The sequence below is a fragment of the Eschscholzia californica genome, unplaced genomic scaffold (assembly GCF_041429995.1).
Source record: "Eschscholzia californica isolate CP2 unplaced genomic scaffold, dmEscCali1.0.p SCAF_6, whole genome shotgun sequence".
Taxonomy (NCBI): domain Eukaryota; kingdom Viridiplantae; phylum Streptophyta; class Magnoliopsida; order Ranunculales; family Papaveraceae; genus Eschscholzia; species Eschscholzia californica.
The window spans coordinates 24,734,003-24,806,091 of record NW_028238483.1 but is presented as its reverse complement, the minus strand read 5'-3'; the positions used below and the strand labels follow the sequence as shown (position 1 = coordinate 24,806,091).

At 35.8% G+C, this 72,089-nt stretch overlaps 4 protein-coding genes, 1 long non-coding RNA gene and 1 other non-coding gene across 6 annotated transcripts; 2 read left to right on the top strand and 4 right to left on the bottom strand.

Annotated features, from left to right (window-relative positions):
• Positions 1-18,755: 18,755 nt before the first annotated feature.
• LOC147532807 (uncharacterized) lies at positions 18,756-22,855 on the bottom strand. The gene is made up of 4 exons (XR_015227719.1): positions 21,979-22,855; positions 21,230-21,324; positions 19,555-19,844; positions 18,756-19,099 (listed from the first exon to the last, which is right to left on the bottom strand). It is a non-coding gene; the product is annotated as an uncharacterized LOC147532807 (long non-coding RNA).
• On the top strand, positions 22,486-23,995 carry LOC147532806 (heterogeneous nuclear ribonucleoprotein 1-like). The gene is made up of 2 exons (XM_086648282.1): positions 22,486-22,823; positions 23,133-23,995. The coding sequence occupies exons 1-2, from the start codon at positions 22,599-22,601 to the stop codon at positions 23,838-23,840; spliced, it is 933 nt and encodes a 310-aa protein (XP_086504408.1). The 5' UTR covers positions 22,486-22,598; the 3' UTR covers positions 23,841-23,995.
• Positions 23,996-30,448: 6,453 nt separating this feature from the next.
• Positions 30,449-32,477, top strand: LOC147532805 (putative F-box protein At1g23770). Its single transcript, XM_086649093.1, has one exon. It carries the CDS (start codon positions 30,632-30,634, stop codon positions 32,195-32,197), a length of 1,566 nt encoding a protein of 521 aa, XP_086505219.1. The 5' UTR covers positions 30,449-30,631; the 3' UTR covers positions 32,198-32,477.
• Positions 32,478-33,743: 1,266 nt separating this feature from the next.
• On the bottom strand, positions 33,744-34,496 carry LOC147532804 (uncharacterized). Its single transcript, XM_086649989.1, has one exon. The coding sequence runs from the start codon at positions 34,494-34,496 to the stop codon at positions 33,744-33,746; it is 753 nt and encodes a 250-aa protein (XP_086506115.1).
• A 2,072-nt stretch (positions 34,497-36,568) lies between these two features.
• Positions 36,569-36,641, bottom strand: TRNAK-UUU (transfer RNA lysine (anticodon UUU)). Its single transcript has one exon. It is a non-coding gene; the product is annotated as a tRNA-Lys (tRNA).
• Positions 36,642-37,312: 671 nt separating this feature from the next.
• On the bottom strand, positions 37,313-42,442 carry LOC147532802 (putative xyloglucan glycosyltransferase 12). The gene is made up of 5 exons (XM_086647569.1): positions 40,651-42,442; positions 39,981-40,289; positions 39,249-39,539; positions 39,042-39,155; positions 37,313-38,445 (listed from the first exon to the last, which is right to left on the bottom strand). The coding sequence occupies exons 1-5, from the start codon at positions 41,395-41,397 to the stop codon at positions 37,810-37,812; spliced, it is 2,097 nt and encodes a 698-aa protein (XP_086503695.1). The 5' UTR covers positions 41,398-42,442; the 3' UTR covers positions 37,313-37,809.
• Between the last annotated feature and the right edge of the window lie 29,647 nt (positions 42,443-72,089).

The following is a 72,089-nucleotide window of genomic DNA, read 5'->3' as shown; positions in this document are numbered from 1 at the left end:
TACTGTTTTGTGTGAAAATTACGCGTAATGGTAAATAAATAATACATAATTTATGTGCACTTATACGATGTTTTAGAATTTATTATAAATTATATATAATGTATAACAAATTACGCGTATTTTACATAGTCTTGTAAAAATATGGTTCGGAAGATGTTTGCGTAATGTACTAGAAAGTATGAAAATTTACTGTAAATTACCTATATTGTATATTCTGTTATGATAAAGGTATGAAATAACATCTAGTTCATAAAATTGTACGAAATCAAGGATCAAAGGTGAAGAAATATCAGAAAATCAAGAAGCTTAAACCTAAATCTAATGAAAATGATATAATAATTGGATGAAAACAAAACATAATCGGTTTGAAGGAATCAGTAAAGAAGGATTAAACATCAAGATCATAAACGGTTATGAATATCTTAGAGAGAGAAAATAAACAACAAATCGAGTATGTTAATGAAAACAGTAATCAAAGTTAAACAGATTCAAACAAGATTTCTATCAAAATCTGATGTTTTTAGAGAGAGAGAATATGATTCTTTAACCTGAGAAGCAATATTAGATCTTGTCAATAGTTTGAACAAAGAGTTTCACAGTTTAAAACCTGATAAACAATGGAGGTTTTTAGACTGCTGCTGTAATGAAGATATTGGAGCTTTCGTTTTTAGAGAGAGAGAAAGTTTCCAGATTTCAGTTACGGAAGATATTGAAGATAGAGGTTACTTTGAATTTAAACGTGATTGGAGAGAGAATGTGGAGATAAAAATGAAAAAAATATATTTTGGATTTTAGAATGTAAACCAGAATTTTATATATAAGAAGGTTAGTATAGGTATTATAAATTAATATGTAATCTAAGGATTTGTGTTTTCTCTCGAGATGAGACCAAATGGACTAGATATCCATTTATATTTTTTTTTATTTTAAAACCCTTTACAGGATTAGAGGGGATTATATCTGCTATTAGGACCCGTTTTTTGGGCTATAAGCCCACAAATTCTAAATGATTTAGCCAAAATGTTAGTGGCAGTTTGTGTTTGTGAAATGCAAAAGACAAAATGCGAAACATTTTTGCAAAATAATTTTTGAGCAAAAACGAATTTGTGTAGAAATTTACAAAATTGTTGAGAGCAAACATAAATTTGTTTAGAAAATTTCAAAAATGTTTTTCACGTTGATTTGGTCAGAAATTTCATTTTTGGGGTAAAATTGTACTTTACAAAATATTTTTTTTTTACAATATTATTCAGGTTTGGACCTAATTTCCTATTATCCCCCAAATTTTTGATTTTATAACTATCCTCCCTATTGTAAATCAGGTCCAAAACACAATACCAAGTTACCAACGCCGTCTTTAGTCTCATTAATGTGCTTCTCTCTCAAATCTCTTATATAATCTCCCCTGTCTATACCGACTCACATATTATCTACAATATTTAGCTTTAGAAGGTTTCTACTAACATGAGATTTATCTGATTTGAGATCTCCTTTTCTTTTTCTTTCCAATTGGAGCTCTACTTATTCACTGATGGAGTGTTCGGATGAAAAATTATGAATATTTTTTTCTTTGGTTTGTTTCTTAGGTAGCTAATAAGAATACTATAACTTATAATTATTTGACTTTTTAAAATATTTTAAAAAAAAAAGTTGCAGAAGCCGTTTTTTAAATAATTCGATTTTTTTTCAAAATAGTCATTTTTTTCCAAAAATCGTTTTTTGGACAACCATTTATTTTTTTTCTTGAACCGTTTTTCGAAAAAAGAACTTGTCGCAAACTATTTTTTAAGTTGTTTTTCTTTCTAGAAAAGCAATTTTTTTAAAACCGTTTTCTTTTCGAAAATTCTATTTTTTGGAAACCATTATGAGAAAACGATTACTGAGGAAAATGGTTTCTGAAAAAATGATACAGTATTCGATAAAAATGATTTTTTCAAAAAAATTAATATTAGAAAAAAAATATACTTTAAAAACAAATATTTTGTAGAAATAAATGTATCTTAAAGAAATAAATTTTTAAGTTTGTGTAAGGTTTGAAATCTAAGTTTAATAATCCTTAATCCCAACATGTAGGTTAAGATTTTGGCCCAATACAAATTTTGAACTTAGGGATTCTCAAAATTAAAGAGTCCTAGGATTTTTGGTAGTTATATAGACCGAGAATTTTGATAATTTGATTCTTACCTAATACAATTTTTGGTAGGAATCTTACTTGAATCTTACATCCAAACCCACTAACATGTCTTCATTTATTTACTATATCTATCTCCCCTAGTGCCAAACAACTGACAACATGAAACAAAAAACAACCATGGTGTTCATGGTTTGGTTTTCGAATATATCACCTATGTTGCATTTCTTAAGACAACCTTGTCCATTCATAGTTTTATTGCATGCTAGAAGGGAAAACATTCATAATCATTCGTTCAAAGTATTTGAAATATCGATTTTCTTTATTTTGGAACATTAACAGAAAGGTGAATGATTTCCTCTTCTTCATCTTTTCCCCTATTGCTCCAAGCAATGAACAACATGAAACAAAACATAAACATGGTGTTTGTTGCTTGGTTTTCAAGAGTCAACGATGTTGTATTTTTTGAACAACTTGATCAATTTATAATTTCCTAGAAATCAAAATGGGAAAAAAAATCATTTACGATCATTTGTCGTTGTTACTGAAATCTTCATCTTTTCCTTTCTTTTTTTAAGAACCACAAGAAACCGAATCATTTGTGTTTTAGAGATCTTCCGGTTTAATCTTCATATATGGTGTTGCTATAATTCAGCCCCCCTTTGTCTTCATACTAAACTCTTAAGTTTTTCTTTCTTACTATCTATATCTTTTCAAAAAAGGTAAACAGATGTAGTCAAATATCTTTTTACTTGTTCTCTCTTTAAAAGTTTGGGTTTTTTGAGCTTACCCCCTCGTCATTAATTCGTAATTGAGTTCAGTCCTCTCAATGATGGATAATTGAACTTACCCCCTCAGAATTATTATTTTTGACAAAAACACAAATGTTGTGTTTGGCGTACGTGAAATAATTGTGACTACCAAGAGTAATTATTCTTCAATATGATCCCTATAGTTATTTCACCTTACTTTATTGTTTGATTTGGTCACGAATATTATTAGTAAATATTTATTTTGTTTGTACATTATTTTAATTTACGATTTATTATCACATGCCAAACGTGTTCTTAATAATTTTGGCAAAATTTCTAAATTCAAGGGGGTAAGCTAAATTACCAATTATTGAAGGGGGTAAACTCAATTACTAATTAGTGTTGAGGGGATAAACTCAAAAACTCCTAAAAATTTTGTTATACGTGTTTATCGAATATCAATAAATAAATAATATTTTGCACAGTGTATTTTTTAATTTGTCTTGTGAAAAATATAGTGTATTAAGTGATACTTTTCGTTCATGTGTTAGAACTATACAGAATTTGTCATATATACTACATTTTACCATTGACTTTGTAAATGCACGCACATGTGAAATGCAGATCCTCAATTCTGGTTTTAAAAAATTAAGGTCCGTAGCTATTGCCCCAAGCGACCACTGCCTCAAATTTTGGATGTAATGGCCTTTAAGTCATACTATTATTTTAAGCCGTATTGTTTTGAACCTAAAAGCCATGTCGATATTGTACTCTAATGACATTATAGTGTTTTTTTCAGCTATTAGACTGAATTATTTTGGACAAAACAACCATCTTAATCTATATATTAAGGAAGGAGAGTATCTTTCCCCTTCTTCTCAATGACCAAGATTTACTCTCTCATGTTTATCTCTAATGGTAGGGATTCACTTTCTCAAAATTTGAAGGTTTTCGATATGCAAAGGAAAATAAATTTAAAAGAAGAAAGGTAAAGTGAGATAAAGTGGGCAAGTAAAACATGTAGGGGGATCCCTCCCCGTAACATGACGAGTTAAAGAGACGACAAATTTTAGAAGGCAAATCAAACTCTGGACACAATTGACACCAAATCGAACTCCCAGACACAATTTAGAGTTAAATTGATCAGATGATCACACATTGGGAGACCAAAACATATCAACCTTTTTCAAATATTAACTAAAAGTGATTATTTAACAACCACCCGAATCTTTGGTGTTTGATGAATCTTCATCTTCCCGTTTAATCTTCAACCATACTATATCCATTATTGGTATGTAGTCAAAATCTCCTAAATTATATGAGGAGAAGAATAGGGCAAAAAAGAAGGGATCATTAGTACTGTCCCGTTTTCCAAAGCTGATGTTGATGTGTCAATAGGGATGGTCACCTCTAGGGACCCACCACGTGCCCTACGTATAGTAATATTGATATTCTGTATCCCCACCTACCAACTAAATACATAGTCATCTGATAGCCGTTGATTTTCTTATTCTACTTCTCAAACTACTTGAAAATTAGGATATTTTGCTTGAATGGCTTCCTTCTTGCCGACAGTATTTAGTTGGGTCCACTTTCCTACTCTTAAGTTATTACGCATTTGGTACATCCTGGTGAATATAGCATGGGGTATTGCCACGTGGTCGACCTTGATTGCAATGGCCGGACGGCTTGCTTCCCTACGATCTCAAATTCCAATTAGGGATAATTGGAATGGAACTAGATGCATTTCTAGCTGGGAGATGCTACAGTTACTTAAAGGATAACTTAGAAGATGACATAATGATGTAGAATTCACTTAAAATTTTTTATTTTTTTTTTCACTCATCTCTCTCTCTCTATCTAAAGATTCCGGCGAAGGGGGTTTCCCTTCGCCGGAATCTGGTCTGTTGAAGAACAGACCAGATCAGAGAGAGAGAGGTGAGTGAAAAAAAAAAATTTGTTTTTTTTTTTTTAAGTTTGAAGGTCGCCGGCCGGAAAATTTTCCGACCGACGACCTTCATGAGAGTGCTGACTTGGAGAGAGAGAGAGAGGTGAGTTGGAGAGAGATGAGTGGTGGAGAGGGAAGTGAGGTGGAATTTAGGTTTTTGTTTTTAATTTTATTTTGAAAATATATTAATGGGAAGGGTAGTTATGACATTTCCATGAAAATAGGGGGCTATATTTGAATTTACAAAAATTTGGGGGCCATAAAGGAAGTTGGTCACAAAGTAGGGGGCCATATAGGAGTTAACTCTTATCTTTAACTCAAATCGAGAAGAAATCATCGATGTATGTAAGTTGTTTTAGACCCACCTCACCCCGAAATCTAAATTAAGAAGTAAATACTTTGCTAAAACTATATTTCCTACAGCAATGAACCTAAAAGACTTTGGTAAAACTATATTTCCTCCAGAAATGAATCTAAATTAAGAAGTAAATACTTTGATCAAAACTCTAGATGAATTCATATATATTATCTTTTATCGAAATAAACTAACAAAGTAGTAGGTCACAATAGTAGGTCAGGGTAAATAGAACAAGAGTTTTTTTTTTTAAACTGTAAACATCGTATTATTTATGGAACAAAGTTTACAGAACGAGAAGTAAAAGTACAACATCAGAGTGATAAACTGAAAAAAGTAGCACTAAGCACACACTCCAAATTGTAAATTTCCCAGCGGAAAGTAAATCTGCCACGTAGACCTTCTTAAGACTATCGGTCTCCCAGCCAACTTGAAACCATTGCGACATTCGCTCCAAGGAAACACCTATATATAATGATGAGCATCCACCAACACACCATCTCAACCAGATTCGCCACATAAAAACCTGAACTAGTCCCGACCACACCAAACCAGACCGATGAAAAAAGAAATGCATAACTTCAAGGAAGTTAAATAATTTTTTAGGAGTGGAACCCGAAGATTCCAAATTACCCAACCAGTATTCTCTAAAGAGAGAACGTATGTCCCACCACAATCGAAAAAGATCGTAATCAGACACCTGAAAACATGGGATGCTGACGAAGCCGAACCCAGAAAGGTTGGCAAAGCCAATTAGAAGGTGCAGACGAACTGCGAAGGGGGAGAGGTAATAGTGAACTAAGTTCGGTTAAATGTAAGGGAAAGATTGGGGGTGAATTAGCTGTGCTTGCTAGAATCGAAGTCCAAACCGTATCCAAAAGAGTGGAAAGTGTCTTACAAGAAACCCAACCCAGAAGAATTTGAGTCGTAGCTCCAATTTGTTCTCCTGGATGAAAATGAGTACCCTTAAGGTAATGCGACTGGGCCCAACCAAACGAGATGCAACCGATCAATACATAAATAAACTGGGCCCAATGATGAAAGGCCTAATTACAGGTCAGTCCCATATAGATTGCCAACTCAAGGGAGAGAAATCTAGATTCGACACTTGTGAGGAAAAGCTGGACAAGTGTATCTCTTTTGGTAGTTGATTTGACTAGGCACAAAACTGGTAGCTGTTTGCCGATAAGGTATGGAGGTTTTCCGGCTGAAAGTTCCGGCGAAGAGATATACCATAGGAGATGTCTTGTGTGAAGCATGATAGGTGTTGAACATCCTCCTGGATCAAAAGGGCAAGCAATAGGTTGTAGTAGCCAAGGGGAGATTAATGGAGGATGAACCTCATGACTTATAGTTAAGGAGAAAATCATAGCCTGCAACCCAGCCATGGAAAGGGTTTTCTATGAAGAACTAGAAAGCACCAACAAGATTAACTTAGATCTAGATGACACAAAGTGAAAGAGACAAAATGACAAGAGCTATGGAGATCAAAGTAGGTGTAGATGAATAACCCTGACCACCAACCAAGAAAGGAACAGATTAGAGGATTTACAAGTTTCAAAGATAATGGACTCCCTCTTGAAGGCTGGGATCAGCCATCTCTCCTTATGAGAGGGAGTAGAAGAAGTTGAAAGATAAGAGATAAAAAACCTAAATTTAGATTAAAGACTAACTAGATTTAAGTATTCATGATATCCCTCTTTAAGGCTGGGATCGGCCATTGCTTCCGACTGAACGAAGCTAGATCATAGACTAACCAGATTTTCCTGATTGTTGGTTGAATGAACCAAATCCAAACACAAAAGGTTACGTAATTCAACCCTAATTTACAAATGTATATCACATGGACTTTGGGTTGAACAAGAGGTTCAAAAGTCACTTGATTTGTGATCACAAATTTGAACTTTAATATCTTGTGTAAAGTTCAAATTGTTTGGAGATAGGGAAAAGAAAGGTTTTTTTTCTAACATGATATACATACATTTTTTTCACTATTAATGAGTTAAAAGTTAATCACCTATAGTGACTACATTGATTCCAATGTTTGCTATTTATAACAAAAAGCTATTTATCTCTTAACCTTCATGTTTCTTCTTTCAACAAAACGAGCTAAAAGAAATCTAGAAAATTATGTAAAATCTAATATACCACATAACACACAAATTAGAAGCATCAAGTCAACATAAGTGACAATGAGTTAATAGGACCTAGTGTTTATATTCTTTTGTTGCTAGATTGTCATTTTCCTTGCGACTAGTCTCACACGTCTCCTCACGTGTTTGGCATTTTTTTTTAGTGAAACTAAATACCATAAATAAGAAGCTCTTACAGGGTTTAGCAATACAACCCACTAACTAACAACAAAAAGTTAAAAGGTTAAATAAGGAGATCGTTAACATTAGGGAGTGAAATGGCAATAATAAAGCGAATTGGACCTAGCTCTAGTACCATGTTAGGTTTGTTGTCAAACACTTCAAAACCAATCGTCAATGAGTGGAGAGGACCTAAACATTATATTTTTGGTTGTTTTATCGTCACTCTGCCATATAAATTATTCTTACCGTTATACCTATTAAACCTACTACTAATACTATGTTTAGCTTTCTGAATCCAACTCCATACCACCTTATAAGTAAGTAAATTTAGATTTTTTTAGATGGAAAATAAATTTAGATCCTACTCCTCACAAAGTGTAACCAGGAACCCACTTGGAATAGGTAAAATTATTTCTACCCCTTAATGGTTACTTAAATATAGGATAGGTGGAATCCATGATCATCATGTGAGGTCTTGTTCTTGCTGGCTCAAAAGTGCACATGAAGTTTTAATTAAAAAATTAGGTTATAGTTTATCACATAAAGTATGGTTTTGTCAGGGTTTGAGTTTTTCGGGTTTTGAGGACCAGGTAATAAATAATGAAATATGGCTTGCTTTCCTAGGTTAGGGTTTTGAGTGAGGTCACAAATGCTTTTTGGGGAAGACCAAGGCCAATTTGGGTTGTTATATAAAAAACAGTGCAATTATTTTTGGTTGAAATAAAAAAGAGTGCAATTTGGTTACCACCTCTGGATTAGAGCTATAAATACTTGGGTTAATTTCACTTTGGCCCCTAAAGATGACCAACTGACCAAAATAGTTCTCTAAAGATGACCAGCTTCCAATATGGTCCTTTTTTTCATCTTTCCGTCATTTTCACCGTTAGGCGTTAGTGAGCTGGCAATTTACTGCCAGAAATGCCCCTGCCCGTATCTTCCCATATCTTTGATGAGACACAAAAAATCTTTATAGTCCCAAGGTGGTCAAATCAATTAAAACAAAATTTACTTTTCAATTACTTTATTTTATTTACTCCATATTTTATATTTCTCTCTACCCACTAACTTCAAAGCCGTGATCTCTTATCTTTTTCTTAAACTATTTCTCTCTCTAAAACTGGAGTAGTCCATCATGATATAGTAAGAGCATACCAAGCTCGAAATCATATGGGTCTCTAGAATCAAGACTAGTAGGAGTAGTACATGATGAGTAATCTCCTATCTCGACTTGTAGTTGCTTCCTACATGCATAATAGATGAAGATCGCTTAAGACAACAATCGAATTCTACCTCTAGCTAGACGGCACAATCCACGATTGATCGAGGACGGAGCAGGAGCAATAAAGAAAACCCTAACACCAACTGATTATCAGCTAAACCAGGGAAGTAAAACATCACTCAACTCTCTTTAGCCATTAAATTCCATGTTTATCCTCTATCTAATACTAGATTAATGTTTGTCCATTAGGGTTTTGCATGATTTATTTCTACTAGTTTTATCGTGATTGTACTGGCGTATCTAACCTATTAGCTCAAATTTAAACTGGTGATGTATTAATAGGTCTAGATTTCTTTCTTAGGTTGATTAGGAGAAGCTTTAGTTTATTAGTAGTTTTATTTTTAGCTGTGTTTAGAGTCAGTCTCTTAGTTCAGTTTGCCCTAGTTAGTAGGTTTTGTTGAGCTGGTGTTGGATTAGGTATCTTGAGTTCATGTGATGTCTTCTTCATCTAAGATAAGATAGATGAAGCATATTTTATGATACCTCAGGGATTGATAGTGGTTTGGTAGAGATTAGGTCATATAGGGAGGTCTGCCTTGTTAGTTATCATTTTGACTATGTCTAAAGTATGCAGGATGTTGGAGGACTTTTAGTTCTTACTTTTGTGCTAGTTCTTGATACCATCGTTTACTTTTAGTTTTTAAGGTTAATTTACTTCTCTATAACTAATGTGATTATCTTAGTTTTCATTAGTATTAATCCTTATATTTCTATACCTTGAATGTTTTTCCTGGATATTCTTAAGTTGCATAGTGATTGCTATCTTTAGTGTTAGAGTAAGTTTTCTGTTCCATCACCCTCCTTCAATTAGATTTCATTCAGTGTGAAGAGTGGAAGAAGGTAACAAGAGGTTGCCTTTAGATTTTGATTTCTTTTCTTTGTTAGTGGATCGGGCCTAACAGACTAATAGGGTTCAGGATAGGTTGGCAGCCTTTAGAGGCTCGTTTCCTTTCTAACCACCAGACGGTAGTAGTTTTTAGTTTCTTGGGTTGGCCTTCAGTAGTGAACTATAATACTAGTGGAGGCCCATTTCAATACTTTCAGCGCCTCCATCTTAGTAGTAGTTCAGGAGGGTAATACTTGGATAGACCGGTGTTAGTCCTTTCAGACAGACCTAACTTTCAGCTAATACCCTTAATCTTCTAGAGATCTACTATCATTCTCATTATTTAGGTGCCCTTAGCTTTCCTGTCGTGTAGGATGTCTTTAGTTAGCAATTTCCCCTCCATTCTAAGTTGGAATGTGAGGGGAATTTCATCTTTCAGTACCCGTAAATACTTAATGAATCTCATTAACAAACATAACCCGGACATAATATTTCTAGCTGAAACTAAAACTAAATCGATAAATATCAAAAAATATATAAAAATTACTAAACACTATAATAATCACTTTGTGGAACCAAACAATAAAGGGGGCGGCTTAGTTATGTATTGGAAACACAACATAAATCTTAAGATCATTTATTCAGATAATAATATGATACATGTGGAGATCTTAAAATCTAACAATAACATTCACAACATTATTACGGGTTTTTACGGCTGCCCTCATCATAATAACAAACTCAAACCTTGGAAAACTTTAGAAGCACTCAATATAGACAGCGAGTCGCCATGGATAGTCATAAGAGACCTCAATACTATTCTAGACAATACGGACAAAGAAGGAGGATCTTTAGCCTCTAATTCTCACATTCCCAAAGTTTTGTCCTACATCAACAGGATGAAATTATTAGATATGGGATTTAGAGGTTACCCGTTTACCTGGAATAATAGGCAATTTGGGGAAAAATTTATTCAAGAGAGACTAGATAGAGCTCTGGCCAACCTCCCCTGGCTTCAAAATAATCAACAATTTAGTATTAGTCATTTGGAGTCAGTAGGTTCAGATCATCTTCCCATTTTTCTGTCTGACACAGAAGAATGCTACAATAAACCTAAACCTTTTAAATTCCTCCGCGCTTGGATGTCACATCCCGATTGTCATGGTTATATTCAGAATAAGTGGACTAATAACATTAACATCCAAGTGAACCTTAAAAATCTAAGTAGGCACCTCACTAATTGGAATAAAAGAGTATTTGGTAATATAGAAAACAATATTAAAAATATCATCACAAAAATTAATGCCACCACTAACAAAGAAGAGTTTTATAAATTAAGTGATCAGTTGGAAGAGTGGTATAAACGTCAAGAAATATTATGGAAAGAAAAATCCAGAAATAATTTTCTTTCGGTAGGAGATAAAAATACCAAATTCTTCCATTCTCAGGCTATACTAGGGGTGGGAATTAAACCCACAGGCCCGAACCCGCCCGCGGGTAACCGAGACCCGCTATGCACATCGGGGCCCGTTGCCCGATATCGGGCTTAGCCCGCCCGCCCGAGTTAAGGACAACGGGCGGGCACGGATGGGAACCTTGCGCCGGTTACCCGCCCGAGCCCGGCCCGTTTAAACCTTTAATTAGGGCCCGCGAGATTTACCTTACAACTCTAATGAAGATACACTCATGGGAAGCTTATATATAGCATTCAAAACCCTCTCCAATTTTATACTCTTCAATGTGGTACTAAACAAAAGAAGGAAAACTCATACAATTACAAAAATATATTGTCCCACATTGTAGATTGTGAGGAACTAAAGAAGCATGAAGTCCTACAAGTACCCTCAACCACTTTCAATCTCATTAAAGCACCATAACTTGCTATAGGCTTGTAAAGAGCTAAAGAAGCATGAACTCCAAGTCACCATTTCTATTAGATATTATCATCCTTTACTTTCATATATACACAAGTGGATTGGACAACATTAATAGACATCCCAAAAGGTCATATTGGTGTATATGAGGCTTGTGGTTCCAATATCATACTTGAACCATCCTTCTTTCCAATGTATTGTTGTGAAAATAGAGATTTGTATATAGATTGACAAATTTTCCTTCTTCACCTGATAAATAAAATCCGTGAAGGTGACAAGAAGATTGTAATACAACATTGTGAAAGCTTAAAATTAATTCCTTTATATAATTCCTTTATATAATGAATCCAACTGGTCCAAACCATATAATACAAATAATGTTACTAACAGGGGTCCAAAATTAACCCAAGGTGGAAGATACACTCATGAGAAGCTTAGATATAGCACTCAAAACCTTCTCCAATTTTGTTACCCTTCAATGTGGTACTAAACAAAAGAAAGAAAACTCATAAGATTTTGTCCCACATTGTAGTTTGTGAGCAACTAAAGAAGCATGAACTCTTATAAAAACCCTCAACCACTTTCAATCTCCTCAAAGCATTATGACTTGCCTTGGGCTTGTAACCTTGGGCTGGTTTCACTCCTCAAATTGGGCTTTTCCACTGTTAACCGCCCGACAATAATGAATTTTATTTTTAAAGGTTCATCGGGCTACCCGAATTAAGCCCGCCCGTTGCCCGATGTGCCCGCTTAATTAATCGGGCACGGGCGGGCAATGGCGGACTAAGAGAGTGATTTTGCCCGCCCGACCCGCCCAAAAAATAAAGTGGTCATCAGCTTATGTTGCCCGAACCCGCCCGGCCCGACTCTTTCTATGCCCGCACCCGACCCGCCCGTCCCGATTCCCACCCCTAGGCTATACAACATAATAGAAGTAATAAAATTAAAGCGATTAAAAACAACAATGGAGATTGGCTGGAAGACTTGAATAGCATTCAATCTATTTTCACTAATCACCTGTCTACCATTAGTACGTCTACCAATAACAATCCTAACCCTGATATTCTCAATCTCTTTCAGCACACCATTACTCCGGCTCATAATCAAGAGTTAATCAATATTCCTGACCAAGAAGAAATAAATAGAGCCATTAATTGCCTTAAAAGAGAAGCGGCCCCGGGTCCTGATGGTTATCCCCCCTTTTTCTTTCAATCAAACTGGGATACGGTTAGCCCCAATATCTACAGTTTAGTTCAAGATTTCTTCATCTCAGCCGAACTACCTTGCGAGACTAACCACACACATATCTGCCTGATTCCCAAAACCACTTCTCCTCAAACTCCAGCTGACTATAGACCTATCTACCTTCTCAATACCACGTATAAGATTATCACTAAAATTCTGGCAGATAGACTTAAGCACTCCTTAAAAAACATTATATCTCCTTTCCAAGCAGCTTATATCCCGGGTAGACAAATTACTGATAATATCATCATTGGTCAGGAAATTATACACTCGCTCAAAAACTTGAAAGGATCAACCGGATACTTTGGGATTAAATTGGATATGTCCAAAGCTTTCGATAGGATCGAATGGAATTTCCTTACGGCTATCATGAACAAATTAGGATATTCTGAGCATTTGATCAAGATGATAACCCAATGTATCTCTACGACTTCCATGGCGGTTTTAATTAATGGCCGTCCGGGAACCACCTTCTACCCATCTAGAGGTATCAGGCAAGGCGACCCGCTTTCTCCTTTCCTCTTCACGATTGCCATGGAAGGCCTCAGTCGGCTTATTAATGCAGAACAGGATGGGAATAAGTTCCAGGGTTTCCCCACCAACTATCCTAACCTGAATATTTCCCATCTACTTTTTGCAGATGACTGTATCATTTTTGGTCGGAATTCTCTAGACAACATTCATACACTCAAAAATATCCTTAAAATCTTTTGTGATGCGTCAGGACAAATGATAAACTACAGTAAATCCAACATTTTCTACTCCAAAAATTCACATCCCAAGTTCAAAAGATTAATCATGCGAACGCTTAAAGTTAAATATGCTTCTACCTCGGAGAAATATCTAGGCGCCCAATTATTTATTGGTGCGCAGAAGAAGAGGGTTTTCAATGATATTCTAATTAAGATTAAGAACAAGTTAGAGAAATGGAATTACAGTTTCCTTTCTCAAGCTGGGCGCACTATTGTCATCTCGACAATAGCGGCGGCTGTACCCCGATACCAAATGCAATGCTTTACCCTCCCCAAGGGTATAAGCAAAAGCATTTCGACTATGCAAAAGTCGTTTTGGTGGGGTAAGTCTAATGGTATTTGTACTAAAAGCTGGTCCACGATTTGCCGTCCTAAAAAGTTAGGAGGTCTTGGTATTCACTCCCCGGAGCTGGATAACCAAGCGATGCTTAGTAAGCTAGCCTGGAGAATTAAATCGGAACCCAAATCAATTTGGGTTCAATTCCTTAAAGCAAAGTACTTTAATAATATGGACAATCCGGGTATAGCTAAGCCTCACCACTCTTGGCATTGGAAAAATATTAGCAAACAACTTAATAATATTGAAAAATTTACCACTTGCGAACAGGGACGGAACTAGGAGTAGTAGTCAAGGGGGGCCGAACCAAAAAAATAAGTGAAAAATCTAAGTCTACCAGTGCTCGAACCCAGGTCTCTCACGTCCAACACTCGGACCTCTACCATCTCACCCATGCAACATATATGTTATTTGTATGACTCGAACTTTATTTATGCGATAAATCAGAAAGCAATCAGCATTTCTAAAACAATTTACGGCAAGTCAAGGGGGGCCATGGCCCCCTTTGGCCTGCATGTAGATCCGTCCCTGCTTGCGAAGTTCATAATGGCGAAAAAATTGAAATTTGGAAGGATAATTGGATTCCAACACTCTCCCACCCCCCGAGCAATCAAACTAACTCTCATTTGTCTAAAGTTTCGCAATTGATAGATCAGGATAAATGGAATGAGGCTTTGCTTAATAATACTTTCGATAGCAATACAAAAAATTTAATTTTGTCAATTCCGATAGCAGGTAATGACGAAGATCAAAGAAAATGGACCCTTACCAAATCTGGTCAATTCTCGGTAAAATCCCTATATCAACATCTATGCATCAGTATGAATTCACCTATACCATTATCACCCAACTGGAATTTCATATGGGCCATACCAGTCATCCCTACAATTAAGATTTTCATTTGGAAAATATGTGTCAAAGCTCTCCCGGTTAGGGAAAGAATAGGAAAATACATTGATAAGAACTTGAACTGCCCTAATTGCAACGAAATCGAATCTATAGATCATGCTTTACTTCATTGTCCAATGGCAAAAAATATATGGTTCTACTTCAATATTATTTCGGAACATATATCCTCGGTGGCAGAATGGATATTTACATGGGAACAGAAATCACAGAGTAGTAGCACTATTAATAATATACATTATGCTACAATTCTATGGAATATATGGAAAGTTCGTTGCGACCATTGCTTTCAACATGAGATCAATTCACTTGAGAAAATAATAAATATGATTAATACTTTCCCCAAACATATAGACAATAATATTTTCACTACCAAAACAACACAAGGAAAATGGAACCCTCCTGACAGGTCTTTCGTGAAAATTAATGTAGATGCTTTCTTCATTGATATACAAAATGTTGCAGGTACAAGTCTGATTATTCACAACAATGAATCTAAATTTCTGGAAGCTTATGCCACCACCACTAGAAGCAGAAATGCAGAGGAAAGTGAAGCAATCGCAATACTAAATGGTATGTTATGGGCTGAATCCCACAACTATAGCAAGATCATCATAGAAAGCGATAACATCAATATCATTCAATATTTACAAAATAAGAGGAATGAAATACAATGGCAATCCAACATTCATATCAAAAAAATACAGGACATCAAGCAAAGGCTGGAAATAGTTAAATTCTCTTACACGAACAGGAAATTCAATCAAGCGGCAGACAAATTGGCAAAATGGACAAGGAAGAGGAATAAGACGCAATCATGGAAGAATGTTCCTTATATAGTTTCTAATATGTATTGTAATAAGACTCTTAAGTTCTAGTTTTAATATAATTATCTATTTCAACAAAAAAAAAACAAAAAAAAAACACAAACTTTTGTATCAATATTCATGAACAAGATAAAAAAGAATCAAAACCCAAGATTTGAATTCAACAAACCTGAAGTAATTAGAGACATCTTCTTCTCTGAAAGTACTATTAGTAGGGAAAGTTAAGTAAATTTGTCTTGATCCTGGATTCATCATCATACCTCCAACTCTACTAAATTTGTTATGAACATCTTCTCCTCCTCCTAACATCAAAGCAACAGCTGCTGCTACAGCAACTCTGTAAAATCAAACGTACCCATATCTTAAAAGCAAACAAAATCAATCAAACAAATGAGAAAATGAAGAAAAAAGATTGAAATTTGAAATGGGTATACCTTTGATTTTCATTTTGTTGTTGTTGAAGCAAGAAATTCATACATTTTCCAGCTGAAGTAGGAGAACCAGAGTAAGGAAAAGCAGCAGCTGAAGCCATGAGCTGTGATCTCAATTGTTGTTGGGTTTTCGATGATCGAAGTAGAAACTCTTGTTCCATCGAATCAAGCTTGTTATTGTTGTTACTATTAGGTGATCCAACAACCATACCACCACCAATGGTGGAACCGAAATCATGAAGGAATCTGCAAGTGATGATGACAAGGAAGCAGTTAAAAGAAAGTTTTAGAGAGAGAAATAGTTTAAGAAGAAGATAAGAGATCGACGACTTTGAAGTTAGTGGGTAGAGAGAATTAGAGAAATATAAAATAAAGAGTAAATAAAATAAATAAATTGAAAAGTAAATTTTGTTTTAATTGATTTGACCACGTTGGGACTATAAAGATTTTTTGTGTCTCATCAAAGATATGGGAAGATACGGGCAAGGGCATTTCTGGCAGTAAATTGCCAGCTCACTAACGCCTAACGGTGAAAATGACGGAAAGATGAAAAAGGGGGTCATATTGAAAGCTGGTCATCTTTAGGGGGCCATTTTGGTCAGTTGGTCATCTTTAGGGGGCCAAAATAGAATTAACCCATACTTAAAAGATAATTACGTATGTCTCTTGACTCTCGTTACATTTCAACAAAACCCTAAATTTCCATTGGGTTTTCAAAGGTAACCGGGTATGTCTCTTTTCAACAAAAAAAAGATAACTAGGTATGTCTCTTATTACATTTCAACAAAAAAAATGCTTTAGAGCAATGGAGGCTTGCAAATGGGAGATTTCTATTTTATTTTTGGAGTTTTTAAAATTTTGGGAGTCCTCAATTAGAAGCTCCCAAATCCATATATAATTTGCTTATTGTGTTGCGATTGTGTGTATATGAGATTTAGTTTTAGTTTTCGACTCAATAATTGTTGACTTCAAACATAAACGTGTCAATAGCTTATTCCTATAAAAAATACAATTAAATGATAAAAAGTAGCAAAGGAAATATGAAGAACTAAAAAGTAAGAACAAATCAAACATAAAATAGAACAGGTCGGTAGGTAGCTCACATAGCCTCGAGACAAGGAGCCAGCCCCAACCAATGGATTTGGTCTCATGACTCTTTTTCTTGGACAAAGTAAATTAGCATTATTGGCTAGTCTTTTAGGTGCATGAAACTGGCTGCCAGTGCCCTAGCAAAGATATTATAAGCTTCTTCGGTTTTGAAGTAATACTATGTATAACAAAAAAGAGGTTTTGAAGTAATACTAAATTAATTAGAAATCATTTGTTTAACAAAAAGTATACTTAGTCCGTCTCTTGGGACTTTCACTTGAATCGCTCGTGAGAGAAATAAGAGTTTCTTTCTCCTGTCACATGTTCAGTCACGTGGAGAGAGAAACTCTTGTTTCTCTCACATGTGGTTCAAGTAGGAGTCCCAAAAGGCGGGTTGTGTAGCCTTGTTATTTGTTTAAGGCTGAAAGATTTTGTGGGGACAAAGACATCTTTCAAGTATTTAATATATAAAGTTTATAAACAAGTAATATTCCTTTTTTCTTATTTTTTTATTTGTCTTTGTTTTTTTAATAGTGATGTATTTATGTGCATCAATACTGAGAACATGTTCGTTAACAAGATAACAAATACAATATTTATATAACTTGCTCTACAGGTAATAAATTGAAACAAACGTAGAAAGAAAAACATTTTTTCCTTCACCCTACAACCTCATGTATCTTACAGAATTTTTTAATTTTACAAAGTGGAGAGAAATTATATGTCTTATTAAACAAAAGTAGTATTAGGGTGCCGTTTGATTTTCCACTCCCAAACATATCACATTATCAGTCGGGTCATGTTAGACCAAAATTACAACCCAAAATGGATTTTAGAAGAAACTGAAAAACTATGTTTACACAATATTTCTTTTTAGATTATCAAATATGTAAGGAGTTATCGAGTATTTATACAGTTTCTTCTTTTCAGATTATTTGACATACTCTATAAACAAAAAAAAGGTTATCTGACATACATAGTGGAACTTTTCAGCGCATTTGTCCTCCCTATATTAACAATTGAAATGCTATTCAAGTTATATTAAAAAGAATGAACAAATGAAGAGTTGATCCATTTAACTCCGAAAAACTTGTGAAAATACGAGGTTCAAATTAAGATTTCATAAGTTTTTACAATAGGGAAGCTTGGAAGAAATAAGTTATCTTTGTAACAAGTTGTTTCGCCAAAAACTTATCTGGATGATCTTGAATCAAATAACAAATAAGATTTTAAAGACAGTGGATAAGAAATTTGTGAAGGGATTAGAATGTGTTTTCGTCTTAATAATATTTTGAACCAAATAACCAATAAGAAATTTGAGTATGAGAAAACATGGTTTGGGTAGAAAGTTATTTGCAAACACCTTTGTTAAACAATTGATGCAAGGAACATGAATTTTTTCATTTTCACTGGTTAATAAGGGAACAATAACCTGCAACTCAATATACAAAATTTGAGAGATTTGCCAATAGGAGCAGCTCAAGCCCAGTTTTACTAACAAATGTTGGGGGTCTTGACATTGAAAATGTTTGACATATACTTAAACATATAAATTCATCATATAAATTGAAAATACTGGGGCAATGCGTTAGTTAAACACTACTACTTCGCCTCAAACCTCGTAATAGAATCAAAGAAAAAATTCGCAAGAATAAAAATACTGAGCACTAAGAATAAATAATTCAGAATAAAACCAAGACAACCTTCACAATCATCTAATATCTAGCAATATTTCGAGTACAATCTCAACAGAATCTTCATTTTTTCTGCAAGTATGATAAATTGATGAGTTTTTCAGAATTATTCGATAAAAGAACTGATACTGGAAAAAAGATGCTCACTATAAATCAAGAATTGTAAAAACAAAAACAGATTAATTTTGTATATAACAACTTGAGATCAATTGTTCGAACAAAGAAACATCAGAACAGAATGCGTCGGACATTCAGGACATATTGCTATAATTTGCCAGGAGACCTCTCTGTTCACCATCCAGTTATGCACATGATCTATAAGATAAAGAAAAATGCCCCTGAAAACATTATTATGTAGATGTTAATGTTCTAAACCAAGACACAAGAAGAAAAAAAAATAGTAATAAGAACAACAAAATATATGAACTTCTGAATTATATCTTCTCATAAATGGAATGAGCCACAAAAACAAACTTTGAACCATATGGTGCATAGCCGCTACACTTTTAAATATATATTTTAGCAAACAACTTTAGTTACACGACATGATAGTCGGAGAAAGAAAGCATTCTAGCAACAAAATTTACATCTACATCCTTGTACATATAAGGCTCACACATGTGTTGAAGTCTAGATAAACCACACTTGTCACAATAACATACATATTCTTAGTGAAAAATGTAGATCCCTCAAAAACGAAATAAGACAATATGTGCCCAAGTCCTAAGCAAATGAAGATACATACAGTTGATGAGTTATACCCGCTAAGCTATCAATCTATAGGAACTCTTACCTCTAATTGTGTCCACCCTTTCTTTTTCAAGCGTCTGGTTGGGTCGTTGTTCTCTTTAAAATTATAGAGAATTTGTCACAACTATACTTCAAATTGATTAGATCTCAATAGTTAGTTCTATTCAATTTTGGTTTCTGCCTCAAAGTATGTCTTCATTCAGTTGTAAATTGACCCTATACATACTTTACAAGTTATCTTTTCATACCTCTGCTCACTAATGCTTCACACACATGATTCACGGTAAATAATACGCCGTTTGCACAAGCATAGATAGCATCAAATTTTCCACTCTACACCAAAAGCAACATGTGGATAACATATAAGAAAATATCCAAGAAATTGAGTAACAACTGATACTCTTTCAAAGAGTTCAATGAGTAACATAGATAAAGGAAGACCGCAAATTCCAAACTTATGAGAAAACCCAGTTATAATGTTGTTAAAGCACACAATCAAACTATAATTTCTCAACTTGCGTACTCCTTTATCTCTAGAGAGCCACACAAAGTCCAACAAGTTGGCAATTCTCCTCGGTTCAAGTATAATTTATCCCAAGGACAATGTTACTATAAGAAAAGAATAATAAATGATTATTTCTCGCAAAAGTCTTAAACAAACAATGAAGTACACAAGATGAGAAAATATATAAATAAATAAGATAACCATATTGAAGTGATGCATATTCTTCGTTGTTTGTTGATCACAACGTAATTAAATTTTGCCTTATCAGTAATGCCCGAAACAAATATATAAAACTTTCAATTGTGATAATCATTAAAAAAACGAACTCATAGGTTTATGTAACTAAATGCTCTTTCTTATTAGAATACCATATAACATGCTAAAGCAATCTCAGAAGAAAAAAAAGTGGATTTCCACGCCTATATTATCCATGGAGGGATAAGACAGCAGAAAGATCATAGTATCCTACACAAGTAAATAGTACAAGATTTAGAGAGTGGTTATATGGTACATTTCTTAAAATTTAATAAATAACCAACTAACTAAAGCAATTGAGATCACTGCAAATAGTACCATCATATTTTAGTTAAATGTATAAGAAAATATTTGATAACATAAGATGTTTCCTGCATCTAAATCATTTTTTTACCCGCTATAATTACTATCTATAATTAAGTATCACCACGAGTAGAAGCCTTGTTGGTTGGGAAACTTTTATCTGGCCGGCAATGGAGCCAGTCATTAAGAAACCCTATAGAGTTGCCATTACCACAGATTTGCACAACCACACTATTAGAATGAACTGTACACGTGAACAAGTTTGTAATACCATAAGTTCAAGTATATTGCATTTTATATTGAGCATGAGATAACAACTTTATCGTCTACGAATAAAAAAAAATGGGACAGACGAACATAAATCCCTTTTCTCGTTGGTACTTTATTGTTCATAAGTTACGATCAGTCTGACTTCCAGACTCGCTCGTATGAAGTCGACCCCGCAACCTCACCAACAATTAGGGAGAAGAAAGATGCAGTTGATTATGAGATATAACTCAATTTGTAAAGACTATGAACTAAAGATAATGGCAACAACAAGTGTTTGCTTTTTAAACATACCCTATTCGTGGCTTCCAAAACTAATTATAAAACTATTACAAAGATAAACGGGAATTGGGAGAAATATGAAGAAGGGTCTGATTATGAAACCTACCTTCTTGATGGATTCTACTGTTTCAAGTCCAATTCCATCTCCACCGAATGAAGCTGCTAGAATCAGTATACTTGGAGATTCATTTTATGATAAATCTGATAGGGAGATAAAAGTAAATATATTAGTAAGTAAACAATCTTCACACCTTGTGGAAGTAAATCTATTCAAAATAGTAAATAATCTTCAAGTAGTCAAATGATATCAACAACTTAAAATAATGAGTGAAACATCGGAGCCCGGAGGAAGTTGGATTAAAGTAATATGATGATTTCACCATTCAAGATTCATGATCTTCATATAAAAATGAAATTATAAAACAATTTCCAATTAATCCAAATTTAGACTTCTTCAGTTTGCTAACAAAAATTTTCTTTTAGGCATTATCATTATCAGAAAACTCACAAAATGAAAGAGATGGGGAGAAGAGGAATGGGAAAGGTTCATGCAAGTATGCAATGATTTGGAAGATGGTAATCTGAAGTGAGATGAGACCCTTACAACCATTTTCTCACAACCACGGGAGTCTAACAAGTAGCACTAAGTCACTGCAGGACTCCGACCATGACTGAATTGGAGAAGATGAACTTTAATTTTTTACACACCAAATCTCAAATCAATCATTTACCCATAAATCTGGTTTAGCAAACAAATCCATGAAGGAAGAAACAATGTGGTAGAGAGAGAGACATGTAATTACTATCTAGGGTATCCTGAATACAGAATTAAGGTTACAAAAGTATATATCTTACCTTGGATGATTGAAGACCTAGATAATCAACAAAACATGTTAGCTTTGAATAGAAGCACAGAGACAAAAAGATTTATATGAAGAATGTAGATCATTATACACTTTCTTAAAGAGAGAAAATTCTACATCAAAACCAGCTTCATTAGAAACAAAGGAATACTAAGATCTCTGTTTGCAGGAATTAGGAAACGAATTCGGGTTGACCGTTCAATGGATGAATTGAGAGAATGAAGAGATTCTTATTACTTGGAAATATGTGGTCTTACTCATTATCAATATAGTCTCTATGAATCTTACTTTGTCATTGACTCATTGGGAGAATTTAGAAACACCAAAAAGACAAAACTGTAAAATAACACAATATTGAAAAAAATGGACTCCTAGCTAAGAAGATTGGTTAGAATCATCTAGGTAAATATCCCTAAAAGATAGCATCATTGTTGATATTTAAATATCCCTAAAAGATCTCTTTAGTATATATATTAGGTTCAGGATTTACTTGACTTCTAACAGCAGAAAGTTTGCTTCAAAAACCCTAAACCCTATTTTTCTATTATTTACTTTCTCTGGCATTGAAGACAAGAGTTAGAGAGTGGTTGTTGTTTCAATTTGTTTTCTATAATGGAAGTAGATTTGGTTAAGCTTTTTGTGGGAGGAATTTCAAGAGAAACTGAAGAGAATCACTTGATTGATTACTTCAGCAACTATGGGGAGGTTGTTGAATCAACTGTTGTTAAAGATAGAATAACTGGTAATGCTAGAGGATTTGGGTTTGTTCTATTCTCTGAACCATCTTCTGCTCATAATGCTCTTCAAGAAAATAATCATGTTCTTAATGGAAGAATGGTAACATTATCTCTCTCAATCTTATGCCACTTGCTTTGTTTGTTTATTTTATATTTTATTCTTAACCATAGTTTTTTTTCTTTAATTAAGTCAATGGGTATTGGTATCATTGGTTTAGGATTTTGATTAATTGCTTTTGTTATAAATCTAATTAGTGATTATTTTTTTTAAAGTGGAGTTCTATTTAATTTGATTTCTGTTTTTTTTTTTCATTATAATCTTTTGATATTCAATATAAATATTGAACTAACTGTGGAATTTATTGATTGGGTGTTTTGAATTTTGGTAAATTGGATTCTGTTTAAACAGATACAAGTGAAAAGAGCATACCCGAAAGATGTTAATCGAAGACAGAGCGTTGTAGATGTAGATGATAATAAAGGGTATAATACTAAAAAGATTTTTGTGGGTGGATTGTCGAATAACACACACGAAGAAGAACTTAAGCAATATTTCGGAGATTTTGGTAACATTACAGATGCAGTTGTAATGTATGACAGTGAAACTCGAAAACCTAGAGGTTTCGGATTTGTATCTTTCGACACTAAAGAAGCTGTAGATAATGTTATGCAGAAAAATCACTACAAACTGAATGATAAAGTAGTGGAAGTGAAAAGAGCTGTACCTAGAGAAGAGTACAACAATGGACATATTTTTTATAAGAAAAACAGTCAAATTGTTTCTCCAATTAGAGGATCTCCATTCATCATTCATCCTTCGTGTGTTTACCCCAACTTCTATCCTAGGGTTGGATTAGCCTTTGGTGGATTTATCCCAGTTTATAGTTATGCATACTGTGGACACATGTATGGATCTTATGGAGGATATGGTTATGGTAGTTATTATAATTGTGGCCATTGGAACACATTTCTAGGAAATTCGATTAGTTATGCAGGCAATCATCCTCGTTTTATGCGTAATGTTTTATCATCTTGTGAGATACAGGAGAGCAATGGGCCTGTTAATGGAGAAGAGACTAATGGAGAAGACATCCGTAAAACCGATGAATGGAGTTGATTTTTATCAGTTTTTTTGCATTGTTGAAGTCTATTTTATTAGACTTTTCAGTATTTTCTAATGTAAAGAAAGTACAATTTTTAATAAGTTATCAAATTTTACTAAGGTGTGAGATTTTTCAACTGAATGCTGAATTATATCAAACTGTTTCATGCTACTCTACCATTTTGTGCACCTTTCTTTCGATTGGCACATACAATTGAGGAGGACCTAGTAAGTGGTACTCTTATTGGTACTAACCTTGTTTTCGAAATCGTTATAATATCCAAATAGACTAATGAAACAAGAGAATCATAACACTAAGAAACTCGACTGGTTACGCCTTCACGTTGTGAAGTTCTCTTTTCAAATGTTCAATGGACTATTTATGAACTGGTTGATTTTGACCCATTTTGCAAGGCACTCTCTTGTTTGTTTCTGCTGGCGAAATCTATTATGGGGCTGCAAACTGCTCGTCGTGAACCATGACTCTTCGATAAGCTCAAAGACATCTCTATGACCTATATAGCATGCTATACGGAGTCTGTTTTATACAGTGGCAGAACCATCGGTGGCATTGTAGCCCGACCTAGCCACCAGAATTTAAAATAGGGTATTCACAGTGTTAGAAAGATGATAAAACTTTCTTCCTCCATCTCCAAGGTGAAGGATTCAATCATCCCCTTATGATTTATTTTGTTGATGGGAAATATGTCAATCTAATTTATTACCAACCATAACTTTTATTTGTTGGAAATGTGATTCCAGTTATAAAATGGATTTAGATAATATATCTTCTTCTTCTTGAGACTCGTCCCATGAAACCAATCTTTTTTAATTTTGGAAAAATGCATATAGCTAGGATGGGATTGCATAGTTGCATTTTCACTCCTTTGTGAGAAGACATGCTTAGTCGTTTACCTTGCTTAATGTCCCTTCCTAATGAACTTAAGATAAAAAAAGTTCTCGTATTTGTTATCTATCTTTCAATAATAATTTGTGGAGAAATAAAGTTGAGGCTAAACTCCATCTCAATGAAGAGAGAACATGAAATGTAGTCTGGAAAGATTAGTTTCTTTTTTGTTGGGAGCTTAAGAGAATAAGACTTTACACGATGTAACCAGACCACATACCACGGTATATACTCCTCGTCAGTCCTTGTGCCTAAAACAAAAGAACGAAATGTCTGGAAGCAGAGAACGGAGGGCCCGGAAGAACATAACTGAACCTCCTGATTCGTTAGGCAACATGTGAAGTTTTATACCTAATTTCGACAAGTTTGGTATTTCTTCAGCATAGATGGGTAATCTATTCCTTCTCAATCAGGATGATCTTTTGACCATGACTTCTTGTAAATGGATACCTTTTGACCGTGACTTCAAGTAGGCTGTGAAGGCCAGATTATAAACCATGACTTCTAGTATTTTGAAATTATTGACATTGCAAACAATTTAAAGGCATGATATCAAATTAAAGGCATATTCGAGGCAAAGTAAGTCATGATAAAATAGTTTTTAAGAATCTACTATTTTTCCGTCGTGATCAAATGGTATTTGAAAATCTATTATTTTAGATGAAACTCTTAACACATTTGAAGAAAGCAAATCAAAAAGTTTTTAGAGAGATAAAGTGGCATAGTAGTATTTGAAAAAAATCCTAAAACTAAAGGCTTCACATTTAAAGATGATAAGAAATGCACACAAGATCTTCACTTTTGAGTTCAAGACAAAAAAGGCAGGTTTAATCTGAACCATTTAAAAGGAACTGTCCAGATTGAATCTAAACTCATCTTTCTACATATACTTGTCAACGACCTTGCTCAGAAAATTGGGTTGCCTAGCATTCCCAATATAGAAAATTGGGTGTTTATTGATTAGGTTTTTCTTTATCATGTTAATCGAAAACAAACAGAGCGTTGTACATGATAATAAAGGGTATAACACTAAGAAGATTTTTGGGTAGATTGTCGAATAACACACACGAAGAAGAACTTAAGCAATATTTTGGAGATTTTGGTAACATTACAGATGCAGTTGTAATGTATGATAGTGAAACTCGAAAACCTAGAGGTTTCAGATTTGTCTCTTTCGACACGAAAACCTAGAGGTTTCGGATTTGTCTCTGTCGACACTAAAGAAGCTGTAGATAATGTTATGCAGAAAAACCACTACAAACTGAATGATAAAGTAGTGGAAGTGAAAAGAGCTGTACCCAGAGAAGAGTACAACAATGGACATATTTTTTATAAGAAAAACAGTCAAATTGTTTCTCCAATTAGAGGATCTCCATTCATCAATCATCAATCAAACTCAAAACTCATCTTTCCACATATACTTGTTATTTAGCAAATGAAATGTCCATCCCCATGTCAAGAAATTTTTGTATCTGCTATGTGTTAAACAATAGTTAGTCCACAAACTTGTCTAAGGTCGTGTTTGGTTTAGCTTAAAATCAACAAATAAGCAGTTTTTAGCTAATTATTAAGTGCTTATCGATTTAATCGCGTTGGGAGGAAAAAAGCTAAGGCTCTTTAAAAGCCGTCAAAAGGCCAAAAAGCAATAGCCACAAATTGTGGCTTCTGCTTACGAGATATTTCTCACGACAAAAATTAACTCTCTCTTTCTACGCTTCTCTAACTTTCATCGAAAGGGAAAATAGAAAGTAAAAAGAGGGGATTGAAGCTTTTGGGTTTGGATCCTTTTTATCATTTGGATGGGTTGTTTCTTTCAGTTGTTTGAACCAGTTACTTGTCACATCTAGTGATTGTTGTGAAGGTTAAAAAATTGTCTGGTTTGTTGCATCAAAGAGATCGACGATAGGTTAAAAAATGTTGGGGATAAAGAATAATTAAACAAACAACTTCACTTCAATTGTTGCAAGTAAGATTAAGGTATTATATATTTTTTTCCATTATGTTAATGGAAGACAGAGCGTTGTAGATGATAATAGGGTTAATTCCGTTTTGGCCCCCAATTTGTGACCAACTAGTCGTTTTGGCCCCCAATTGTGTCCTGCAGTTCGTTTTGGCCCCCATATGTGTCCGACAGTTCGTTTTGGCCCCAAATTTTTGTTAAATGTACCATTTTTGCCCTTGTGGCATTTCTGTAATTTTTCTTAATGTTTTTTCCAATTTTTTTTTTCATTTTACTTTTTCTTTTCTCTCTTTAATTTGCAAGGTATTTCTCTCTCCTCTCTCTCTTCGTATTGTTCCCATCTCATTTCCCAATACCCTTTCTTCCTTTACCACTAACCACCACATCACCTACCTTCTTCATTTTTGTTTAACTGATTTCTGGAGCAAATTGAAAGGATTTTTCAGGGTTATTGCCATTTGAATCACTATTTCTCTTTTTTAGAATATCTATTAATCTTTTGATCAAGTAAGGAGAAATAGCTATTAAAGGATGACAACTAATGTTGACGCCAAAGAAAGATGGAAATGGGATGATAGTTGTGCCAAAGAAAGATGGAAATGGGATGATAGTTGTTGGTGTAGATGCCTTCTTAGCAAGTGTTCAACTATTAGTTTAATCCATGTCAAACAAAAGGTTTCTTTTGCTCCTGTTGCATGTGAGTTCATCTTTCTCTAGATCCTAATTAGCAAAATATTTGATTTAATTGTAAATTCCTGTTCTAAGTGAAGAGTATTTGTAACCAAACATAAAAAGCACAAGAAACCTGCCATAAACAAGAAGAATCTCTGCTCCAACATGTGCATCTTTTGTTTTATTGATGTTGAATATGGCTAACCTAGCATTGACTGGTCGTTACCAAATTGAGTTTTTCGTTTCCCATCAAAGGGGTTTTCCTCCAAACTCATATAATCAATTGTTAATGAAATCATTCATCGAATCATACAATAGAAGAACTAATCGGAAAAGACTACCTTAGGGGTTTTTCTATTTTGGAACAGTAATGAGAAAATTGGGTTTAGAGAGAAAAACTGAAGGATTTTAGAGAGAGAAAGACAGAAATTGAAGATGAAGACTGAAAGAGAGCAGTGAAGATAAACATTAAATTTCTTCGTAACTCCATATGTTCTTCATATTTGTTTCCAGATTTGTTCTTATTTTCAAATGTGTTCTCCAAATTTGGTCTCCTTAAAAAAAAAAAAAATTCTTGCGTTTTTTTTTTTTGCAAAGTATATTTAGAGATTTTTTTTTCTTGAAGAGGATGATGTTAATGGAGATTTCTTGGTATTTGCAATGGAAGAGAAAGGGACGAGAAAGAAAGAGTACATAATAAAGACAGAAAAAACCAAGAAATAGGAGTATAAATTAAAAGAATTGGATAAAAAAAGAATAAATAAAATTACAGAAATGCCACAAGGGCAAAAATGGTACATTAGCAAAAATTTGGGGTCAAAACGAACTCTAGGACACATATGGGGGCCAAAACGAACTGCCAGGTCACAAATTCGGGACACGGAATTAACCCATGATAATAAAGGGTATAACACTAAGAAGATTTTTGTGGGTGGATTGTCAAATAACACACACGAAAGAAAAACTTAAGCAATATTTTGGAGATTTTGGTAACATTACAGATGCAGTTCTAATGTATGATAGTGAAGCTCGAAAACTTAGAGGTTTCAGATTTGTCTCTTTCGACACTATACTTGTCAACGACCTTGCTCAAAAAATTGGGTTGCCTAGCATTCCCAATATAACAAATCAGTTTTACAGTTTCTCCCACCATCTCAACGGTTATAATTCTTATACTTAATTTTTGAGTTATCTTTGCTCATTTTCGCATAATTAGTTTGTTTCAATATGCTCAACAACCTGATACAAATATAGAATTTGAATCATAATTTAGAAATGAACTAACCAAATTCACATGCAAATTTTTGTGACTGGTCATACATGTTAGTGGTGGTAAATATAAAAGTGAAATTATATGCTCAAACCCTTGGATATTTCTTTGTTTTTTTTGCGTGGTTTGTTATTTAGCAAATGAAATGTCCATCCCCATCTCAACAAATAAAAAATAAAAAAAATGTCCATCACCATGTCAAGAAATTTTAGTATCTGCTGTGTTAAACAATAGTTAGTCCACAAACTTGTCTAAGGTCGTGTTTGGTTTAGCTTAAAATCAACAAATAAGCAGCTTTTAGCTATATATTAAATGCTTATCGATTTATTCGCGTTTGGAGGAAAAAAGCTAAGACTTTTCAGCCAAAAAGCAAAAGCCACAAATTGTGGCTTCTGCTTTCTGCTTTTGCGGGAAGCAACACACGAGATATTTCTCGCGACAAAAGTTAACTTTCTCTTTCTAAGCTTCTCTAACTTTCATCGAAAGGGAAAATTGAAAGTAGAAAGAGGGGATTGAAGTTTTAGAATTTGGATCATTTTTATCATTTGGATGTGTTGTTTCTTTTAGTTGTTTGAACCAGTTAATTGTCACATCTAGTGATTGCTGTGAAGGTTAAAAAATTGTCTGGTTTGTTGCATCAAAGAGATCGACGATAGAGTAAACCATTAGATTAAAAAAGATGGAACTCATCTAAAGATAAAACATATAAAATTGTCTGGTTGGTTGCGTTTATAGTTTACTCCACTGGCAGAACAATCTTTAACCTTTTATAGTACAATTTTCTCAAGGTTTAGTAGTGTTCCTTATTTTTGCCAAATGACTTCTGTTAATTTCTATGAATGGAACAATACGTCCCAGAGAATATTGCCAAACGATCAAAATTGCTTTTCTTAAGCACTTGAAATTAAATGCGAAAAAAAAGGTAGTGCAAACAGATTTCGGTTTCCCAAATGAGGCCTCACATAATATATATTGATCATATCTATTTGTCAACAATTTTAGGTAGAGGCTGATGTAAAATGGAAACAAAAAATACAACAATTACATTTTTAATCAAATTAATAGACAATATATATGATTTTAGCCAAGTAAAAACTTTCATCTAAGTATTCAAAATATCTTATTACACTTCGAAATTCACATAATTTATTACGTAGTTTTATTGTTAAGCTGTATAATCCTCACTGATATTCAAAACAAAAACCCTGTAAACAAAACGAAGTGATCAAACAGAAGAAAAATGAACATAACTGATTACAAAAACATCCAAAATATAGGAAGATAACATAAGAGGAACACATATTTATATTCCTTGGAACTGAGGGAACCTTACAGATATATCCAGGAAGAAGCCCGATTCTTTAGCGAAAATAAATTTTCACACACGTCTTTTCATGAAAGTGTCTGTTCAGGCTAGATTGAAGGTCTTGACAATACCGATACCTTCGCTCCGGTCGCTAAATTAGTGACTGTTCGGATCCTTCTATCTATTGCGCCCATCAAAGGATGGACGTAAACAATGTCCTTCTCCAAGGTGACCTGAGATTAAATCTCTTCACATAAACTGCTCGTCGTGCACCATGAATCTTGGATAAGCTCAAACACATCTCTATTCTCTATATAGCCTGTTATATGTATGTTTTATACAGTGGCAGAACCAGTGGTGGCATTAATTGTAGCCGGAGCCTGGCCACCAGATTCTAAAATAGATTGTTCAAAGTGTTACAGATAAATTCTAGGAGGTAAGATGGTAAAACTTACAACCCAACCAAACACTTAAAAGCTCAATTTCACATGTGAAAGAGTTTACAGTCTTTCCCATAAGAAAACATTGATTTTCCCATCTTACCTTTCCCCATATATCAATTATCAAACGAACCCTAAAGTCTAAAACCATGACTTTCAAGTTGCAACCGACCTTTCAGTCTTTCACAACACAGGTTTATTTTTATCGATAGCTCTCCTCTTTCTCTCTCTAGTTTCTGCCCTGAAGAACCATGAAATTGAGAATTAGGTCACTCGAGTCCAAAGAAACTCTCAAAATCCAAACACCATCTCCTTCTTCTCTTCAAGATCTTAAAGACGCAATCGCCGAAAAGATATCAGCTTCATCTGAAAATCTACTTGTTTCTCTTAATCGGAAAGACAGAATTGATTCCTCTCCTCGCGAATCTCTTCAGTCACTCGGCATCTTTTCCGGCGATTTGATTTTCTACACTCTTAACCCTAACGGGTTCTCTTCAGGAAATACCCAAATCCAAATTCAGAGTCCCCAGCAAGAAATTCATCCGATTCGTCCAATTGAAACCACAGAAAAAGGTGAGACTTCAAATTTTTCTTCTAATTCTGGTCTTAATTGTGGAAACATGGGAGAAACCATTGTTGTAGGTTCAGTAGAAGGAAACCCTAATGAGAAAACCGTAGAAAAGGGGGAAAGTTCAGTTTCTTCATATAATTCTGATTACGTATCTGGAGGAGGAAATGAGGAAACCCTAATCTTACCTCCAGAAGATGAAATTGTGGATGATGAAAACATGAAAATGTTAGTTGAAAAAACATCTTCAATTCCTTGTTACTTGAGCAAGGTTTTGAAAGCAGAGGTAGGAAACATTGAGGGTGATTATAAGCTTTTGATTGTTGCTGTTCATGCTGTACTATTAGAATCTGGGTTTATTACTTTTGATGCCAAGACACAGAAGAAAATCGATGGGTTTCATCTTCCCCAAGGATGGGCATCGAAATCTGGTACATTATCTGTGCAGTATACAGTCCCTGAGCTCTTGGGTTCTGGTAATGGTGATACAGTAGAAACTGTTGTTTTGAAGTTTCAAACTTTTGGGAAGTATTTGAATGTTCATGGGATTTTAACCCAAAAAGGTAAAAACTTTCACAAATTGTGCTTGGATAAATCGAATTTCATACCCGCCATAAGTTTTTTTTGGTTAAACAGTGATTCTATTGACAAAATGGAGCTAGAAGATTTGTCTTCTTCAGATTCAAAATCATCCCATGAAACCAAAGTTTTTGAGTTTTGGAAAAATGCGAAAGATGGGCTCGCATTGCCACTCTTAATTGATCTTTGTGAGAAGACAGGGTTAAGCCTTCCACCTTGCTTTGTGCTACTCCCAACTGAACTTAAGATCAAAATACTCGAAAGTCTCCCTGGTGTTGATATTGCAAGGACGGGTTGTGTTTCTTCGGAATTGAGATATCTGGCTTCAAATAATGATTTATGGAAACGGAAGGCTAAGGAGGAGTTCAACCTAAATACAGAGAGAACACTAAATGATTATTGGAAAGGTAAGTTTGCTTGGCATTGGGAGCGTAGGAGAAAAGCAACAAGGTGGATGCAACCGTATCGAATACCCCCATCTATAATCCACGATCCGTTGTTAGTCCCAATGCGTGGAAGGAGAGATCGAAATCCTTTAGGCTCTCCTTTCATAATTGGTGGAGACCATGATCTATTTCCTGCACCTTTCGGAAGTGCTCCTATGTATAGGTTTTCACAGAGGCGGCGAAGTTTCATACCTGATTGCAACCTCGGTGGGTTTAGTGGGTAGTCTTCGTATTCGGAATTTCTTCAGCACCGAGTGTCCTTGTCAAGCAAGCACGGAGATTATGGTACCTAAATAATCAAACTATATGTTTTATTTCCTTCGCAGTTAGTTACTCTTTTTTACTATATGCATAATTTGAGTTCTTGTTTACATTTTTAATACATATCTTGTTTTATACTGTCTAAAGACCTATAGTAGAGATATCTTGTGCTTGTATAACCTGAATCATATATGTGATCTTGGTTTATGTATCAACTTATTTCATGTTTAAATGAGTTTAGCATAATACGTATCTTTTGTACGGGTGATTTAATTTCCTTAGTACCCCATATTCTGCCTTGCGATTTATACTATTTAAGTTTTATTAGCTAGGGAACAAGAACTTAGTTACATCGTCAATTATAGATTTGTTCTATTGACATCTCTTAACTAACTTAACTTAATGGTTCGTCCGGTAAGTTTCCGGTGCCTTGTCATGTCCCTGTACGACAAGATCCTTGTGCCTTCACCTGCTCCTGTTCCCAAGCAAAGCTTGGATTTTCAGTTAGGCCTTTGTCCGCGGTCTAACCTTTCATATTGAAATTCTTGCCATTGTTGGTGGTGAAAATAGGATTTGCACAATTTAGGTTCGTGGGCAATGCGAAATCACTCTCTCTCTCTCTCTCTCTCTCTCTCTCTCTCTCTCTCTCTCTCTCTCTCTCTCTCTCTCTCTCTCTTTAATTCGTTATGTCTCGAACAGCGGCCCTCTCACTCTCTCGGCCAGTCCCTGATAGCAAAGACTTGGTTCAAGTCTTTAGGCCAAATGGGACAGTGTGTCCGCGGTAAAACTCAGTGTGCCCCTAACACTTTCTTTTTGTGCATAAATCAGCAGGTTTTAGGAAAACCCGAAACCCAAACGAAAAAAGACAAGGAAAATAAAACCGACCCAAGGTCTTACAAGCTAGCAACTAGCAAACAACAAGAACAAAAGAAACTAAAACAAGCTATTTCACTCTTCTCCTTAAAATGCCATTTTTGTCTTCAAGGACCATCCTCTGAATGTCCTCTCCCAACGCTGCCACACTAATGAACTCAATACTTTGACCATGATGCTCTAGAAAGCAAGTCAGCCACACTATTTGCTTCCCTGAACACATGCTTGACAATGCAACCTTCAAGCATTCCCATAAGGTTCCTGATGTGCTGCCAAAGAAACAAGGATTTCCAAGGAGGTTTCAGCCCCAATTTGTTAAGAAGTCCATGAACCATCATAGAGTCAGTGGCCACTATAGCCTTCTTGAACCCATGATGAATAGCAAGCTCAATACCTGCCTTAACCCCCTCAAGGTCATGATGGAGAACACTAACTGGTTTGGAGCCACCACAAACAGCAGCAATAACTTCACCATGACAGTCCCTCAAAATGCTTCCAAAATCCAAACCCAGCTCTTTCAAGACAATAGGAGCCATCAGAGTTAATCATAATAGTACCAGCTGGGGGTCTGATCCCTTTGCAAATAGTGACCTTTGCTGCTACAAAAACCCAATGCAGGTTCCAATTCATAGCAACCTACCTGTTCCTGCTGTTGTCCCTAGTGCTTCTGTCTACTCTAGACATTTTAAGCTTCACATCCAAAATAATTCTCTGGAAAACCTCATCACTGCTGCCCACTAACCCAGAAAACACTCTTCTATTCCTTTCACCCCAAATATGGTAAAAGAAGCAATTAAAAGTAAGCTTACCCAGCAAAGCAAAGTTGTCTTTTCCAGCAAAAGTAGCCAGACACCAAGCAATCTCCTCATCCCAGCGAACATTTAGCATACTCAAGAGCTTCTGCCAAATAGAACAAGAGAAATCGCAGTTGAAGAAAAGATGGCAATCATCCTCTTCATAGTCACCACAAAGGACACAAATACCATCAACAGCCAGGCCCCAAGACTGCAACCGCTTCTTAGTCTTCAAAGCTCTGTGCATTCCCAACCAAGAAATAAAACTGTGCCTAGGGATGTTGTGACTAAACCACACTAGAGAAACCCAAGGAACAGTGCAGTTGACATCTCTAATAGCCTGATAGGTACCCTTAACTGAGTACACCCCGGAATCACTAGCAGCCCAAATTAGGGTATCCTCACCACCCCCAAGAGGCACTTCCCCAAGCTTAGAAGCAATAGGCTCAAGAGGGCCAGCAACCATAGAAGGAACCACCCATTTACCATAATCAATGCAACAGCTAACCTTGGCATCACTATGAAGTCTGCTGTCCATCCTGAAAAAATCATTCTGAAAATCAAACAAGACCCCCATTGGATGCCAATTATCCATCCAGAAGCTAATGTTCTGACCATTGCCCTAACACTTACCAAGGCCTATCTGCCCTATCATGATCGTGGATTCATGACATATTAGAAAGAAAGTCACCATTCTTCCAACATCTTTAACTGGTACAACACACTATGAGGAGATGGATCCTGGGTAGGCCACATAATAGGAACTCACTGAGAAAGCTGCTTCAATAGCTGGTGTCTATAGTCTCCAAGCTCCCATTTCAGTCTATAGACTATATTCTACAGCACCTCAAGAAGAACTGTAATAGTGTCTACTTTCCAATCATTAGGGTTGCGTCTAAGCCGCAAGTGACACATGATCCCTTCTTCGGTAAGGGAGTAACGTTAAAAAACACTCGTCTCCTTTTTGTATACAACATAAAATCAATTTCAAGAGCTGTCTCCGAAGTCCACGGATCCTTTCAAAATTTAATCCTCTAGACATTACCCTCTTGTAGTTTAATATATTTCTTGAGATCCACTAGCTTGATAAATATTGTTATCCAAACTGTCATCCGTATGGATTCATTGATTAAATAATTTTCCATGAATCCCCATTGTGAGTAATATTTCTCTTTAATGATTGTATACCATAGACTATTTCCCTTCGTACTAAACCTCCATTGCCATTTAGATAGAAGAAGCGATCTCGTAGCTTTGAAAGGAGATTCTATAGGCGAAGTCCATACACAAATTCGTCAAATGCAATCCCTAGTTTGGTTAAAGGCAATGTTCGTTTAGAAGGCAATGCCTAAATCAGAGTTTAACCTAACGGCGTCAAGTCGCCGGCCGGAGGTGGCCAGCAACCTCCAACCGGCAACTTAAGCTGAGAAAAAAAAATCTCTCTCTTCTTCTTACTTCTTCTTCTTCCTTCTTTTTCTCATTACTCTCCCTCTCTCCTATGTCTCTGGCGAAGGGGAGGGGCTCCTTCGCAGGAGACCAGACGTTTCCTGAGAAAGGGCTCATCTCCTTCGCCGGAGACAGAGGAAAGATGGAGATAGAGTAAAGAGAAGAAGAAGAGAGAAGGAAGAGCTTAAAAAGAAGAAGGAAGAGCTTAAGAAAAAGGAAGCATTTTTTGTTAAGTTAAAGGTCGTCGGCCGGAAATTATCGGCCGGCGACTTCTGTCAGAGAAAAAGGAGATGGCATTGCCTCTAACCAAGCTTGATCAATTTGTTTTGACCAAATCTTAGGGAGCATAGTACATTGTCTTTAAGGCCTTAACAAAAAAATCACCTTGCCTTCAAATTTTCCCAACTTTGAATCCTCTTAATACCTAAACCTCCTTGACAAAAAGGTTTGGATATCAAGTCCCAAGCCACCCAATGTACCTTTTAACCTCCAACTTCCCATGCCAAATAAAATTTCATCTAGTTTAAAAAAAAAATCTTGGTTTCTACAATATTCATCATGACCTTGGCGTGGAAACACAATGAAAGATGGGTAATGTTACCAACCTTCAGAGAGAACCTTGCCCTTCCAAGACGATAGTTTTTTACTAATCCTTTTTATCACTGCTTCCCACAAGGCCTTCGATCTATATAAACCTAATGGGAGAGTCAAATGAGGAGATGGAAGACTCTTCATCCGGCAGCCAAATGTATTATTGCCTAGAGTTTGTATATCCTTCACCGTGCCAATCAGGAAAATGCTATTCCTAGAGAAGTTCACCTTGCCAATTTCTCGGATTCCTGGAGTCTGCATACAACAGTTAAAAGTTGGAGCATAGTGGACATGCAAATTTTTTCGGATAAATTTTTTTTTTTTCATATGTAAAAAATGAACAATGAGAAAGATATAGTAATTTGACTCGTCGAAATACAGAATACATTAAGGTTTGTTGAAACCAGAACTTCAAATTCTTTCACTTGATCATTTTGTAAACTAAATTGTACCATTACGACTTTATGAACCTAATACATTTTCAGTGGAGAAGGCGCTCCAGTAATTACAAGAGCCAAAAAGCTCAACGTGTAACTGTGTAAGTAACACTTGGAACTAACACAACTATTACTTTTTTTTGTTGAATATATAAACACTATCACTTTAGGAGTTAAAAGTTTGAAAACTAAACGCCGTCTGTGGGAATCGAACCCACGACCACACGGTTAAAAGCCGTGCGCTCTACCAGCTGAGCTAAGACGGCTCAGTGTAAAGTTGTAGCTTACCAACTAATTGAAGTCTCTCAAGGGTGAAAGTACTAAACATATCTTTTTGTGAGTTTAGTATTATTAAACATATCTTGGGAAGCTATATATCCACCACCACTTTTACAAACTTTACAGATCAATCTTTTTTACTAGGGCCAAGTCAATTGTTAAACTAACATCCCATATAGAGATGAAGGCAATGAAGAAAAATGAAGGTATTATAAAAAAGATGAAGAGAGACAGCTCCCTATCTTTTGGGTTGCAAGGAGAGATAAAGTTGATTAAGGGATCGTTTAATTTGTGCTGCTTGACCTGTTTGTAATGGCTGATATATTTTGGGTCTATTTTATGTAGACAAGTAGTCGTATTTCAGATAACGAGAAAAAGCAAATCAAGCACCATTTCAGGATGAAAAAAAAATTCAACAATCTTTGGAGGAGAGAAATGTCCTTGAAAAGTATGACGTTTGACCTCTGCGAAAGAATGTTCGCAAAAAGAACTGAAACTTTCAACATCGACCAACCCATATTGCCACAACCCCTCTCGACGCCCACCATGTAGATTATCCAAGCCAAAAATTAGCTCTTCAATCATGGACGATATGAATGCTAGTAAAAATTATGTTAAAAGAAACGGTTGGAACGAAAAAATCTAATCGTTCACAGAATAAGAAGAATGTATAGTGCACTAATTCCATTGAAGTTGCATAGATTTTCATGTCTTATAATAGAACAGTGTTTTACAAATAAACTCAAGAACTCGTTTGAATTCCACGAGAAGAATAAATAATAACAACACATAAAGAGGAGACCTTCAAACATTTATCTCCTTCTTCTTAAGCTGTAATCGAAAGGGAAAAAGTTTCTACAAAAGAATTATGAACTAAAAAAGAATCAAAAGCAACTTACAGATAATAACCAACACCGCCATTATATCTACACCTTTCACTTTCTCAACTTCTTCGAAGAGTAATTCTTCTTTACTCTTATATAAATAATATGCTTTCGACGAGCAAGGACTTCAATGGTGGAGAACGGGGAGAAGAATAGTAACCAAAGCATCATACTTATTTCTAATGTTTTTTAAGGGGCACTAAAATCATTACCCACGATGTAATTGTTGTGTTTAGATTAAATGTTGGCCAAATTTCACCGTTATCCCAACTCATTGTACCTGTTCGCCGATGAGGTCTAGACCCACTAATAGAAATGCTATCCCTTGAAAGAGTAGAAAATAGAAATGTATACCCTGTGCTGAGAGCAAGCTCCTAGCAGCTGCAGTTAGAAGAAGAAAGGCGAGGGCAAGTTCCTTGGTATATATTCTGTTGTGTTTCTTCTTCTTAGCTTCTTTCTGTTCTTGTTTTCGAGCTTCTTCTTTCCCAAGAGCATCAAGATTGGGTACCGAATTGCCTCGTAGCTGCTGTGGTTTTGATTCTTTCTCAAGAAGAGAAACAAGATCGCCCTCGGAAGAGCGGCCCGATTTCTTAGTGACCACCCATTCATAGGCACTTCCTAGTTGGAAGAGGCCGGATATCATGGCATTGAATTTGGTTACAGACATGGTGTTTTCAAAGAGAAGGTAAGGGACAATGAAGGGGAAGGATTTCGGGGCGGGCAATATATTGAGGAATGACATTGTAGCTGGGATGTAACAGACTACCCAAGATGGAAGTTCGGCCTCTGGGATGAACATAGTCATTGGGAGGATAATGCAAAATAAAGTGAAGGAATAGAAGGGAAGAATTAGTTTCCGAAGTAAAAAGAAGAGGAAGATCATGTTCGCCTTCTTCCAAATGCTGATCTGCATCAACCCAAGTTGAACAAATAAATTAGTAGCAATAAAAAGAAGTGCATGTATTGATGAATACCTAAAAGTTAGAACAATAATAAATATAAGCTAAGAAACAATGAAACACCGAGAGTCGACTTAAAGGATGTGACAACTTACTAGTCCTCAAATCGGGTATAAAACCATAAGGCATATTTTTCTTTTTTTGACCTTTAGGTCCTTTATTCACGTAAATAATTTTACTTTCGGGTCAACTATTGTTACATTATACACAACTAACCGAGATATTTTTAATGTTCCTAACATGATCGTGTGCAAGATGTACACAAAATCTCATTTTATACCACTATTGACTGCGAGTACCCAACAGGCATTGGAGTATCGGGCACGAGTATAGTTATCCGACACGGCATACACTACAAAGAGGATTATCCATTTACATAGTTAAAAAATGGTGTAACAAGTACTTGACAAGATTCGTATATCAAACTTGATGAGGGGGGAATCCTTTGTTTTTAACATCCCCGGAGAGGTGAGAGACCTAAGACTACAAGTGGGCAGATATCCAATAAGAATGACATACAAAAAAGGATTTAAAATCAAAATACCTTGGCTTTGATAATGGCAGGCAGACAAAGACGGAACAACTGCATGGGACCCGAGTGCCAACGATGTTGCTGTTTCCTATAAGCTTCATAGGATTCAGGTATTTCACATTGACACTGAAACAAGACGATAATAATGATGAGAGAAAAGCTCATAAATTTTACTCAAGCAGGAAGTTAGTTCACGGACAAAGTAAATGTGGTTTATACCTCGACATCGTTAAGGAAAATGAATTTCCAACCATGGAGATGAGCTCGGACAGCGATATCCATGTCCTCCACGGTTGTCCTTTCCATCCATCCTCCGACATCTTCCAAAGCCTTTATCCTCCAAACACCGGCGGTTCCATTGAACCCAAAGAAATTTAAGAAAATCCCATTAACTTGTTGTTCCACTTCAAAGTGAAATGCTAAGTTAATGTTTTGCAACCTTGTCAGCAAGTTTTCATCCTTGTTCACGAATGACCACCTTGCTTGAACTAGTGCAAGTTCATCATTTCCCTGTATAGCAAGGAGATTTCCAATTCAATTAGAGAACTCAAACAATTCAAACATCTAAGTTAGTCAATTCATGAAGAACACAGTATAAGCATTATCCCAAATCGCTTGAGTATTAGAATCTGTGAAGCAGGATATTGTGGGCAATACTTTAGGAGAGTTAGGGCAAATGGTCTCTAACATGGCATGAGAGCTAGTGTTTCAGGGATTGATCAGGACTTCGTAACCTTAGGCATGCGTGGAGGGGGAGTGCCGAGTTACCCAGCCCTGGCGGTTAGCGGAGGTATTAACATCATACGACATCCTCCCGGGTATTAGAACTAGTAGACATATATTGTGCAATCTTTTCCTTGCAAGCCCATTTCATAGAGATTTAGGCCTAATAGTCTCAAACACATAAAACCACAATTTAGGTCAAACTCGAATAAAGAATAGATCATTCACCTCAAAATGGGGAACAGTCTTCTTCAGGAAATCAGGGGTAGGCTGAAAATCAGCATCAAATATGGTGACAAATTCATAGTCCTTGACATAGCTGCAATTCATGGCAGACTTGAGATTTCCAGCTTTATATCCGTCCCTAAGAACCCGATGCCTGTAAACGATATTTGCGCCTTGTTGCTGCCATTTGGAAACCTCCTCTTTGATCAATAATTGAGTTGTTATGTCATCAGAATCATCTAACACTTGTATAAGCATTTTCGATCTTGGCCAATCTATGTTACAGACAGCACCAATAGATTGCTGATAAACCTGACAAATAGTTCCAAAGAATCAGATACTATCTCTACTTAAAAAAACTAAAACTACAAGAAGCATCAATTGGAATCAAATCATATCAAAACTCTGAAACGGATCGAAATACAGTAAGTATCATTACATCAAAATTTACAGAAATCAGATCATGGGTTTTAAAGAATCAAATGGAAAACGCCTCTAACTCAAGATTACACAATAAAGTAACAATGAATCTGATAAAGGGCTATAAACAATCACACAATTAACCCTAATTGATAACTAAAACTGCAATATGAAGAAATGAGAACTGTCCTTAACTAAAACCCAAAAAAAAGTTAGATCTATAATAAGTAAGAAATGGGTTGAAATTTTTTACCTCTTTTTCATTGCACATAGGGATCTGAATAAGAACCATAGGGAAGTAATTATTCTTCCCTGATTCAATATCTCTAATACCCTGTTTGGGAACAGGTTTGATCTTCTTTAATTTGATCCAGAAACAACCAAGACAGAGAATTAACCGATCCAAACTCTGAATAAGGAACAAAACTATACAGAAATTGGCAAGGAATTGAAGAGGTGGAGCAAGATATTCAACCCTAATAAAAACCCAACCAGAATAGATAGAATCAAACAATCCCTTAACTCCATTATTAGAAGTTTCTATAAGATTTTGTAATTGTAATTGAGGAGAACCCAAATGCCAACCTTGAAAATAAGCAGCAATTTCAAACCCTAATAATACTATAGATAACCATAGAAATACTTTTATGAAGAAATAGAACCTCTTCTTCACTGTTTGGTTCTCAGTGCTACCGATCTCGTTGCCGGAATCTGAATCTGTTCTACCTGAATCAACTCGACGTTTAACAGCACTAACCAGATTGAACATTAATGGAGCAATAGAAGTTAAACAACCAGCTGCTTTATGAGCTTTGAGGAGAAGAACCCAAGTTAGTTGTTTAGCATTTTTTCCTCTACCTTTATCAACTCCTGAAATCAAACCATTATCAGAACTAGTTTCTACTTCAAGCATAGACCAATTAGGGTTTTCCATTTTTACAACAACAGGAGTTCCTTTTTGATGAGTATCATTTGACCACCAATCAAAAGAAGGTGCCATTTCCTATAATCTTGACTACCCAGACAACAAAAATGGAAAAGAATTAAACCCTTTTTTTATTTATAGTTTAAATCACTTGTTTAGCTCTGAAACCCACAAATTTAAGAAGTTATAGTTACTGTTTTCGAACTCATTGTCAGAACATCAATGACAAATAGAAAGGAACAAGCTGAAGAGAGAGAGAGAGTGTAGTTTGTACTCTGTAGAGAGATGGGAAGTGAATCAAATTGAGAGAGAGAGAGAGAGAGAGAGAGAGAGAGAGAGAGAGAGAGAGAGAGATGGAGAGAGGTGACTAATTCAGAGCAAATTTCATAGCATATAAGTTGAGAACTGAGAGAGAGAGAGAGAGAGGGGAGTGGAAGTGGAGATAGAGAGAGAGAGAGGTAAGTAACAGCTCAGCACGTCTTTAAGACTGATTAGAAAAGAGAGAGAAAAAATTATTAAATTCTAGAGAGAGAGAGAGAACAGAGACATGTTCTTTCTAGCAAGGTCTCATTATAAATCAGTAAGTAAATTAACTTAATAAATGATTAAAAGCATAAACTTTAGAATCTACCAACAAATTTATAAACTTTTTTTCTTAATCTCCTTTACCACCTAATACTCCATTAATAAATTTCTTACTATGTGATCTTTTCTTTCTCTTTAATTATAATTATGAGCAAAATCCAAATACAGATCTCTAAAATGAATGTTGATTACAGCAGAGACTGGAAGTGTTTAAAACAAGAATGGGTATTTGGTGTTTTTAAATTCAAAGTACAAATAATAATGAAAAATGGAGCTTTCCAACATCTTTCTTTGTAATTTGAATTTGGGAACAGGGTAGAGAGAAAGTTAACAAGTATTTGTAACACATTTTTTATTTATTAATAACATGTTTTAAATGACTAGTATAACCTTAAAGAAGAAAGGTTTCACCTTACTTCATAAAGAATGGTATTGGGCTGAAAAGGGCTAGAGAATCATTAGACCTCTTGCTTTCAAATAACCAAAAATTCTATATTTTGCTAAATTGTATTTTCCCTTGTTTCAAATTTTGTGTGTTTTTGTGAAGTGGTCATAATCGTTTTATTTATTTAGCGATTCTTAGTTTACATGGTTCAGATACAGTATAATGAGTAGTTTTCTAAAGAATTTTGATTCTTTAATCTATAACATGATGAAAAAATAAAAATAAAAATATAGATTTACATTACGTTCTCCTTACTCTGGATTGAAGTCGATGCTCTTTGAAAATTCTTTACAAAAACTGATATTGATCCTTCAATTTTTACAAAATAAAATCACAACGAAACCTCGAGAAGAAATTAACTTTAACTCCGAGAACAATATTTATTTATTTTTTTGTTGAAAGCCAAAACAATACTTGAGATAAGTAAAGAAGGGACAAGATAAAGAGAATGGGGTACTGATTTTTTTTTTTTTTTGTTGAACTAGGAATGGGGTACTGAGTTGGGTTGGGATGTTCGTGCAAGGGCCTACCCTATTTATAGCCATGTGACACCCAGGTTAAGGGTGTACTCTAATAACCCAGCGTAGGGGTGGGGAACGGACCGGACGGGTAGTCCACGGTCACTTACTCTTCCGGTCCGGGCGGAACGGACAAATTCTCGATTTGTCCGTTCGGACATCCGGACAAATCGGGCGGTTACTTGACAAAACTTGTTTGTCCGTTGCCCGTCCGTGTCCGCCTAAATTGCCGGGTACCGGACCGGTCGGACTCGGGCACAATGTTTCATTTTTTACTTGAATGCATATAAAAGATATTTATTATGATTTCACCCAAGCAAAGTCGATAAAACATAATCCCACATTGTAAACTTAGTATTTCCATGCATATACGTGTAAGTATGTAGTCTAAATGTTAACTATATCAATTGATTCGAGTGTGTAGTCTAAATGTTAACTATATTAATTGATTATAACTATCTATATATGATTAAAATGTCTAAGTAAGTCGAAAATATCAACCGGTCGGGCTTATCGGTCGGATTCGGGCGGAATGCCGGTTAGAGCCTCTTGTCCGTGTCCGTCCGACTAAATTTGCCGGTCCGGTCGGGTAGTGTCCGTCTCGGACACCGGGCGCCCACGGTCACATCGGACTCGGGCGGTTCGCGGGCGGATCCGGACTCACGGGCCTTTTCCCACCCCTAACCCAGCGTGCACTAAAATCACATTTTAATGTCTCATTTATTTTCTCACACATGCCTCTTCACAAAATAGATCCACTATTTTTTTTTTATGAAGGTAAATACATCCACTCTAGTTTTATGTTATAACCCTTAGTTTTTTTTGTTTGTTTTGAAACCACGCGAAACCATTTCATTCATAAGTGATTAAATCACGATGGTACATGGATGATAATTGTTATTTCTCTCATCTGAAAACTTCATGAGAGTTACATACTTTTAAATGTAAAATGTCTCATAAAGAGAAAGAAGTTGACTAGACACAGACTCGATAAAATGACCCTAAAGGTCGATAGATAAAAAGATCCTAAAGATCGAGAATGAAAAGACCCTAAAGGTCGACAAAAATCACAATACGAATACGAAATTAACCATCGTTGCCATCACAGGAAAACCGCCGTCGTCACCGGAAAACCGCTTCCGTCATCGAAAAACTGCCTACATCGCCGGAAAAACGCCGCCATCACCGGAAAACCGCCGCCACCACAGAAAAACCGCCACCACCACAAGAATCCACGCCACCCCCCTCACCACCATCACAACACACACTAAACCACCACCCTTAACCATAACCCTCTTGTCCACCACCACCACACCACTATCACTAACCGCCACCACCATCACAAATCACCACCATACGACCACCACAAAACACCACTGAATCCAGTCGCTTCATCATCATCATCATCACCACCACCACTTCTCCATCATCACCATCATACCATCTTCATCACAAAAACACCACCACTGAACCTCCACCACCATCACGAAGCACCACCAGATCTCGCCATACAAACCCAAACTCACCACCACCACCACGACTAAAACCACTTACAATCAGTAGATCCGAACCACTCCACCACTATCAGATCTGTCATGGTTTAATCGCACCACCACGAAACGGTTTAACTGTAAAAGAGAGAGAGAGAGAGAGGCTATAATGAAACTATAAAAGGGTTCCGACGAAGGGTCCGGCGAAGGGAGGACCCTTCGCCGGAGAAATCACTTGATGTGAAAACGGTTTCCTTTAGAAACTTAGAGAGAGAGAAAGAGAGAGAGAGAGAGAGAGAGAGAGAGAGAGAGAGAGAGAGAGAGAGGGGAATGATTAACCCTGAGTTCTGATTAGGTCTTTTTTTTGTTGAACTTGATTAGGTTAAGTTCACTTTCTCAAAATAAACGTTGATGAATCTTTTACTACTATTGATACTAACATTGGAACGGGTTTGATTGCGCATAATGCTGAATCGAAATTCATAGAAGTTCAAGCATCTACTGGCAGAGCTAGAAACAGTGAAGAAAATGAAGCCATAACTATTCTTAATGGCCTTCTTTGGGCTGAGGAACACAATTACAAGTCTATAATCATAGAAAGTGACAATATCAACATCATAAAGAATATTCAGAACAAGAGGCATGCAGTCCATTGGGAATTTCTGACTCATATTAGAAGAATTCGAGAAATCAGAAACTGTCTTCATAACATCCAATTCAGCCATACTAAAAGACAGTTGAACTCACAGGCAGACAAGTTAGCAAAATGGGCTCGAAAGAAAAATAGAAGCAAGACGTGAAAGAATGTACCTTATCTTTTTGTAGACATGTATTCTAATAACGTTCTAGTTAATTAATGTAATGAATAATTTCAACAAAAAAAAACTTGATTAGGTCTATTTAGAAACTTTTTCTTTTTGGACAGGCAATCTACAATAGTTACAACTTACAAGCAATTCTATCAGTAACCATGTAGTGTGAAAAATATAAATAAGCTTCTTCTGCAAAGGGCATCCCAAATTGGCTAGGTAACAAGTAAGATTTGATACTTTATTCTTCAATGATGTTTCAATTGAATTTGGAAATCACTATGAAGGTATCTTGTTACCACAACTTAATGTTTAGCATAACGTGGGTACCATACTACTATCTTGATCAATAGGCACAGTAATACTCAAATTGAATCCAATAACCAGTCTAGTATTAGATCACAAAAACCTAGCTGATTAAGTCAAACTCCTATTTGTGACTGTAATCTAAAAGTCACGATCACCAGTCACAATGTGTTGTAACATACCAGTACATGACTCTAGACACAAACTCCAACTAATAAAGACCATCACAAGATCCTATATGTAACCGGAAGTGCTAGAATCACAAAGGATTTTGACAAAAGAAGTTGTCCAGCTGATGTGGCGGTTGTGATATTCATCTCTCAACGGCACAGATTTAGTCAAACCACAACCGTCACATCATCTGGGCAACTTATTTTGTCAAAATCCTTTGTGATTTTTGTTGAAATTCACGATAATGTGATAATTGGAGACAGATGGACATAAATAAAGAACACCATATTTAACGAGGTTCAGTCGAACATTCGCGACCTACATCCTCGGAGAAAGCCAGAATGGCTACATACTTTATTAACCACAATTGTGGTGATTCGTTACAATGATTGATTAGTAATCGAATAATTTAATCCTTAGAACCCTTTTCTTATTTATAGAGAAATTAGGGTCAGGGTTTCTTATTTTCTCCTAACTAAACTAAGAAACAATATAAAATATATCTAATAATAATATTAGATATATTACAAGAAATATTCTAAATGTATGAAGCTGAATATTCTTGATCACATATCTTCAAATATCTTGGAATAGTCTTGATCGTCGGATCTCCTCATCTCGATTCGTCTCTTATATCACGTGTTTACAACCGTATCTCAACACCCTCGCGCAAGTCGGAACACAAAACTTTTGAAGTGAGACTTGAAGAAAAGAGTGAAATAGTCACATCCAAAACCTTCTTCACACTCTTCTTGAAAACCTCATTATTTCCCAAATGGCCCCCAACTTTGTGACCAGCTTCCTGCCTGGTCCCCTACTTTAGCGAAAATACCCATATGGTCCCTTTTTTTTCGTTATCTTTAACGTTCTGTTACTCTCTCTCCTCCATCTCATTTTCTCACTCTGCCACATCATCGTCTTCACCGACATGGATCGCCGGCCGGCGACCTTCAAACATAAAAAAAATTTCCCTCTCTCGAGAAAGGGGAAACCAATTTATTTTTTCTAAAGAGAAAGAGAGAGGGAATTTTTTTTTTTTTTTAAAGTTTGAAGGTCTTTCCGGCCGGCGACCCATGCCGGTGAAGACGATGATGTGGCATCCTCAAATGATGTGGCAGAGAGAGAAAATGAGATGGAGGAGAGAGAGTAACGGAAAGTTAAAGATAACGGAAAAAGGGGGCCATATAGGTATTTTGTTAAGGTAGGGGGTCAGGCAGGAAGCTGGTCACAAAGTTGGGGCCATTTGGGAAATAATATTTTATTTTAGATTCATGAAATTAAGTTTGAATAATTATTTGGACTGTATGGTTTTTTTTAGGATTTTTGAGTCAAAGGTCCAAAATCTATGGGGTAAACCCCAAAAAAATCCACTCTTGCCCAAAAATTAGTTGCAGGTCCAAATGTCAGTTTTTTTATTTTTATCGTTTACCGAGAAATTTCGATGGCAATTTTGTAATTTTTCGATGGCAATTTTGTAATTTTCGATGGCATGAACCGTAAATAGTTTGTTTTCCAAAGGCCATTTCGTCATTTTTTTTCCCAACCTGACACTTTGGACCTGCTTTTTATTTTTTGCCTACCTAGGATGGGAATCCTATTAAGGGCCTCCTTTTGGACCCTTCACCCAATCCCCTCTTTTTTTTACTGTCTTATTGCGATAAAAAAGACCCCGACTAAAATTTCGTACCGGACCTCCAAATTTTGTAGTCCGAAAAGGTCAGCCAACCATGTCTGTCAAATTTGGTCGATCCCATGCCAACTAGGGCAAGATAGTCAAGTATACTTGGCCTATTCTAACCGAGATTATCGACCACATCAGCGTGGGTTAGGTGGTTATATATATTGGACAAGTATGGCAAATGTATTTTCTCCTGTTCCATACAAAACTTTCAATGTGGTCAAATGAAGTTGACCATGATTATGGACATTCAATGGCAGTACACATGAATCAAAAGATAATGGCAGTTGACATTTTACTATTAGACATTTCACCATCGTGCTTTCATGTAATCATGTTTTCAAAACGTCACTGACACTGACTAATCCATTGGAAAAAACAAAAGTATTATTATTCATGAACCGACACTGAGCTCCATTGCATTATACTATCATTTTTTGCCGAGAAGACGAAATCCAGCCCTGTGAAAGGTGAAAGATGAGGATATATGGGTTGTTTGGCTTAAAATGTGACGGAACTATCCGCGCATACAATATAATATCCTTGAACTTTGACTTATGAGTTACGAGTGTTGTATTCATTATATATAATAACTTGGAAGATAGTTCTGACTTCTGAGTATTGTGAATCATAAAATGCCATTGATAGACGTGAAATTTTAAAGCAATCTAGTCCTATTTGTTCAATTTAGGTAAAGTGTATTAAAAAATAAGGGGATTTTAAAAGATCAAAGATGAGAGAGAAAACGCAAAAAGATGACAGAAAGAAGTTGGAGACAAAATATAAGAGTAAAATTAGAAATAGAAAATGTATTTAAATTTTGGTTTGGTGCTAAATATTTCAATAAGAGACTTTATACAACAATTAAAAAACTATTTTTTTACATGAAGTAATAAACATGAACTGTTCAACAAAAAAAAAAAAAGTAATAAACATGAATTTAAAATGATTTAGAATTACTATTTCCCAACACTTACCTCTAATTTTTTTGACACACGCTAGCGATTCGAAATATAGTCAGGTTATGTTGTCTAGACTTCAAATAAAAACTCATTTAATTAGTTAAAAATAGAAAAATTCTAGCTAAACTAAAAAGAACAACAAATATATCAATAGAACTTCAAAGTTTGATGTGAAATCTGATCATAATATTTTGGTTGAACATGAAATCACCGCAATTATTTATCTTCTTTTCATCTCTATTTCCTTTCATCTTTTCCTTCTCTACCTTTACATCAGCCATTCTTTGAACAAGAAAAACATAAAGGCACGAAAAACTAATTCAAGTTTCTTTGTTTAATTGGATTGGGTAGAATGTTTTATTGAAGTTATCTTAGAAGGCATAAAAATTTAGGTTACTTGTCCATAGTGAAAGAAGTCTTTTATCTTAATTTTCTCGAATATTAGTTTTGGGAACAAAAGACTTTCTTTTTTTGGTGATCAACCTTTTGGGACACTGCTTTGAAAACACAACAAACACTACTGCAGCAGTGCAGCGGCTATTAAAAACATTATGACATTTCCCAAAAATAGTATTGTACTTTACAGAGAACCATGCCCAAAAAGATAGTTACAAAATAGCAACCTCCGATGTTCCCATGGATAAAAATTAATGTGGATGCTTCATTTACAGATATTAACAACATCATTGGAACCAGTTTGATCATTCATGATTCTCAATCTAAATTCGTAGAAGCAAAAGTTCACATGGCCAGAGCTCGAAACAGTGAAGAAAGTGAGGCAATAGCAATTCTTGAAGGCATATCATGGGCGAAAGACCGTAATCATGAAGATACATCGTTGAAAGTGATAACATTAACCTAATACAACATTTAAACAACCCGCGACATAAAATCAACTAGCAATCGATGGCTCACATCCTAAAGTCAAAGAGATCAAAAGAGGTTTGAACAGGCTCAAACTCAGCTACATAAATCGCAGTCAAAATTTTCAAGCGGACAAGCTAGCTAAATGGACGAGAAGAAAAAATAGATCTTAATTATGAAAATATGTACCTCATTTTCTTTCTAGTACGCAGGCCCGTGTGGTGGGGGGTGCGGGCAGGGCGCCCGCACTGGGCCCCCCACCACAAAGGGCCCACTTTTACTGAAGTTCTAAATTTATATATAAAAAAGTTACCCAGTTTATATGTTAATACCAGTAGCTCAGTTGGTGGGCTACGTTTGCACAACGCAGGTGGGCTACGTTTGCACAACGCAGGTGGCACACGTTCAAATCTCGCGGCCTTCTTATCTTTTCTAGTTTTTTATGATTGTGTGAATTGTGGTAGAAGTGCTAAACCAATCTTTATTTTGGCTCGGCTACACTTTTATAACCATTTTGTTATCTTTTAACATATTTTTAATGAACATAAATCTATTTTTTCTTCAAAACCTCTAATAATATGTAAATATATATGTGAGAATTATATACAAAAGAATAAAAAAATCTTTTTGTTCAAAAATGATTGTGGATTTGGAGAATAGATTTTCTATAAAAATGATTTTAAAATAAAAAATGTTTACTACGACCATTTTCTTTAAAATACATTTGAACTCATTTATAGTTTTCATCTATCTACTGATAAATTATTTCGCTTATATTCAATTTTTGTTATTCGAAAGGCCCAAATCTAAATTTCGCACAGGGCCTCTATATTCTCAGGCACGGCCCTGCTAGTACGTATTGTAATGGTACTCTTTTGTCTTAATGTGATTTACCCTTTCAACAAAAAAAAACCTTTTGGGACACCATGACTAAAATTGACCACCAAATACAAGAATTTCCATAACACTCATAGACTCTCTACCATTGAAATTCAAACAAATTTTATTTAGAAGAGTGTTTTTCTTTTAAAATCTTCACAATCCGTTTTAGTGGCGATCAACACGTAAGATTTATCATTGTAATTCGTAAGATGAGTTTTTCTATTTTCTCTTGTGGTGAATCTGTGGTTGTGGGAAAGCATGGTTAACGAGAAGGGAGAATATGTCTGGGCACATAGAATGGGAGCAGGGGAGAACGGCGACAATTCCATCCGCTTTCCGGCGGCTAGTTTCGATGAAGGATGGGCTTCTCTGAATCATCTTATGTGTGACGTCATTCAGGGGAACATGATGTGGCCAGGAAAGGGGGATGGTGAAAAGGTGAGATGTGTCCTGACACAGTCTCCCACATATATCCCATCCTATGCAAGGCATGGGGGACAGAGGGTCACTTTGCAGAGGTCGGTGTCGTGTCTAAGTTGTCCTGGGGTTCTAAGTTTTTGATGTATTCTCTTTATGGGTATTGTTTGGGTTTCCATGAGGGCTTGATGTGTAGTCGATGGCGGGGAGGTGGTAGCGGGTTTTGTGGGAGTGGTTGGCTATTTTGTATAGTCTTTCCGAAGCTTTAGTGGGTGGCGGTGCGCGCGGGAATAGGGTAACCCAGCCAGGGCTTAGGGTTAGGGTTAGGGGGGCTCCTCTGCGGGCTTAGCCCGATGTCACCCTCCTCGGACGGTAGGGGTGGGTATGTTAGTTGTTTTGGTGCCCCCTTCTTTGGTGGGTCGAGTCCGGGGGTTTGACCTGTCCTTACCCCAAATTTTTTGTTTCGTTTGGGCTCTGGTGGATGTTTGTATTATCTTTTTTTTTATATATATATTAATTCAAATCGTTTAAAAAAAAATTTCTCTTGTTTGGAGAGAAATAGTAGAAACATAAAGATTTGGATTACAGGTTAGTTAGTTAGTCACAACTTATACATTTAGTTAGTTAGTTAGAAACAAGCTCTTTATCAGGGTGAAGGTCCTTACTATTAAAAAGTCAGGATAGAACTGAAAATAGCAATGGTTGTCTTTGGCAAACTTATGAACAAATAATAAATTCTTTGTAATAAAAGGAAAATGTAGAATGTCATGCAGCAGAAATGAATTAGAATTGGAAGAAGCATAAGCAGAACCAGAGTGAAAAATAGACAAACCTGTACCATTGCCAATCTTGACATGTCCTTTGCCTTTGATTCAGAATGGATGTTCAAGTTTGACAAGTCATAAGTAACATGATGAGTTGCACCTGAGTCAGCATTCCATATTGTAGATGCTGAGGTAGTAGTGTGTGCTGGAATAGATGAAGTGGTAGAAGAGTAAGTATTGTGAATTTCAGGAAAATAAACTTCATTATGAGAAGATTGATGTGATTCAAATGAAGTAGGTGGATATGTATAATCTGGTTCAGAATATGTATATGGAGAATAACCTTCAATAGAATAATGTGAGTAATCAGGAAAATAGGAACCTGAATCTCCAATTTCAATAGCATAGTATTGAGGTTCATAAGAAGGAACTCCAGATTTTGGCTGATAAGAAGCATTATTCTTGTTATAACAATAATAAGCTGAGTGGCCAGATTTACCACAAATTTGACATATGACTGGAGAAGAAGAAGATCTTCCTCTGATAGGAATTCTGCCATGATTTCGCATATTATCATGTCTGCCTCTTCTTCTAAAATGTGAAGAAGATAAAGGACCCCGAGGAAATCCTCTAAAAGAAGAAACATGAGACATATTAATGGATGAATTTGCAAGATTAAATGAGGTTTCATGTTGTAATTTATTTTCCTCCATGAGAAGAAGACCAAGCAATTCATTAATAGTAATTGAAGAGAGAAAGCATCTCTGAAAGATCCGTAATCAGAGCTTAAACCTCTAAGATTTATATCACAAAGATCATCATCGGCAATTGACTTAGAAGCTTGTCTTAACTGTAAGACAATCCATTTTGCCTTATTGAAATAGGATTGAATCGAATCTGAACCTTTCTTCAAGTTTTGAAGATTATTTTTGAGATTAGAAACTCTGGCTTTAGAATGATAGGAATAGGATCGTTCAAGTTCAAACCAAACATCATGGGAAGTTGAGAGATCAAGAACTTGACTATGAGTTTCTTCAGTAAGTGAAGCTAGAAGTCAACTAAGGATCATCTGATCTTGTTTATGTCAATTGATAGAATCAGGATTAAGAGTAGGCAAATCATTAGGATGAAGATGAATGAATTTATCAGGACATGGAGATGTTCCATCAACAATGCCAAGAACATCATATTAACGCAGAAGAGGGAGAAACTGAGATTTTCAAAAAATGTAATTTGTGGAAGATAACTTGTTTGAAACATATTGATTAACCGTGGAAGGTGATGGAAGATTAAAGGAAGAAGAAGACGATGAATGATGTGAGGAAGAGGTTGAAGAAATAGCAACCATTAAAGAAAAATGAAAGGGGAAGGTTGAAGAATTGAAAAACATAAAAGAAGGAAAAATTGAAGAGCAGGGAGCTTACTTGAAAAAGAAGAAGGAAAAATTGAAAACTTGTTTGAATATCAATGGCTTTGTTACCATGTTGAAATGAAGAAGAAGATAGAAAAGTATAATCTCTTATTACTCAATCGTGTGAATTTAAATTATGAGATTGAATATAAATAGAAGTTTATAGAGAGAAGGAAGGGAGAGAAAAAGGTTGGTATAACTAACAAGTAACAACTCAACAAACTTGTAACTAACTCTTCTCTAAGAGACTATACACTTTTTTTTTGAATTGTTTGGCGTGTGCCTCGAACCCTTGACCTCTAGGTGGAAGATTGTACCTTTTACCACTCCAACCAAGAGTTGTTGGCAACTATACACTTTACTTAACTAACTATACACTAATAAGTTTAATTAGATCTTCGTATCAGCTGAATAATGATCATCCTTAACAAATTTCAAAATCATCGTGTCATTATTCATCTTAGAGCATCTCCAATGCAAAACTCGAAAAAAATCTCCATTAATCCTATGTGTCAAGTTTCAATTGAGATTCTCACTCCTAGGTGGCGTTAATAGAGATCCTCAATTTTTTTTGTCTCCAATGCAAAACTCTAAGCTTATCTTATTTACTTATGTGGCTTAGTTATTTTTGTAAATAAATAATTAGTTATTTTAGAAAATATAGAAGACTCGATTTCTATTGGTTGAAAATCAAATATTGATGGTTGAAAATCAAATATTGATGGTTGAAAATCAAATATTGATGGTTGAAAATCAAATATTGATGAGTTGGACAATTAGAGATATCTCTATTCCACTCTCGACACGTCATCTTAGAGATCCAAATAGAGTGTTGCATTGGAGAGGATTTTTAAGAAAAAACTCTAAGAGTCTTAGGTGACACTCAGAGTTTCTAAGATTGAGTGTTGCATTGGAGATGCTCTTAGTGTATGAAATAAAATCAGTTACTAGACCACCTAATCTAATCTGTAATAAGTGAAGAGGGTAACTTTTTAGAATATACTCTCATCCTCAATAACGAAGATTACATCTCTTAAATTTATCTATAAGATTTAAGATTAAATCTCTCAAACTTGTTTTTTGAACATTCTTTAATGACTAAGATTACACATCCTAAACTTATGATTAAAATTATATCTCTCAAATTTATCTTCGAACATTTTTCAATAGTTAAGATTACACTTTTAAACTTAAAAAGTAAAGATTACCCATTTAATAGAATTGTCTCTGATATACCTTGGTACTTCTGGAGTTCTGGATGCCATTTCTTATCTTTATTGGGGTCTTTCAGTCTTTCTTCTTCTTCCTTATGACACTGCTATTTGTCAAGGGGAACAAGCTGTAGCTGTACAATAGCAACTCCAGATTGGAAGAATTAATTGCACATTTTTGAGGAACTGACGGATCAAAAGAAACAACCAATACTCAATACTTCTCTCTTCTCTCTCCCTCTAGTCTCCCATGTTGGCTTGTTTTAGTCAATTATTGCCTGGTATCTTGGAAGTGTATATTATAAAGAGTTAAAAAATCAACATACCACCGGCATAGGATTCCCTAGTAATTTACTTAGATATACAAATAAAAATTCATTAAGCATTTGTTACAAAGATTAACCTATTTTAACTTTGGGTAATAAGGATTTTGGCATTCAGCCACTATTGAACACCCATTTACATTTTGAAATAGTTTGATGTAGATTTCGGCGGAAGCGTAAAACTATTAGAATCCATTAAATAAACTAACAAGAAAAACGATAATCAAATAACGATAAACTGAAATAAATATAAAAGAAGTTGCAATCAAGGGTTTTTGTAATTCAATTCAATGATCAACAAGATAGACCGGACTTCTCTTATATAGAGACTAGACTTTCCTAGATAAACTCGAATACGGAAATAAGATAACTACTAAAGATTATGTCCTTGATTGTTAGGACTCTAAACATGGAAATCTAAATAATAAACGGGAAACTATTCGAATTCGGAAATCTGGCCATTAGGCCCAATAGTTGACTGGTCGAGAGGCCCACTCGATGGATGGTCTCCATCATAGTTGTTTAGTTGTATGTGATTACAAGATCGATGTTAAAATAATTAGATATGCCACACATATCTTTCTTTTGCCGTGGTTAAAACGGATCTGAATTAACTACATCTTCGTCAGTTTTTTTTTAATACTTTGAATTAATATAAGAGAAGGGAAAACGGATATACAACCCAAAGAGGTAAGGGGGAAAGCTCCGAGGAGAAAAAAAGAGAGAAAAGAAGCAAAAGAAAGGAGACTGATAAAGAAATTACATGGATAGGATGAAAGTATCCCAATTCCCTACTATGTCGGCAAAAGATTTAAACTTAACCCTAGGCATGTTCCTACTCCAGTGAAAGATAAAGCACTTGGCGGAGAAGCATATGTCTTCCAAAGATCCTGACTTGTGTGAGAAAATGGCAGCATTTCCTAGCCGTCCAAGTCGCCCAAATGACGGCTTTAGGAATTAGATTGATAATTGACTTTCTTCCTTTGATACCACCCCAAGCAGCCAAAAGATCCAAAATGTTGGAAGGATTGGTCCACGCAAGCCCCAAGGATGATATGAAGCACCTCCAGACTTGACAAGCAGGCTCGCAATGGATGAAAAGATGCGAGACTGTTTCCTCTTCATTTTTGCACATCGAGCATCTATTTGGGCTGACGCAACCCCACTTCCTTAATAAGTCATTCGTAGTCACTCTCTCTAGGCACGCAGCCCACAAAAAGAAACTAATTCGCTGAAGGATATTGCGTCTCCAAATGTCGGTGAAAGTCTTAGAAACTTCTCCTGAGAAATTTGAATAGATGATGTAGCAAGACTTGACCGATAGCTCCTTGAAATCAGACGTGATCCACACCCTCAAATCCACGCCATTAGACAGAGAAATCCCCTCCAGCAGGCCTATTAGGCGGTTAAATTCATCGATCTCCCAATCCCTGAGTCTTCGTCTTAATGACACAATCCAGACCCATTATCTTTATCAAAGAAGTCTACAACCGAGCCCTCTTTGTTGATACACGTCTTAAATACCGTTGGGAATGAAAGACCTAAAGGTTGATGCGAAGCCCAGATGTCAAACCAGAAATTGGTTTGGGTACAGGATCCCGCCTTGAACCAAACAATTTAATTTGAACCAAACAATTATTATTATTTTCTTTAGTTTTCTAATACCAAAGACAACTAATCCACCATGAATTGAAACCTAGAGTCTGAGGTTAGCCTAAGCGAATAATTTTTCTATGATTTCTATGTATAAATATTTTCGTAGTAATAATTAGTGGACTTTAATAGAAGATAAGGTGATAAAATTTATCTTTATTTAATACTATATAAACTCTTTATTTATAGTTGTTTACAATGGTGCATACGTTGTTTAGGATGTTTATAGTTTGGGAGAATTTGACATACACCCCACTATTATATGAATATTAGGACTACAACCCTACTTTTTGAAAACTTTTGATACATACCCTCACGCGCCAACCATGACGATTTTATCCTTTTGTAGTTGTTAAAATATTTTGAGAGATTTTGACATACACCCCCACTATTATATGAATTTTTGGATTACACCCCCATTTTTTGAAAAAAACAAAATTCCCCAATTTGCCCTTCAACGGTCATCTTTTCCCTCTTGTCTTAAAAACTTATTTATCTTAGACAAGCTAAACGATCAAAGCGAAAGAAATATTTGGAATATCAAACTATAGAAAAGATGGGAGGTAGATGCACCATTTCTTGGTGGTTGTTTTAATTGTTTGGTGGATTGTACTAGAATGTGTTTCATGAAAATTCTAATAAGAGCAACTAAAAAAAATTAGGTATTAACTTACTGATGATTGCCATACCTTCCTTCTTCTGCCATTGGTGAAATACTCAACAAAAAAAAAACTTACTGATGACTGACATACCTTCCTTCTTCTGCCATAGATGGTATTCTTTACAAGAAAACCAGAATTTTTAAATCACCAAAGGGGTTTCTGATGTTCCTGCTTTTAGAGAGAGAAACGGACAATCACGAAAGGGGTTTCAGTTGTTCCAGTCTTTAGAGAGAAGAAAGAACAATTTTCTGGAGCAATGAGAAACGGAGAATTTGACATATACGATAAATAAGTTCTTTCACTCGATATCTCAAATAGTTCCTCCCATCTTTTCTATAGTTTGATATCCCAAATAGTTCCTCCCATCTTTTCTATAGTTTGATATCCCAAATAGTTCTTCTCTTTGATCTTTTAGTTTGTCTAAGATAAATAAGTTTATAAGACAAAAGGTGAAAGATGATCGTTGGAGGGCAAATTGGAGAATTTTGTTTTTCCAGAAAATGGGAGTGTAGTACAAAAATTCATATAATAGTGGGGGTGTATGTCAAAATCTCTCAAAATATTTTAACAACTACAAAAGGGTAAAATCGTCATGGTTGGCGCTTGTGTTTCGCACACCCAACTTAACTCTGAGTAGACGGTTTCCGTCCACGTGGGGGTATATATCAAAAGTTTTCAAAAAGTGGGGGTGTAGTCCTAATATTCATATAATAGTGGGGGTGTATGTCAAATTCTCCCTTATAGTTTTGATAACTTTAGGTTATGTTGTTAACCCTAATTTGAAATTGTTGGTTTTTGTTTTTAGATCGAGAATTGTCATATAGACACAAAAACAAAGTATCTGGGGTAAAGACTTAGTCAATCATGATTGACTTAGGAAGCATACTTATTGTTAACCCAAAACATATGTGATTGTTTCTAATCTTTAGTCTTCATCTTCTTCACCCTACCTCCTAGGTAAATTGGAAAGAAGAACTTAGTCATTGCTGACTGTGATTCTAAACAATCTGTCTATGTTTATTGGTGCAAAGATTTTGTATTGGAAATGCAAGGTGGGACCAAAAATTTATATCCATCCTGATAAGATCAGAGTTTGCTATTCATGAGAAATATTAATACCTTCTTATATTCATAAGGGAAATTTGGTCAAAACTCCCTGTAAATTTTTTTGTTTTGGTGAAAAAGTATCAGTCAATTTTTTTAGTCTTCAACTCCCTACGTACTTTTTTAATTTGCAACAACTTGCGACGGTTTTGCAACACCTCGCGGTAGCTATGCAACATATTTGCAACACCTTGCGACAACTTTGCAAAAAATATTAAGTTTTTAACCAAACAAAATACAAATATTTAAATTTTTAACCCAAAAAAATATAAATTTTGGATTTTAACAAAAAAATATAACTTGTATTTTTTACTTGAAAAAGTTTTAAGATCTTCGATCGATTTCCTGTATTCACAATTTGTCAGGTACCCATCATATCTCAGGGATTTTCTTGACTGAACTTAAATTTGTTCTTTCACTGTAGTCCATAATATAACTATTTTTCAAGGATCTGCCCCTACAATATCAGTGGATAGTACTTACAGGATAGCAGTTACATCTAAGCATAGAATTGTTGAAGACTTCTCTTACAACAACCAAATCAAGGGGAAGCAATGCATTAGTACTGGAACAGACGGTGATTGGGTATGATGTTTTCTTTTCTTCACCAATTTTGGATATGTTATAGAAGATTAACCAACAAGATTTGTTCGAGTTTTTAGAGAGAGAAAAAGAAAGAGAAAGAGGGGAGGAGGGAGAGACTACCCAATCACAAAGAGCCCATTCTTTTTGGAGAATGTTAATTTTAGTCGAAATGCACGATTAATAGTAAGCGCGTGAGCATAAAACTTTAAAGGTGTAATAACTCGTTAGTAAGCTGCTTGGAGTTATTGTAACAAGTCAGGGGATCAAACCCCATATTTTTTGGGGAGAGTTTAAGGGGTACTTTTCAGACTACCAAATCTTTTAAGAGTTTACCATCTATGCATGCTATCTTTCTTTTCTTGTTCTAATAAACTATGGTTTTAATAATCAAATAACTTATTGTAGTATTTGCAAACATATAATATTTAAGACCTTCTAAATCGCGTCTCCTCATTCTTCGCAAACCTTATAACTTTGATAATCAACCATAACTTATTGTACACTTGCAGAGCCTGTAATACATTAAGAACTTCGATACCGCGTCTCTTCACTCTCTTCAAATCCAATCTCTTTCACAGAAATGTCTATCAATGGCTCTTCAAAAAATATTTTTTCTTTCTTTCTCTCTCTGTTATCAAATCTATCTATCTAAACTTTGATTTTGGATCATGTAAAAAGACAAAATCGGAACTATGATTTCTAATAAAAACCTATACCAATCAAGGAAGTTTTATTTGAATATTGGGCGCATGATAAGGCAACACAATTTATTGGTTTAGATTCGTGAAAGATTTTATATAATTTATAAAAAAAATTATAAAAAAATTTGTGTTTATTATTTCCTGTGCAAAAATTTATTTTACTTTGCTTGTAGAAAAGGGTCCCCATTAAAGTTTGGAACCAGACCTCTAATTTGTTAGCCACAACCCTAGTGGTGGCCGAAATTATAGTGGTGGTGGCCGAAAATTGTGGTGGTGATCGGAATTTGTGGGTGGAAGTAAGGTGAAGAAGATGAAGACGAAGGGCTGAAAAACAATCAGATTTATTTTTGGGGTTAAAAATACCTTAATGATGCTATTCCCGACAAGTATCCCGACTGAATCCTGACCGGGGTACTTGGATGGGCATGATCAAGTGAGAGAAAGTGTTTTACTTTCTCTCACTAGATCATGCTCGTCCAAGTACTCCGGCCAGGATTTTGTGGGATACTTGCCGTGCATAGCATCACGGCTGTAAAAAAATGTATATCTCTTAAGTCAATTTTGATTGACTAAGTCTTTATGCCCCATAGACTTTTCTTTATTTTCCAAAGATGCGGCCATTAGGTTCTATGAGAATTACTTTTAGAATATTTTCGATTCAATAACAATTTTGTTTTTTCTTTAGAAGTTTGCAGATTCTTAAAAGAACGGGTTAAATTGAATAGCCCAACAAAGAAGAACGGCGATGAGTCCAAAAGGTTCTGAAAACTCGTTATGAAGCATTTGGTACAATTTTTGGAGTGGTTTTGTATTCAAAGAGTTCTCAAACGAGATTCAGTTCATATGTTTCTTGGTGTTCATGATGGGTTTTCGTTTTTGGATATAGAATATTTTTGGTTTCTTTAGAAGTATCAATTTATAAGAAAAAATATATTAGATTCAATTGATTGCGACAAAAAAAGACATCGTTGTAAGCGTTTGTTCAACTTTCAAAGGGGTTATATTTTTGCTTCCTTAAACACCGTGTATGTAACAAAACAAATGATCTGTTAGGAGAAATAAGGGGGCTGTGATTGAACTTCCTACCTTAAAGACGATAAAACAAAAAGATAATGGACTTTGTGGAAGAAGAGTCGTGTAATATAAAAAGTGTATATTGTCTTTCATGTACTTCAAAAAAGGGTTATTTCCTAAATGACCCCCAACTTTGTGACCAGCTTCCTGCCTGGCTCCCTAGATTAGCAAAAATACCCATATGACCCCCTTTTTCCATTATCTTTAACTGTCCGTTACTCTCACTCTTCCACCTCATTTCCTCTCTCTGCCAAGTCACCTAAAACGCCACATCATCATCTTCTACGGCAGGGGTCGCCGGCCGGCGACCTTCAAACATAAACGACGACCTTTAAACATAAACGGCGACCTTCAAACATAAAAAAAAAAAGTTAAATTTTTTTTTTCTCTCTCTAAATTTTTTTTTGTTCTAGAGAGAGAGGTTTCACGAACAAACAAGGTATGTTCGTGATGAACACGAACAGATCTGGTCTGTTCTCCTATCTCTAGATCTGTTCTATAGAGAGAGAGAAGAAAGAAAAAAATATTTAGAGAGAGAGGAGAGAGAAAAAAATTTTGATTAAATTTTTTTTTTATGTTTGAAGGTCGCCGACCGGAAATTTGGCCGGCGACCCCTGCCGGAAAAGATGATGATGTGGCGTTTTAGGTGACTTGGCAGAGAGAGGAAATGAAGTGGAGGACTGAGAGTAACAGACATTTCAAGATAACGGAAAAAGAGAATCATATGGGTATTTTTGCTAATCTAGGGGGTCAGACAGGAAGCTAGTCACAAAGTTGGGGGTCATTTGGGAAATAACCTTCAAAAAATTACATATACAATATGCCGATTGTGCTTAGATTTTTGAGTGAAAGGTCCAATTTTTGGGGGGTAAAACCAAAATAAATCCAACCTTGCCAAAAAATGAGTTTCCAGTCCAAATGTCAGGACAGCTCATTGTTTCTTGATTTTTTCTTTTTTTTATCTCCCTCTTGCCCTTGGACGGGACATGCTAACATTTCCTGACAAAAAAAAACTGGATGGTAACTAAAATAATTTCCCGTACACAAAAAAATTAAAATTTTTTTGAAAATTCAAACGAAATTTCAAATTTCCGGCCAGCAAACCATCTCTTCCTGGTAAATAAAATAATTTTCCGTACACAAGAAAATTCAAATTTTCAAATTTTATTGAAATATTTGAAATTTAAATTTGAAATTCCAGCCCAGCAAACCATATCTTCCCGGTCAATAAAATAATTTCCCGTACACAAGAAAATTCAAATTTTTAAATTTTCAAACGAAATTTCAAATTCCTAAGTACAAAAGTGTCTAGTACAGAAGAAAATTTTCTGTAAAGAAAAATTTCCCGGTCACAAGAAAATTCCCGGTACAAAAGTGTCTAGTACAGAAGAAAATTTCCAGTAAATAAAATAATTTCCTGGTGCGTCAGACAATTTTACAAAAAAAATTCGTTTCCCGAGAACTTTTCGGTGGCAATTCCGTAAATTTCTGAACAGTACAGATTTTGATGGACGAGTTGTCAGATTCTTTTTCAGAAAAAAAAATCGTTTCCCGAGACAATTTCGATGGCAATTTTGTAATTTTCGATGGCATGAACCGTAAATACTTTATTTTTCATGGCCCATTTCGTCATTTTTTTTCTAACCTGACTCTTTGGACCTGCTTTTCAATTTTTGGCTACCTAGGACGGGAAATCTATTTCCTCCCTCATTTTGGATGGTTCACCCAATCCCCCTTTAATGAACTGGTGGTAGGATTAATAAATGGCATATTAGCAACTTACTAATTCCGCATAAACCTTTAAGCGTTGTTAACACAATTCTGTTTTTCTAGATAATAACATTTTTGTGTGTAGCATTTATATGGTTTAACAGAATTTTTTTGTATTCTTTTGCGTCTTCTTACGTCTCTGACATGATGATATGGATATCTGAAGAGGAAGAAAAATGTCGTAGAAATATTCAATTTCGTTGGCCAACAAAAAATGGGCCAGCTACGGAGAGTTAGGATAATACGAGTACAACGTCAAGTTGGTTTTCAATATGGTTCGAGGAGTGGAACCATTAATACAGAAACCACTTTTACCTATTCTACTTGACGACAGTGACTAGTCAAATACTTTTAAAGAACCAAGTGTTATTATTATAAAAACTTGCGGAAAAAGATTTTAGAGTAAATTTTAGTTTCTTGAAAAAAAGATTGTACTGCCATTGAATCATAATTTTGCCAAAAGATCTTCATTTAGTTAAACGGACCGAAAATATTTTTTTGACTAAAATTCTATAAAACGACATAAATGTCGACAAAATGTATTCTAAGAACATTTTTTTGAAATTTCAACAAAAGAAAAAGAACAAATTTTTGGTATCTACTTAAAATTACCAAGGAAACTATAAGGGTTATTTCCCTAGTAGCTCCTAACTTTGTGACCAGCTTCCTGCCTAGCCCCTAACTTTATCAAAAATTCTTAGATGACCCTTTTTTTCAGTTACCGTTACAACACAGTTAACCAATCATCAACTCTCTCTCCTACATCTCATCACCTCTCCCTACCACCTCATCGTCTTCTCCGGCGAAGGTCGGCGACCGACCAATTTTCCGACCGGCGACCTTCAAACAGTAAAAAAAAATTATTTTATTTTTCTCTCTTCCCCTCTCTCTCTAACACTCCGGCGAAGTAAAACCTTCGTCGGAGGTCTTGTCTGTTCTCACGAACAGACCAGATTCCCATCGTCGGAGTGTCAGAGAGAGAGAGAGAGGAAGAGTGAACAAAACGAATTTTTTTTTATGTTTGAAGGTCGTTGGTCGAAAAATTGGCCGGCCGACGACCTTCGCCGGAGAAGACGATGAGGTGGCGAGAAGATTAGGTGGCAGAGAGAGAAGAAGAGATGTGGGAGAGAGAGTTGATGACTGGTTAACGGTGTTCTAACGGTAACTGAAAAAAGGGGCAATCTGGAAATTTTTGATAAAGTTAGGGGCTATGCAGGAAGCTGGTCAAAAAGTTAGGGCTATTAAACCTTAGACCCTAAGGCCTCATATTGATACACATATAACTTATTTTATAAGCTTTTTTTAATTCTTGAAAAAAGCTCCATTGCTTGTATATATCCCACTAACTATTCTAGTATTTTTTGTTGAAAATGTATTTTCGTATTTGGTTACACGCATTTGTGACATTCTAGAAATTTAGTTGTACTTCACGCCACTTGAGATATATTTGTATTCCAAAAGTCTCCAAAAATAACAGGTCTATACAGTACGAGCCGTATTCAGAGTGAAGTTATGCCATGCTCAATCAAGTAATGAAGGGGTTAGAGGGGTCTAAGTCTAACAACTGACTTTCCGAACAAATATAATCACAAGAATCACCATCTCAAAATCTACCGGCCCCCACTTTACCCAGGCCCCAAATATTATTATTAAATAGGTTTCAATGAGTAACAAGAATGACATATATAATACCGTTGTAGTACTGCTTTCACTCTCTAATTTTTGTTCTCTTTATACTTTTCTTCCCACTCTCTTTAAGGCAATAGGTATTGTTGAACTTCCACCCTCTTATTCTCTCCAAGAATTTTACACTTTAACGTCCTTTAACTTAGGTCAATCTTAAAAGCATTTTTAATATTTGACATTAATTGGCCTAAATGTAATGTGTTATGTGTCGTGTGTTTATGTGTTATGTCTTATGTGTGTAGTTTGTTTCTCTCTTTAATTCAGCTATATAATTCTAACAATAAAAATCACACACACACACACGCACGCACGCACGCACGCACGACGCACGCACGACGCACGCACGACGCACGCACGACGCACGCACGCACGCACGCACGCGCACGCGCAGACACACACACACAGATATATATCATAAAACAGGTGGATGGGTGCTGACTGGGACAAACCTCCTGATAAATCCGACCGTCCGTCCCACATCAGCATTCCTATCCACCGTTAGATTCAGCCACGTCATTTGAGGGATTCGGCCAAGTAATATGAGAAATTTTACCTTAGGGTATTAAATCTGGGTTTAATGTTCTTACCAAAAGGACATCATCTTTGGAAGCCATGATTAAATTTAAGTAGCAAATCCAGTGAGTTCTTCAAAAGTATTAGGTATTGTAAAGATAATTAAATTTGTTCTTCTTCTGTTACCCATCGGGGTTAGTAACTTGTAACTACATTACCAAGTATGAACTCACCCATATGTTCACTAGTCTTTGATAACATTTGATTGCAGATGGATGATGTCATTTTTGATGATTTTGTATCCGAGGGGACAACCCTGATAATGCTGAGACATAATAGGAAGGGTTCGGGTGGAGTAAAAGAAGATGAACTAATTGTTGCTGCGGATGGTCTTGCCACCCGACGAGATGGGACAACTTTCGTTGCGAAAAAATTGATGGATTTAACATTCCCACCCCAGGCTCCACTTTTATGTTTAGGTGCTGGCAAAGCATTTGCGTGTCTTGATCTTATGTTTGATGCTACGGAGGAGGTAAATTTTGTAACTTTCCTATTGATCATGTCTTTACTTAAAGATGTTTATGCACGTTCTGTTCTTTTTGATTTGTTTTTATAGAATCAAAAGAATATCTGAATTTTCCAAAATAGTTTTTTGTTAATACAAAAGGCCCCATTTTCACTTTGCTTTAGGCCTCGCAAAGACTTGGGCCGACCCAGAGTCCAGTCACCAGGGTGAGGTGGCTAGTTGAAATTTTGATTCAAAATTTGGGCGTTCTCCCAAATTAACCTATCCTCCCGTATTTCTCTCTTTCTCTCTGCCGTATTTTGCGGTTAAATTATTCCTTGTGAAGCATTAGAAAATGAAAGAAACGGCCAATTATAATAGATTATATTACCTCCATTGCTTGTATATATCCCACTAAATATTCTAGTATTTTTTGTTGAAAAAAATGTATTTTTCGTATTTGGTTACACGCATTTGTGACATTCTAGAAATTTAGTTGTACTTCACGCCACTTGAGATATATTTGTATTCCAAAAGTCTTCAAAAATAAAAAGGTCTATACAGTACGAGCCGTATTCAGAGTGAAGTTATGCCATGCTCAATCAAGTAATGAAGGGGTTAGAGGGGCCTAAGTCTAACAACTGACTTTCCGAACAAATATAATCACAAGAATCACCATCTCAAAATCTACTGGCCCCCACTTTACCCAGGCCCTAAATATTATTATTAAATAGGTTTCAGTGAGTAACAAGAATTTTACACTTTAACGTCCTTTAACTTAGGTCTATCCTAAAAGCATTTTTAATATTTGACATTAATTGGCCTAATTGTAATTAATGTGTTATGTGTCGTGTGTTTATGTGTTATGTCTTATGTGTGTAGTTTGTTTCTCTCTTTAATTCACCTATATAATTCTAACAATAACAACACACACACACACACACACACACACACGCCCACACGCCCACACGCACGCACGCACGCACGCACGCACGCCCGCACGCACGCCCGCACGCACGCACGCACGCACGCCCGCAAGCCCGCACACACGCACACACGCACACACACACATATATATATATATATATATATCTATATCATACCACGTCATTTGAGGGATTCGGCCAAGTAATATGAGAAATTTTTCATTTGTAGTCAGACACATCTTTTTCCGCCAGACACATCTCTTCTCAGTTTCCTCATTAAAACAATGGCTTCTCGACTTAGAAGACATTTTCCTTCGTTTCTCGAAGTTTTCAGTGCACGGAGCAAGGTGAGTTTGATTCTGTCCATCTATTTTCTGTTCTTGGTCCAATTTCAGTGTTGATCCATTGATTTTATTGTTCTTGCTCTATTTTCAGTGTTGATTTATCTTACTTTTGTTTTGGCTTCATTAAATGTTTAAGAGTATTTAATTAAATGTCTTTAGTTTTGGTTTGTGTTTTCTTCTCAAGGTTTCTATTTTGTTCTCTAAATCCAATTTATTTGCAATCTTTAGATTTGGTTATAATTTCTTGTGTTTGAGTTCATATGCTCACAAAGTGTTTGATTAAATGTCTGAAACACTTTAAATCCAATTTTCTTGCAATCTTTAGTTTTGTTTTGAATTTTCTACTCAGTTTTGTGTTTGACTTCATATGCTCACGAAGTGTTTGATTAAATGTCTGAAACACTTTAAAATCTAATTTCAGTTTTGGTTCATCTTCAAGTTTATGGTTCATCTTACTACTGTCCACCCATTTTTTCCTCGTAACGTGGTTGACCATCATCTTCCATCTCCCGTTTACACATTACTATTGACATTAATGAGTGAATGTGTTCTTACATAGAATTTTACTCGACTTTTGCTGTTTTCATTCATATTAACTACGTTTGACCTGTCTGAAGCAAAAATAGAAGTGAGTTTGATATGTGTCTCTCACAATATCAGGTTACACTTGAAATACGTCTAATTTAACTACGAGCAAATGATACAGAGTAAGATGTTTTACGAATCAAAATGCTCAACCAGTGATCTTTTAGAAGTAGAATAAATTGATATTAGAATAATTACAGAAAAGTTGTATATTCTTGATGTTATAGACAAAAAGTTGTAACTTTCAACTGTTACAGCATGACACATGAATGAGTTCTTAAACACACATATAAAATAGAGCATATTCTGTCTCTCAGAAGGAGATGCAAATATAACCAGCAAATATAACCAACTACCTTTTATTTTTTTTAGGTTCATGGAAAATTACATATTTGGCAAATATTTGGAAATGTATCAAGGAATGTGTTGTTACCCCAATCTTGAGAATGACTTACTATGACAGCATAAATAAAGAATTTTTATGAAGGTGGTTTTGATGGTAGAGTAGGATTTTTTTTCAAGGTATGAAAGCTGTTTATAATCACGAGAGAGAGAGAGACACTTACATAGTTAAACGAGTTAGTCATCTCTAACGTGAGGGGATTGTACAAAGAGATCAATGTTTGGGTAATGCGTCTCTAATAAGAGTGGTTTATACAAAGCTAACGTTTGGTGTTGGCTTCGGTAGGACAAGAAACTACATAATGAGTGTGGAACTTACCCCCAACTTGTGTCATTTGCTCAGCTCCATTTGAAATAGGTTAAGTTATCTTATTTGTGAATTAAAAATATAGATGTTTTTATTTGTGTATTTAATTTTTTTCCTTTTTGATTACTAACAGGAGAAAAAAACATGTGGATTGATTTAGGTGCCTACTAGCACTCGTAACACTATACAAGTTGTCCGTGCCAGAGGCACGGGCTATACCTAGTTCATATACAAGTATAAAAATGAAAATTCAAAAAATGGTGGAGTTGTGATAGTAATTATGTTGGTAAAATGAAGGGGCGTTAATGGTGTTGTTTGTTAAGTTGTGGCAGTGGCGATGGATGATGTTGGTGAAGATGTGATGATGCAGTGATGAAAACCATGTGGCATGATGATAGTGGTGGAAAGGAGGTGGTGTTGTTGGTGAAGCTGTTAGAAAGGTTGTGAGTCTTAGACACTTAATTGCAACTAAAGTCGAGTATCGAATAACACGAAGATGAACAACTTTGTAGATAGATTTACACTTAGAGATGAATTACTTACAACTTCTTCTCTCTAAATAAGGAGATAATAATTATGAACAACCTCTCTCTTATTCTAGGAGATATACTATCAACTCTCTCTTTTCCAAAGGAAAGACAAGTATTTAGAAGAAACTAAACTCTCTTTCTCTTCACTTGGTTTTCTTATGAGATGGAATGGATGGGATGAGAATTGGATGATTTTGAACATCACCATTTCTCTCATTTTATAGTGTAGAGAATGGACATTATGGTGACACCTCACCATTGAGGCGTCTTTGTACATATAGGGTGTCTCATCATGGGATTGACATTTGTCATATGGTAGTCTCATTTGAGGACACCTCAAATGAAATGGACACCTCAACATAATGAGGTGTCTCACTCAAATGAAGACTTACATGAGAAGAAGACACCTCAAACTTAGTATTCCCATATGTTGCCACCTACACCTATATGGATGCCACCACACCCATATGATGCCACCTTATCCCATAGTGTTGCCACCTCTTGTTTGAGCAACAAAAGCATCTTTAGTTTCAACATTCTCCCACTTAAAGTTACTTTTGTTTGTAACTTCTCCATCCTTCTACTTTGCTCTTATGCTGCTCATGTTTTCTGCTAGGCCGATGGAGGATCGACACCATATAAACTTGTTGCTATCTACTGGCTTTGTTAATATGTCTGCTAGGTTCTCTTTTGTATGAATTTTCTCCATACTAATGCTTCCTTCTTCCACCTTCTCACGAACAAAGTGATATTGAACTCGTATGTGTTTCGTCCTCGAATGAAATGCTGGATTCTTTGCCAAGTGCAAAGCGCTCTGACTATCACAAAACAAAGTTACCTTCTCTTGTTTGTGTCCAAGCTCTTCCAATAACATTTGCAACCAGATTGCCTCTTTGCTAGATTGTGTTGTTGCCACGTATTCTGCTTCCGTCGTAGAAGTAGCCACGATAGACTATAGTTTCGAAACCCAGCTTACTGCTCCTCTAGCAAGAGTAAACACATACTCTATGGTGGATTTGCTTTTATCAAGATCATCTGCATAATCAGAATCAACATAACTTCTAACAAGAAAGTCGGGTCCTCCATAACATAGTGCAGCATTTGAGGTACCCTTGAGATATCTCAGGATCCTCTTAGCCGTATTTCAATGCTCTCTACCAGGATTTTCCATGTACCGACTAACCGCTCCCACTGCTTGTGCAATGTCTGGTCTTGTACATACCATGGCAAACATTAGACTACCTACTACTGATGCATACGGTACTCGAGACATCTCCATCTTCTCTGCTTCACTGCTAGGACACGTACTTGAAGATAACTTGAAATTAATAGGAAGAGGGGTAGAGATTGACTTACTATCTTGCATATTGAAGCGTCGCAAGATTTTCTTAAGTAGTTTTCTTGAGAAAGCCAAATCTTCCTATTACTTCTGTCTCGGTGAATTTGCATCCCAAAAATCTTATTTGCTGTGTCCTTCATTTCAAATTCCCTAGCCATTTGAGCCTTCAAATTTTCAATACGATCTTTGCTGGGGCCTACAACCAACATGTCGTCTACATACAACAACAAAATTGTAAAATCACCATCACCAAATCTCTTGTTGTAAGTACAAGGATCTGCATTAAGTCTGTTGTATCCTAGGCTCGTAATGAAGGAATCAAATCTCTTATACCAACATCTCGGCGCCTGTTTGAGACCGTATAGAGATTTGTTCAACCAGCAAACCAAGTTCTCTTTTTCTTCAAAACCTTCTAGTTGGAGCATATAAATTTCTTTTTCAAGTTCTCCATGAAGAAATGCAGTTTTCACATCTAACTGCTCCAAGTACAAGTCGTATGTAGCACACATCACCATGACTACCCGAACTGTTGTAAGTCGTACAACAGGTGAGAATATCTCGTTGAAGTCGATACCTTCTTTCTGAGCAAACCCTTTTACTACTAATCTAGCACGATATTGCTCCACTTGGTCATTGCTATCTCGTTTGATCTTGAAGACCCATTTGTTTCCGATAGCTTTCCTTCCTTGTGGTAGATGAACAAGATCCCATGTATTCTTTTTATGGAGAGCTTCAATTTCTTCTTGCATTGCTGCCATCCATAGAGAAGCTTCTTGACCTTTTATAGCCTCATGATAAGTAGAAGGTTCTCCATCTTCCATTAGCAGACAGTATGCAGTATTCCCTTCCATAAAATAATCTGAGTGCCAAGCTGGTTCTCTCCGCTCCCGAGTTGACTGTCGAATTAGTGGAGTTTCAGTCTCAGCTTCTTTTTGTTCTTCGTGCTCTAGTTCCGCTTTAGAAGAATTTTGATCTTCTTGTTCATTTCTAACTTGAACTGTACTAGTCTCTAGTTTCTCCTTTGAAGTGCTATCATTTATATGTACTTTGTCTTTTGTAAATATCACGTCCCTAATGATTATTACCTTGTGGGCAGTGGGATCCCACAGGCGGTACCCCTTCACACCATCAGCATACCCTAAGAAAATACATCTTCTAGATTTCGAATCTAGCTTTGATGTTTCTTGGGTGTTGTACATCACGTACACTGGACTTCCAAACATATCTAAGCGAGAATAATCAGCTGGTTTACCTGTCCACATTTGCATTGGCGTCTTTAGATCAATTGCGGTTGATGGAGACCGATTGATTACATATCACGCTGTCTTGACTGCTTCCGCCCAAAAAGATTTGTCCATTCCTGCAGCTCTCAACATTGCTCTTGTTCTTTCTAACAAGGTTTTGTTCATCCGCTCTGCTACTCCATTTTGTTGTGGAGTGCACGCCACTGTGAACTGCCTTTTGATGCCTTCTTCTTGACAAAAGGTATCAAACTCAATACCAGTATATTCTCCTCCATTGTCTGACCTTAGACACTTGATCTTCTTCTCAGATTCAAGCTCTATTTGCGCTTTGAAATTTTTGAAAACTGGAAATACATCTGCCTTCCTCTTGATTGGAAACACCCAACATCTCCTGGAGTAATCATCAATAAAAGATACAAAGTATCTTGCACCTCCTAGGGATATAACCGGTGATTGCCATACATCAGAGTGAACAAGTTCTAAGATAGTCTTGCTTCTAGCATTTGAACTACTGAACTTCAATCTGTGTTGCTTACTAGTAACACAACGCTCACAAAATGGTAAGGAAACCTTTTTGAGCCCTGGAAGAAGGTTTTGTTCGACGAGAATCTTCATACCTTGTTCCGATATGTGACCGAGTTTTTGGTGTCAAAGATTTGTTGACTCTTCTATCGAACTTGTTGATGCAACTGAAACTTCTCCCTCTTGTTGTGTTTCTCCTTGAAGCATGTACATATTAGCAGCTATCTTTTCCGCTTTCATGATCACAAGCGCACCTTTGATCACCTTCATTTTCCCACCTTCAATATGGGTTTTACACCCGAGAGGCCGAGACTATCTAATTGTCCTAAAGACAATAGATTTTTCTTCAAACCTTTAACATGTCGTACCTCCTGGATAGTGCGAACGGTACCATCATACATCTTCAGTTTAATGCTCCCAATACCAGCAATCTCCACAACATGATCATCTCCCATGTACACAGATCCTCCAGAGGTGGGTTCATATTGATGGAACCACTCTCTGAGGGGTCATATGCCATGTGGCTCCTGAATCCATTAGCCAAACTTCAGCAAAAATTTTTCTGCCTTCATGAACTGTTGACAACTCATGACTTTTTCCTTCATCCGAGGTACCTGCTACATAACCCTGAGCGTTTGACAACTTATGACTTTTTCCTATTTTCTTCTTGTCCAACACTCCCTTTTGTAATGCTCTTTCTTTCCACAGTAGTGACACTTCACATTCTTCTTACTCCTTGATTTTGATCTACTCTGCTTTTGACTCCCACTTGAGCCACGTTCCATTGATCGCCCTCTCATCATCGTCAAAGCTTTAACATGTTGTGAGCTTTCTTGTCTATCTTCTTTGTTTTTGCGCCAATTTTCTTCTTCAAGAATTGCAGCAGCAATATCATCAAAGGACAGAACTTCTATATTGGTGGTAATATTGATGATGAGTTGATCATATGAATCCGGTAGACTTTGAAGTAGAATTTCCCCACGTTCAACCGTATCCATGTTATGCCCCATTGATGTAAGTTGAGAGAATAGAGTATTAAGGGTGTTGATGTGGTTTGTTACTGTTGTCGACTCCATCATTCTAAGAGTGTAGAGTCTTCTCTTCAAGAAGATTTTGTTGTGTAGTGATTCGGTCTCGTACAACTTTGTTAAAGTATCCCATATTTCTTTTGCTGACGTCTTCTCAGCTACACTTGATAATACTCCATCGGCTAGTGCTAGGTGTAGATTTGCAATAGCATTGCCATCTATCTCGTTCCATTTAGCGTCATCAAGCATATCAACCCACCTATCTTCAATTGCCGCCAGACAATTATCTTTTCTCAAAATTGCCTTCACACCTCAAACTTAGTATTCCCATATGTTGCCACCTACACCTATATGGATGCCACCACACCCATATGATGCCGCCTTATCCCATAGTGTTGCCACCTCTTGTTTGAGCAACAAAAGTATCTTTAGTTTCAACAGTTACCATAAT

What these genes read in the sequence shown, in the direction of transcription:
- LOC147532806 (XM_086648282.1), top strand. Translation starts at nt 22,599, where the DNA reads ATGGAAGTAGATTTGGTTAAGCTTTTTGTGGGAGGAATTTCAAGAGAA. An exon ending in ATGTTCTTAATGGAAGAATG is followed by an intron (nt 22,824 to 23,132) that starts GTAACATTATCT and finishes CTGTTTAAACAG; the next exon opens with ATACAAGTGAAAAGAGCATA.
- LOC147532805 (XM_086649093.1), top strand. Translation starts at nt 30,632, where the DNA reads ATGAAATTGAGAATTAGGTCACTCGAGTCCAAAGAAACTCTCAAAATC.
- LOC147532804 (XM_086649989.1), bottom strand. Translation starts at nt 34,496, where the DNA reads ATGGATAATTGGCATCCAATGGGGGTCTTGTTTGATTTTCAGAATGAT.
- LOC147532802 (XM_086647569.1), bottom strand. Translation starts at nt 41,397, where the DNA reads ATGGCACCTTCTTTTGATTGGTGGTCAAATGATACTCATCAAAAAGGA. An exon ending in CTATGTGCAATGAAAAAGAG is followed by an intron (nt 40,290 to 40,650) that starts GTAAAAAATTTC and finishes ACTATTTGTCAG; the next exon opens with GTTTATCAGCAATCTATTGG. An exon ending in TTTTCCTTAACGATGTCGAG is followed by an intron (nt 39,156 to 39,248) that starts GTATAAACCACA and finishes GTCTTGTTTCAG; the next exon opens with TGTCAATGTGAAATACCTGA.